Source organism: Apium graveolens, chromosome 11 (assembly GCF_009905375.1).
Source record: "Apium graveolens cultivar Ventura chromosome 11, ASM990537v1, whole genome shotgun sequence".
Lineage (NCBI taxonomy): Eukaryota > Viridiplantae > Streptophyta > Magnoliopsida > Apiales > Apiaceae > Apium > Apium graveolens.
In genome coordinates, this window is record NC_133657.1 from 1,059,769 (window position 1) to 1,121,392 (window position 61,624).

A 61,624-nucleotide genomic window follows, 5' to 3' on the forward strand; every position below is an offset into this window, starting at 1 on the left:
TTTTGCTTATAATCCACAGACTCAAATCTTTTCTTACTGGAATCTGACTTTCTACACTCATTTGCAAAATGCCCTGCCAAGCCACATTTGAAACACTTGAATTTTGATTTATCCACCATGTTTCTATTTGGCTTGGCAGCTCCAAAGTTCTTCTTGAACTTGAGCTTGGCAAATCTTCTTGAAAGGAATGCTAAGTGCTCATCAATGTCCTTCATGTCATCTTGGCTCAATGAATCTTCACTTTCTGCAGCTAGCCCTTTACCCTTCCTTTCACAGGCCTTTGAAGTTGATTCCACAGCTTCCATCTTCACTTCCTTCTCCTTTTCCAGTTCAGCCACTAGTGCAATGGATCCTCCTTTCTTCTTTCCTCTCTCCATTCTTTCATCCTGCTCTATCTCAAGCTCATAGGTCTTCAAAATGCCATACAGTCTCTCCAAAGTAAACTCCTTATAATCTTGTGAGTTTCTCAATGAGACTGTCATTGGTTTCCATTCCTTTGGAAGAGATCTGAGAAATTTCAGATTGGAGTCTTTAGTCTGATAGACTCTTCCATGCAATTTAAGAGCATTTAGTAGCTTTTGGAATCTACTAAAAATGTCAGTGAGTGACTCACTTTCTTCATTGTGAAAATGCTCATATTGCTGAATCAGGAGCTGCATTTTATTTTCTCTTACTTGCTCAGTACCATCACAGATTATCTGTATTGTGTCCCAAACTTCCTTGGCAGTCTTGCAGTTGATGATGTTATCAAACATGTCTGCATCAACACCATTGAACAGAATGTTCATGGCCTTTTTATCTTTCCTGACTTGTTCAATATCAGGATCAGACCATTCATGCCTTGGCTTTGGAACAGATGGTTCATTTCCTGTTGCAGCTCTCATAGGAACATGAGGGCCTCTTTCTATGCAATCAACATAGGCCTCATCTTGAGAAAGCATATGAAGATGCATCTTTACCTTCCAATGATGGTAATTATCTTTATCAAGAAAAGGAATCTTGACTCCAACATCTTTCTTGTTCATCTTGCTGAATTGTTTTGATCTTTAAACTCTTTGTAGATTAAGAGCTTGCTCTGATACCAATTGTTAGTCCCTTAACAATATGGCAAGAATTACAGAAGGGGGGTTGAATGGAATTCTTGAACCTTTTTCTTGAAATAAAAATGTTCAACTCGATTATGGATATATTTGTTTTGATTAGCACAATGCGGAATATAAACTTGAATGAATCAAAACATAAGTAATTAAAACAAGAGGCTTTAAAAACTTTCTGGTGGATTTAAACAATTCCACCAGAGATATATTTAATATATCGAGAGGACTCTGTGTGCAGAAATGCTCACAGCTGCTTACAAAATAGAACTGCTAAAAACACAGGAAATGCTAAAGATAGTGCTTACAAAGATTTCTCTGTTGTTATTTCTTAGCTGTCTCAGTTATTTTTCTATTTGCTACTCTCTTGGTTTATATATTACCAAGATTACAAAGTCAAAAGAACTGAACAAATATAAAATCTAACAGTCTTGATCTTTGCTGCTTTTCGTCCTCTATTACCCAGTTAATGGGCTTCCACAGTGTACTTGTATCCAACTCAATGGCTGTGTGTCAGCTTTCACTGTTCAACTGATGTTTGAATCTTGATATGATCATCAGTCGACTTTCAGATCATCCGTCGATAACTTAATTGATCATCCGTCGACTGCTATGTTAAACATCCGTTGATAGTAATTTGATCATCCGTCGAAGCTTTGTTAAGCATCCGTTGGTAGTTATTTTGGCACTTGACTTCATTTCACTTATACAGAATTACAAGACATTGCTTATGTACAGTTAATCAACCTATTCTGCATATCTAGTTAAAGTCAACATGACTTATATGCTACTTCAGATTCTATACAAAGGTGCATACAACACTGTGCTACAAACTTATTATTACATAAGCTAATCACTCGATGGATAATAAGTTAATCATCCGTCAGGACTATAATGAGTTATCCGTCGGGACTATAATTCTTATCCGTCGAGTGTTACATTATTTCACTAAGTAAAATCTACTTATATGTTTTGTTTAGGTAATCATCAAGTACACAACATATTCACAACAGAATCCTATTGGGTTTGGATTATTGTCTAAGCCTATAAATACCCTTATAATGTAATCTTTTAAGGGAGACAATGAATGATATAAAACTTGTGTTTTGAGATGAACTATGAGTAGTTTTTCTTTTCTCTAAACTTCAATTACTGGATTGTTTTGAAGATTAGACTCGAATTACTTAGTTTCTGGATTGATCTAAGCAATTTGAGATTCAAAGTTCACGTTTCTGGATTGATCGTGTTCTTTTGAAATATCCTCTTCAAAGTTCACATTTCTGGATTGATCGTGTTCTTTTGAAATATCCTCTTCTTCTCTTATCCCTTTTCTTCTTCTTCTTTTCTTTCTTTGTGGAGATATCCACATCAATTTGGTATCAAGAGCCAAGGTTTTGTCTCCAATTTCGTAATTGTTGGGAGATCTAGGTTTCATCCTTTTTATCGAAACTTGATGTAGTCGCCACACGTAACACATGGTAATCAACAACAAGATCTGCGACATTCTCCACACTGACAATTATGAAATTGGAGAAAAAACCTTGGCTCTTGATACCAAATTGATGTGGATCTCTCCACAAAGAAAGAAAAGAAGAAGAAGAAGAAGAAGAAAAGGGATAAGAGAAGAAGAGGATATTTTAAAAGAACACGATCAATCCAGAAACGTGAACTTTGAAGAGGATATTTCAAAAGAACACGATCAATCTAGAAATGTGAACTTTGAATCTCAAATTGCTTAGATCAGTCCAGAAACTAAGTAATTCGAATCTAATCTTCAAAACAATCCAGTAATTGAAGTTTAGAGAAAAGAAAAACTACTCATAGTTTATCTCAAAATACAAGTTTTATATCATTCATTGTCTCCCTTAAAAGATTACATTAGAAGGGTATTTATAGGCTTAGATAATAACCCAAACCCAATAGGATTCCAAGAGAAATTCAATATCAGCTTGAATTAGCCAATATCCGAATCCTTCCAAGAAAAACAAATTCAAAAAACAAACCCAAATAGAAAAAAGACAAAAACCACATCCAAATAGGAAAATAAAATTCTAAGTGCTTAAAACAAGAAAAACCCTTTTAAGTGAAAGGTAAAAACTTGCAAGAAAAATTCTAATTAATATTTATATAATAATCAGCTACTTGTCCAACTTCATGCATCACTCCTTTATTCCTTGTTGTCCAAGTAAGCTGCATAACTCATGTTTGTGTCATCTCCAATTGAACATCACCACGAGCACACATAACCAAATCCAAATTAGTATATTCATTCCTTGATCCTCATCAGAGTGTGTGCAAGAGTGTGAATTTTCTAACCCCTAAACCCTTCAGCCTTGGGGGTATATATAGCCCAAAGGTAGGGTTTAGGGGTAGTTACCTCTAAATCAGGGTCGTTGGATCTTGGGAGCAGAGGACGCCTGCCTTGGGTGGATTGCTTACACGTGTTTAGGGGAGGACCACCTCCAGAGTGTCCTAACGGCCTCCTGACACGCGCCGTGCTTATCTGGTGGGTTGGTTGTTGATAGCTGTCATAGTCATGTGCCCACGTACCCTTCCTTGGCGGGTTGTGTGATGTGCATGTGTTTGCTGGGACCCCTCTCATGGTGGTCTTAGCCCTGATCCAGATCTGGGTATGCAGGTGAATCCGGGTGCGGGTCATGGGATGGACCGGGTCCGGGTCATGGGATGGACCCGTGCCTGGTCTCTCCATTTGATTGTTCTGGGAGAGGGGGGTCTTGGCCCATAGATCGAGCCTGGTATCCTTTAGGTCCAGGTTGAGTCCTAGCCGGGTCTCTTATACCCTATCAATTGAAGTTTCAGGCAGGCCCGCCATTATCATATTGGGGTGAATGTGTGCTCACGGCAGCTTATATTATTAACAGAATTCCTACTACTGCTCTGCAAAATCAAATTTCTTATGAGGTACAATTCAGGAAGCCAGTTGACTATGATAGCTTGAAAGTATTTGAATGTCTGGCATTCTCGTCTAATGTAGGATCTAAACAAGACAAGTTTCAGCCGCGTGGTATTTCGTGTGGATTTGTGGGATATCCGCCAACACATAAAGGTTATCGGTTGCTTAATTTAATTACAAATGAGATGTTTGTCTCTCGGGATGTGTTATTTAAAGAAAATATCTTCCCACTCAACACCGATAAGTCTAGTCTATATATGCATCCACTGCCTTCAGGAATGCCTCCTGTAATAACAAGTACTGTCCACGATGATGAGTTGATTGTGAAAGATTTTTTTGACATATAGCAAGATGGAAATACTGAAGAAATTGAAGAAGAAGCCTCAGATGACGAGAAAGAGGCTCAACAAGTTGATGTTCCTACAAGATGCTCTACAAGACAGACAAAGCAGCCTTATTGGATGCAAGACTATGTGTCACATCGAAATGCTCATGCTGTTGCTACACAACATGTAGAGCTCCAGTTTCAATGTTTCTTATCAATACTTGTTAAAACTGAAGATCCACTCACGTTCAATCAAGCAGTGAAATATCCTCGTTGGATTGATGCCATGAACACCGAGCTAGATGCTTTAGAAGAAAATGGAACTTGGGACATAGTGGACCTTCCTTCTAACAAGCAAGCTATTGGCTCAAAATGGTTGTTTAAAACTAAGTATAATTCGGATGGATCAGTTGAAATATACAAGTCCAGATTAGTAATAATGGGTTGCAAACAGATTCATGACATTGATTTTTCAGAAACATTCGCACCTGTCGCGAAATTAACAACGGTTAGAGCACTGCTTGTTGTGGCTGCTATGCAGAATTGGATTGTGTGTCAAATGGATATGAGTAATGCCTTCTTAAATGGCGATTTAGATGAGGTAGTATATATGAAATTCCCACCTGGCTATGAAGGACTTGGAAGTAGAATATATGCATCAAAGGCCTTGGGAAACTTGACAAATCGAAGCAATAAGGTGTGTAGACTCAAGAAAACATTGTATGGATTGCGCCAAGCGCCGAGACAGTGGTTTTCCAAGCTATCTGTGACTCTCAAGAAAATGGAATATGTGCAATCGAAGGCATATTACAGTCTTTTTTTGTTCACAAATGGGGACAACATTACTGTAGTCTTGGTGTACGTGGATGACATACTTATCGCTGGAGACTCTCAGCGGGATATACAAGAGTTGAAGAAGCTACTCTCTCAGAAATTTCACATGAAGGATTTAGGGAGTCCAAAGTATTTTTTGGGGTTGAAAATAAACAGATCAGACTCTGGGTTTTTTGTATCTCAAAAGAAATATACCACAGACCTGATCAAAGAATTTGGTCTGTAGAATACTACACCTTTGAAGCTGCCAATGGACGTCCATCTGAAATTAACTCCGAAAAAGGGAGATCTTCTACCAGAACCTGTGGTGTACCAGCGACTGGTAGGAAAGCTCATCTACTTGACTATAACGAGACCAGATATTGCATTCCCGGTGCATATTCTGACTCAATTTATGCAGCGACCTACAACAGTGCATATGCAAGCAGCAAAGCGATTGCTACGTTACTTGGCTGGAAACCCAGGGCAAGGAATCTTGTTAGCTTCCTCTTCAGAAGCTCAACTAATGGCGTATTATGATAGTGACTGGGCAAGCTGCCCAACAACAAGAAAATCAACCTCTGGATTTTGTGTTCTACTTGGCACATCCCCAATCTTATGGAAAACAAAGAAACAATCCCTTGTGGCTCGTTCTACAGCTGAATCTGAATATCGTGCCATGGCACTTACTGCGTGTGAAATAACGTGGTTGACAGCTCTTCTCAAGGATATGGGAATTTATGATCTTCCACCAATATTACTCAAGTTTAATAACAAGGCGACACTCTGTATTGCAGCAAACCCTGTCCTGCACGAGCGTACGAAACACATAGAACTCGATTGTGACTACATACGTGATAAAATAACTGCTGGAGAAATTATCACACAACATGTTCCCAGCTATGCTCAGGTTGCAGATATTCTGACTAAGCCTGTCTCGGTGAAGCACCATTACAGCCTTCTTAACAAGCTTGGAGTGACCTCTCAACTTGAGGGGGAGTGATAAAATTAGTAGACTATTCAGTGTTAAACAAAATAAGTTTTTAGTAAACATTTACTTTGTAATTGCTGGCAGGATATGTAGGGTCATGTATCATGGTGGCAGCTGGTGTGGTCCTTGCGTTTTCCCTTGCAGGTGCTTAGGGGTAAAGAAGTATTTTATTAACTTTGTTGGTAGTGTAGATTGGATGGATAGGAATATATATACCTCATGTACAATCAGTTGCAATTTGAATCATTGAGCATTTCTTTTTGTGCAAGACATATTGTCTCTACTGTCTTTTTCTCAGGATATTGCAGTGTGCATTATTTCTTTTATCAATCTTTATATTTTGAACTTGACTCACTTAATGTAGTCCTGCACACAAGGTTCACGACTCATCTTTCTTTGGATCTATAAGAGCAGATTGTTCCGAGTTTATAAGGGACTTGTGGTCCTATCTTGTTTATTTTTATCAGGCGATCATCGAATCTAGCCTGGGTGGTAACAAGGACTAATAATGGTTTGGGTCATATTTTTCAAGTCCATGAACCATATCTCCGGGCCCAATTGTTACGTAACCCAATAATATGTCTATATACATCTAATATATATTTAATATTTTTAAATTAATATTAAAATATCCAATTAATGCTCCGATTAATCCCCAATTTATCGATAAATCGCTAATCGATCTCTCCACCAATTAGTTCCGATTACCGATTTTTACAATACTAGTTTGAGATAATAATTGATTTTATGATTATTCCTAATAAATAAGAATATGACTTTGTTGTTAAATAAGAGTTCTAATTATTTCCGGACATTCTTATATTCTAAATTGGATGGGAGGCCTGGTGCCTCTCCCGCGTGCGATATATACTATAGGCTTATGTGCACCTTATCGGGTACTCCTTGTTTTGAATATGTTACGAAAAATTAGTGTTGCTTCACGACCGATTATTAGGGGCAACACAACGTCTAGATGACTGCAATATAATTTATTAATAAATAGAAAGACTAAATGAATATTTATTTCTTAATTCTTAAACATAATTTTGATACAAATTATTTCAATTACCACATACTTTATTGTTCAGTTTCTTTCTGTTATTTACCTACTTCTGATTTAGATTATTGGTACCGATTCATACTGTTCTGTCATTAATGTTACTTATTTATGAAATTATTTACCTGCTAAGCAATCATTAGCTCATAATTGTTTTATTATTTTGATCCTTCACCAAGACCAGATCAGGTGTTATATCCGTCACCCTAAGATGGATGTTAAACCGAGATTGTCAGTAGATCTTTAGGGTTGGTGTGCCTGTCCTATTAGAAGATTTTTAAGACGATTGACTAGTCCATTAGTTTGTTGTAATAAATTTTAAAATATTTTGTAAAAGTAAATAGCTAGACTTTAAGATTGTAAAAGCTTACGGTATAAATAGTGTTTGTTTCATACTATAATCTGTGACTGATCTAGTTGCATGAGTTATATTTATTATTTTATTGGGTCCCTATCCACAACCATAGTTGGATAGGGACCACTTACAACAAACAAATCAGGACCGTTAAAGCAAAAAACGGATGGTTGAGATCCGCTACTGCCGCAATGTTTCATTGCAGCATGACCCACAGACTCCATTTCCCTTTTTGCCCTTTATCTCTATTAATTCATTTATTAATACTTTTTTATCTACATAAATATTAATTTAATAAAATATTATTCTTAATATTTCTGATTAAAGATTGTATATTAAAAAATATTAAAAAATATTTTTATAATAAATTAAATATTATATTTAATATTCAATATTTTAAAAGTATTCAAACATTAAATGAGATTAATATATTCAAATATTTAATAATAAAGGAATTTTTTTTGATATTTAAATATTTTAATTATTCAATATTTTTAATAATAAATGAAAATATTTGAATATTTGAAAATATTTATAATGTTAAATATTATATTGAATATAAAATAAAATTAATATACCCCCGTAATGCTTTATTGCGGTAGTCGTTTTTCCTTACACACAGATTCTTGCAGAAACTAACCTTCAACTCAAAATTACACATAACAGAGGCGATTTTTGACAGTAAATTACACTCATCTTACTGCAATTACACAGATATCCCAGTAACAAATTATTCACAGTAAATCAAAGTCAGCCCTAGTAGTAAATTACACTCATCTTGTTGCTGCTGCTGTTTCTCCCTCTTTCTCTTTGAGGGTAAGAAAAAATACTCCTTTGTTTCTTATACATCTACAGTGATTCATTGTTTTGTTGAATTTATAGTGTTTTAAGGTCATGGTAACTCTTCTCTGATCCTATTTCAAACCTGTCCAAAATCTGGTGTTCACAACATGTTTGATAGAATGTCAAAATGAATACTCCCTCCTTTTTGTAATGTTATGTTTGAAAGAATTTCATGAATATGTATTACACCGTGACATAGTATGACAATTGGGACTAGTTTGTTGTAGCCGTGCCTGGAGCCGAAGTACAATGAAGAAGAGAAATATAGATATTAGGCCTCAAACATATGAATCATAGAGGCTACGGTTTGAAAAGTAAATTCGTATAGGTACTTGACCGAGGAAGAGAAATATAGATATTTGATAGTATTCACCTTCATTGCTGTTGATTCTTCAATAGGACTAGGTAGCAAAACCAGTCACAAGTCTAACTCACTATTGTTTTAGATCACTACACGAAAATAAAGATGAGTTTAGGAATCACCTATTTTCAGCTTTCTGTTTTTTAGCATTCGGTATTGTTTGTGTAATTGTGAATTTCATTGTGAGATAGATGGACTTGTTTAATTCTACTTATACTACGTGTATGGTTGTATGAGTTTATCGTCTGTCGCTTAATTTGCTGAGATAGGTGACTTAATTTAAATTTTTTGATTAAGGAGTTATCTAGTGCTCTTGTTTTGTTTCGAATTTGTGTCAGACAAATTTATGATATATTGTCAAAATGGATCCGTCATGTATTATGATTTGATTTTGATTTGTGAGTGGATGTATGTATTTATTATATGATGACTGCGGAGATATGTTTGCTTCAAGGGCATTGACCATTGTTATTTAAAGTGTGCATATACATGACGTCTTCCACTTCCATCACAACAAATGCTGAATAAAACACTGCTGATTTCTTCTTACACACTAATATACTGGTGTTACACACTGTTTATGCTTATAATTATGTTCTAGTTGTTTCTTTATTACAATTCTCATGTTTATACATTTTCACGCATTTGTTTGTTTTCTTTTTCTTAATTACTGTTTGTTTCGAGTTATACTGATGTGCTTTTTGGTTTAAAATATTGCAGATACTATGGATATGGAGTGTGGACCTCTTGATCGATCCTTGCTGACTATGCAGGACCGCCATATTAGCAGTCTAATCTGGGAGGGCGGGGATAAGAATACGGTAGATGTTAGACAGCTGACAGCGAGGATGGGTGAGTGGCATATACTTCCAGATCAGCAGGCTCTGTTGGATGCATATGGTTTTGGGGCGTTCGGCAACCCCCAGGTGGTTCGGCAGAATGACATCAGACTCATTACGGCCTTGATTGAGAGGTGGAGGCCAGAGACTAACACATTCCATCTGCTATGTGGGGAGATGACTATTACTTTGGAGGATGTTTATATGATTATGGGATTACCGGTTACTGGCCGTCCTCTTACCCACGGCGAGCTTGAGCACCCGAAGGCGTGGTTCATGAAGAACTGGGAGGATCCGTCTATGTCAGAGCAGGAGCGCAGGGAGTTCCATAAGGATGGGCTGCATTTTAACCAGTTGAGGAGCCGGTACGGGGCGAGAGCTGATACCAGAGATATGGATGCTGCTCAGATTGAGGTGTAGTGCAGAGTGCATACACGGGCCTATATGTTATTTATTATTAGAGGCGTGCTTTTCCCTACATCTTCGCGGGACGTGGTGCATCCCCGGTATATGCAGCTGCTGATAGAGGAGTCGGAGATTCGTGATTATGCATGGGTGCAGCTGTTTTGGCATACTTGTACAGATCACTGACTTTGTCGGCTGATAGGTTTGTTCGCACATTTAACGGGTGTAGTCTGCTATTGATGTTGTGGGCTTACGAGAGATTGGCACCCGGGAGGCCGGAGATTGCGCCTCAGCAGGAGATTCGGTGGTCGAGGGCGTGCGCGTGGGCCGAGCCGGTGAAGGTTAGTAGAGTAAACCCCCACCACCATACACGTAACTACCGGGGTGATTTGGACAGTTTACAGCTACACTGGGTGACATGGCAGCCGTATGCCAGACTTTACGAGAGAGAGGCTGATCCTGATGATGTTGATGCTACTCATTTCCCGGTGTGCCGTCATATGGCTCTTGGTCGTATCCCGCTGGTGGCATTTGAGATCATTGAGTACCAGTATTCTGATAGGGTACTGAGGCAGTTTGGGATGTGCCAGCATATACCGGATGATCCGTTTGACCACACTGTTATGAGGTTGGAGAGACAGTCTTCTTTTTAGCGGCCTCACCGTCTTGCTATGCATCAGCAGTATGTTGCCGAGTGGGAGAGTTATGTGGCTATGGGTGAGCCGGAGATTGTTGAGGGCGGGTTTGTATCTCTCGCCGAGTATATGCAGTGGTATAGATGGGTAAGTAAGATGAGGATCGCTCATTGTGTACCCCCTGATGGCGATATCAAACAGCCCCGTGACTGGTACCCTCAGCAGATGATGGGTGAGCGGTATGATATTCTTTACTTGTTTCCAATTGCAGTCTTTACCTGTTTTCCTACAACTACTTGTAAATGGATTAAAAATGAAAATAAGGACTTATTTAGGTTAATTTCCCGTGAATTATCGTTAATTCCCTATAACTACTTGTAAAATGGATTGAAAATAAAAATAAGGATTTATTTAGGTTAATTTCTCGTGAATTATCATTAATTCCCTTTAATGAAAATAAGGACTTATTTAGGTTAATTTCCCGTGAATTATCGTTAATTCCCTATAACTACTTGTAAAAAGGATTAAAACTGAAAATAAGGACTTATTTAGGTTAATTTCTCGTGAATTATCGTTAATTCCCTACAACTACTTGTAAATGGATTAAAAATGAAAATAAGGACTTATTTAGGTTAATTTCCCGTGAATTATCGTTAATTCCTTATAACTACTTGTAAAATGGATTAAAAATGAAAATAAGGACTTATTTAGGTTAATTTCCCGTGAATTATCATTAATTCCCTACAACTACTTGTTTATTTATTTGTAGTTAGAGAGTGCTATGAAGATGATATACATGATCCACATGCACGACCCTCCTAGCTGGTTCTATGATGTCATTCCCGATTTTCTCGCACATTATGATCGGGTAATGACTGAGTGGAAGGGTCTTGGATACAGTAGGCCCGCTTTTATCAGACCGAAAGATATTCAGCAGCCTCCTGTTGAGCGTCAGCCTCCTGCTGGAGATGCACGTGAGGTAGACATTCATGATACAGCTCCTAGTACCTCGCAACAGACAGCGCCCCCTATCTCTCAGAAGCGTCCTCGTGAAATACTAATAACTATCATTCACGAACTTATGATCTTTTTAATTTCGTCTATTGAATATGTAAATGACATGTGTGTCTTTAATTTACATTAATGGAAGGATGAGACTGGTGGTCCTGAGGAGGATACCGCAGTACTTGTCCCCCCTAAACGTCCATGTGAGGTATAAATTTCTAACAAAAGCTTTCATTTCGTGCATCATAGAACTTCAATTAATATGTCTGTGTCGGCTGTAATTGCAGGAGGTTCAGTCTACTGGTGATGTTCCAGCCACCCATGCTCCTACACATGTATCTATTCCCCCTCAGGTACAAATATTTTATAAATATTGTCCTCCTGTGCACTTACATATTTACAGCTTCCTGTGTTGAATAATGTTTATGTATTGGCTTGTAATTGCAGGTTGAGGTTCAATCTACTGGTGATGTTCCACCCGCCACTGCTCCTACACCTGTATCCATTGCCTCTCAGGTACAAATCTTTGACAAATATTGTCCTTCTATGCACTTACACATTTTTAGCTTCGTGTGTTGAATATATTTATGTATCGGCTTCTAATTGCAGGTTGAGGTTCAGTCTCCTGCTGATGTTCCACCCATCACTGCTCCGACACCTGTATCCATTCCCCCTCAGGTACAAATATTTAACAAATATTGTCATTCTATGCACCTAAAATATTTTAGCTTCGTGTGTTGAATATGTTTATGTATCGGCTTCTAATTGCAGGTTGAGGTTCAGTGTCCTACTAATGTTCCAGCCACCCCTGCTCCCACAGCTGTATCCATTCCCCCTCAGGTACAAATCTTTAACAAATATTATCATTCTATGCTCCTAAAATATTTTAGCTTCGTGTGTTGAATATGTTTATGTATCGGCTTCCAATTGCAGGTTGATTATACTACTCCAATACTGTTCCATAACCTTTCATGCTTTTCACAACAGAAGATTGACTTTTTTGAAGCTCTTTTTGAAATCGCTTAAACATCTCTTTTGTGTATATCTTGGAGGCATGTATCTCCATTGACGAGTTAGAGAATAGTCTCCTTTCCTTGTACTCGGTGTCAAAATCGGCTTGAACCTCCTGTAAATATTGTGACTCCAAAGCTTTTTGTGAATTCTCAATGAATTCTTTCAAACCGGTCGACGCTTTCACATACTCATCAAAAAATGAATTCATAGACTCGCTCCTTGAGGTGGTAGTCATACCGGCGGCAAAATGTTGTTTCATGAAAGCAAAAACCCATTGCCGTCTAATTGCATACATATCATTTAGCCAATTGTGATTTTCAAGATCATATTTCTCTTTCAAGTCCTCCCACCTATCTTCAAATTCCGTTGGTGACAATGACTTGTAGATACATGCATTAAAATCCTTCTTGAACTCCGAGTATTAAGTATACAAAGTAGATAGTTTCTTAGGAAACTTGCTACTAATATGCCACGTACAATATATATGGTTGGTGTTAGGCATAACCTCGGAAATGGCATTACTTAAAGCGATGTCTTGATCCGTAATAATGGTAATAGGTGGCTTGTTATCGACCGCTTCCAACCAAGTCTTCAAAACCCATCTATAAGTAGTCTCTTTCTCGTCCCTTATAAGTGCAAATCCAAACAAAATATTTTGGTAGTGGTGATTCACTCCCGTAATTGGAATAAAAGGCATGTCATACCTATTAGTCCGATATGTCGAGTCAAAAGTTACCACATCTCCAAAATTCTTGTACGCGCTAAGCGAATGAGGATCAACCCACACCAAACCCCTAACCCGATTCTCCTCATCCACATCCACTCGGTAGAAAAAATTGCCATCACTTTGTTTTTGCAAGTCTCGTAACAAAACCAATCCACACTCCGTATCAACGGAATCAAAAACCCGTCTTCGAATGTCACGTATTACATTTCGTACGTCTTGAGCGGAAAAACCAATTTTTTCAATACCACCACACGTCTCACTAAGTAAATTCATCACTTTCGGGGTCTCGATACCCGATTTGTTGAATAACTCAATCAAAGATCGGGTAAACGGATCTATGTTGCGTGATCTTTGTATGAAATTTACCTTATCTGATGTAACCATAACATGATTGCGCTCTAGGTTGACCTTGGTGTTAGATATATTTGATAATGTCATGGCTAATATGTTTTATGTTTAGATTTCAGATCTTATTTGAACAGAACAAATCAGTACTTAACTGATCAGTACTTATACTGGACGTCAGAACTTAAGGGATATCAGTACTTATGTTATCAGGAGATAAGCATCAGGAGATAGATATCAGAACTTAAGTGCTGAAGGACGATCAGATAAGGACAGTAGCTGATTAAAGTTAAGAAGATCAAGATAAACATAAGAAGAGATATGCATGAAGAAGGAATTCCGTAAAGAATGGAATACTTGGAAGGAAAGATATCTGATTGATATATATTAGGAAGCAGAATTATATTCCATATCAATTAGCGATTATCTTGTAACTGTGTAATATATAAACACAGACATAGGGTTTACACTATAAGTGTTATCATTATCGAGAATATTATTTACTGTAACCCTAGCAGCTCTCGTGATATTTTGTTCATCACTGAGAGATAACAGTTCCAGATTGTAACAGAGTTTATTGTTTCAATAAAGTTTGTTTTCTGTTACATAAGTTCTTGAAGTTTGATTTGATTGTAATAAACACTGTATTCACCCCCTCTACAGTGAAAGTGTGACCTAACAAGTGGTATCAGAGCCTTCTGTTAACACACATACAGTTAAAGATCCAAACACAATCATGTCTGACACAGAAACTCCAACTAAGCCTACCAAAACTGAGGAATCATCAAAGACATCAACTCAGAGTCGATATGAGACTATCAGAGTTCCCATATTGAGACCATCTGAATATCCCATATGGAAGGTAAGGATGACCATGTTTCTGGAAGCAACAGATCCAGAATACCTTGATAGAATCAAGGAAGGGCCTCACAAACCTACCAAGCTCGCTGTTGTAGTTGCAGGTGAAGTAGCAAAGACCGTACCAAAGGAAAAGAGTGATTACACTGCTGAAGATATAGCATCTATTGCTAAGGATGCCAAGGTACGACACTTATTGCATAGTGCCATTGATAATGTAATGTCAAACAGGGTAATCAACTGCAAGACTGCTAAGGAGATATGGGATGCACTGGAGACAAGGTGTCAAGGAACTGAAACAGTTAAGAAGAACAGGAAGACAATACTCACTCAAGAGTATGAACACTTTGACTCTAGGACTAATGAGTCATTGACTGATGTATATGATAAATTTGTCAAACTCTTGAATGACTTGTCATTGGTTAATAAGGAGTATGATCTTGAAGATACAAACCTTAAATTCCTGTTAGCTCTTCCTGAATGTTGGGATTTGAAGGCAACAACAATAAGAGACAACTACAATCTTGATGAAACAACTCTTGATGAAATCTATGGAATGCTCAAGACTCATGAACTTGAGATGGAACAAAGAAGCAAGAGGAAAGGAGGAAAGTCAAGGACAGTTGCTCTCAAGGCTGAAGAGGTATCCCCCAAACCACCTTCCTCAAAGAAAGACAAGGGTAAAGCTCTTATCATAAAGTCTGATACTGAGTCATCAAGTTCTGAGAGTGATGATGACTCAGATTCTGAAAGCTTGCCTGAAACTGATGCTGATGAGGAGATGATGAAGCTGTGTGCTCTTATGGTGAAAGGAATCACAAAGATTGCATACAGGAAGTTCAGGAAGGGAAAGAAGTTTTCCAGGAAAGGCATAAGTTCTGATAAGAAGAATTTTAGAAGATCTGAAGGAAGAGGAGGAAAGTCTGACAAAGGAGATTACGCTAATGTTAAATGTTATAATTATGGTGAGAAAGGCCACATATCTCCTGATTGCAAGAAGACCAAGAGTGACAAAGGCAAAGCTCTTGTCACAAAGCAGAAAAGCTGGACAGACACCTCAGACTCTGAAAGTGAGGAGAACTATGCATTGATGGCAAATGCTGATAAATCAAGTTCTGAGAGCAGTTCTGAAGCTGCTGAAACAAAGGTACCTCAGACTACTTATGCTTTTCATACTGATGATATTAATGAGTTGAGAAGATATCTTAAAACCATGTTTGTTAGTTATAGAGATCAAACTTTAACATGTGAAAGATTAACTTCTGAAAATCTTGCTTTTAGGAAAAGAAATGATTTCTTAGAAAAAGAGTTAGTCATGTTCCATCAAACTCAGAAGGATAGAGATGATGCTTTTTATGTTAGGGATGAAGTGCTAAAAATGAATGAATCTCTAAAAAATGAGTTAGAAAAGGAGAGAGAGATTATCAGAACTTGGACTAACTCTGGCAAAACAACTCAAAATTTGCTAAGCAGTGGAAACTGGAAAGAGGGCTTAGGTTATGGAGAAAATAAAAATGAAAAAGGAACTGTAGAAATTAAGCATGTTGATAAGCAAAAGCCGAAGTTAAAACCTGTTAAGTTTGTAACTGAAAAATCTGAAAATGAGAAATCAGAAGTTAAAAAGGAATTAGCTTCTGACAAACTAAAACAGGAAAAGACAACTGAAGTTAACTTAGGCTTAATGACAAAGAAGCAGCTTAAGCATAAGCTGAAAGATGTTAAGAATGCAAACAAGGTAAAATCACCTAGGAAAAACAGGAATGGAAAGGAAGGTGTGAATAAAAGCAATAACTATAAATATGTTCCTGATGCTCCTAGGAAAGCGTGTCATAACTGTGGAAGTTCTAACCATCTGGCTTCTTTTTGCAGGAAGAATAAGAATATTAACTCCTTATCTTCAAAATCAGGAGTTAAGAGTCAGTCTGTTAGATACAAACCACAAAATCCTTGTTTTCATTGTGGTAGTTTATGGTATTCCATTTATACTTGTAAGGAATATCATAGTTTGTACTATGATTATTATCAAATAAAACCTTCTTTAAAGAAAGTTTCTGTTGTTCCTTCTAGTGTAAGTTCTGATTCAAAGTCTGGTAGTATAAGTTCTGATAAGAAAACTGTTAACATAAAATCTGATGCTAAATCCGCTGCAAATGTTGACAAACCTAAAAAGGCCAAAGGATCCAAGCAAGTCTGGGTCCTTAAAACTAATAATTAGTGGTCTTTTTGATTGCAGGGCAACAGGAAAAATATTTTAGTTCTGGACAGTGGATGTTCAGGACATATGACTGGAAATAAGGCCCTGCTATCAGACTTTGTGGAGAAAGCTGGCCCAAGTGTTTCTTATGGAGATGGCAACATTGGAAAAACTTTGGGATATGGCAATATCAATCTTGGGAATGTCATCATTAAAGATGTAGCTCTGGTCTCAGGACTTAAACACAACTTACTGAGTATAAGTCAAATCTGTGACAGAGGTTATCATGTTGATTTCTTTGCAGAACATTGTGAAATAGTTAGTAAATCTAAAGAAAAAATTGTTCTGAAGGGATTCAGGCGTGGTAACATTTATGAAGCTAAGCTGTCAACAAGTTCTGATGGTTCTGCAATCTGTTTAGTGAGTAGAGCCTCAACTGAAGAAAGCTGGAATTGGCACAAGAAACTCTCTCATTTAAACTTCAACAAGATAAATGAACTGATCAAGAAAGATCTTGTGAGAGGACTGCCAAAATCAGTGTTTGTTCCTGATGGTCTTTGTGACTCATGTCAGAAGGCTAAACAAAGAAAATCTTCGTTCAAGAGCAAGACTGAATCATCAATTCTTGAGCCTTATTATCTACTTCATGTTGATCTATTTGGTCCAGTGAATGTCATGTCTATTGCAAAGAAGAAATATGCGTTGGTCATAGTAGATGAGTTCACCAGATACACATGGGTGTATTTCTTGCACACAAAAAGTGAAACTGCATCTATCCTGATTGATCATGTCAAACATCTGGATAAATTGATCAAAGATTCTGTGAAAATTTTGAGGAGTGATAATGGCACTGAATTCAAGAATCTGATAATGGAAGAGTTCTGCAAAAATCATGGAATAAAGCAGGAATTTTCTGCTCCTGGAACTCCACAGCAAAATGGAGTTGTTGAAAGGAAGAATAAAACTCTCATTGAAGCTGCACGAACAATGCTTGAAGAAGCAAAGCTTCCAACCTATTTCTGGGCTGAAGCTGTGCAGACTGCTTGTTTTACTCAAAATGCAACACTCATTAACAAGCATGGAAAAACACCATATGAGATGGTGAAGAACAAGAAGCCAAATCTCAAATACTTTCATGTATTTGGATGTAAGTGTTTTGTTCTCAAGACTCATCCTGAACAGCTATCCAAGTTTGATCTAAAAGCTGATGAGGGAATCTTTGTTGGATATCCACTTTCTACAAAAGCCTTCAGAGTCTATAATTTGAGAACAAAAGTGGTCATGGAATCTATCAATGTCTCTTTTGATGACAAGAAGATCACTGGACTTGAAGATTGCATTGATCATGATCAGCTGAGATTTGAAAATGAAGATTCATATTCTGATACCTCAAGTCCTGACAGTCTAAGTCCTGATACTGTAAATTCTGATGGATTAAACTCTGATGTTATTGAAACTGTGGTGACTACGTCAAAGGAAGATGCACCAATGCAGGGGGAGCATACTCAAGATATTATCACATCTCAAGAAGCATCAAAACATACATCTGGCTCTTCAAATTCTGATTCGTCAAGTTCTGATAAGCCAAGTACTGACAGTACTGAAAATCTAAATGCTGAAGGATCCAACTCAGAGAGCATAGTTTCAGGGGGAGCATCAGAAAATAAAACCGAAGACAGCATGAATCATGGGGGAGCATCCAGTTCTAGAGAAAATCTTCCATCTGCAAGGAAGTGGACAAAATCACATACACCTGATTTGATAATTGGAAATCCTGAGGCAGGTTGGTTTCTTGGTATAGCAAGAAACAAAAGTCAATTTCCACATCAACTGCAGAAGCAGAGTATATTGCTGCAGGAAGCTGCTGTGCACAGATTCTTTGGATGAAGAATCAGTTACTGGATTATGGGTTAACATATTTCAAAATCTCTATTTACTGTGATAATCAAAGTGCTATTGCTATGGCAGGTAATCCAGTTCAACACTCTATGACAAAGCACATCAGCATCAGGTACCATTTCATCAGGGAACATGTGGATGAAGGTACAGTGGAATTGCATTTTGTTCCCACAGATCAACAAGTAGCAGATATCTTCACAAAACCACTGTGTGAAGCTACCTTTACAAAATTGGTAAATGAACTTGGAATGATTTCAGGTTCTTTCTCTAAATCTGCTTAAACTTGTTCTATGTTATCAGACTTTATGATCAGTATTTACAGAATTAATCTCTTTGTATATTCTGTGCATTAATTGATAAATGTTTTTAAGTACTGACTGTTGTCTGATACATATCTCTTAACTCTAATAAGTGATATATCTGTTTAAGTAATCATTCAATCCTATGAGGATAATTGTGCTAGATACTGACCTACTCGTCTTCAATAAACAAATGATCCCATGAAAGAAGTAATTATTTCTGTGGAAATCTTATGACACAAGCAAATTCTGATACTTGAGCTTAGTTTAGTTTACTTTATTCATCTTATTACTAAGTCCCAAATTAGAATAATGCTACTCATATGTTTAAGTTCTGATTCTAGTAAAACTGCTGAATGTACTAAGTGCTGATAAACCTCACTTATCAAAAGAAGAAGAACAAGAATCAAAGAATAATATCAGGTACTCCTTTGAGATCTAGAGTAAAAATGTGAATGGGACGACCCAAGTGCATAGCTGGTATTAAGTAAATATGCATTAGAAAAGCAAAATATTTTCTTGGTGACTGTTCACACTCTATGATTACTGGAGAAATACTCTGATAATAGCATAAATTCTGATAAGCAGTCGTGACTCACTTACACTGAGAAGCCACTGTAAAAGAGAATTTCAAAGATGCATAAAATTAGCACAAAAACAGTTGAGGTGGACTCATGCATGAACTCATTTATCAGTAGGTTTCAGGATAATGACAGCTCTTTAGCAAAATTTTAATTATGACTTATTTCTAAGATGTACTGAAGTAAATCAGACTTTACTCTTTATTAGTTATTTAGCTTAATGCACACACGAATCACTCCATATGAATGATGAAATTTTTGTGGTGGTCTATGTTCTTTTAGACAAACAGTCACTGTGTCCCTTTGTACAAATTCTGAGGACACGTTCTAGTTATATGCTCTGATGATTAAGTCCTAAAGACTATAACTCAGAACTTGTATGAAAACTTACTAAGATAGATATTCCTTGTTCGAGTTAAGACATTATGTTCTGATGACTGTTAAGTTCTGGTATAGGTCTAAGTTCTGATTTTTCAGTCTAACCCTTTACTTGACTTATCTGTGAGTAAAATTTGGTAACAGTCTCAGATTAATTTCGAAATGTTGAAGTGGAAGATTAATAGTCTATGGTTAGGACTAATGGCACTCGTCCTTGAACAGTTCACTCTTGTTACATGTGCACATTCCTTTTCAAATGACTATTATTCTTTTTCAAGTCTAGGGAGACGAGGTAGACTTAACTCTATCTGTCAGCATTAAATATCTTCGCGTCTCCTGGCATTCTCTTGCCTATATAATCAGCCACTTCACATTAGCCCTTTCATCAATTTTTCTCACAATCTTAACTTCATATTCTTTTTCAAAAGCATCATGGTTCGATTCAACATGTTTTTGAATTACCAAAATTTTCATATGGAGCTAAGCTGCGCCGACTGGCAGCAGGAGTGGCATGTAACTGCCATTCCTGAAGAGATATGGGGCTCTGTCCCACAGGCGGTGCTGAACCAACTTCTGTTCTTCGAGATGGACTACCAGCTTCATCTTGATCGATTGGAGGCGGAACGGCGGGAAGTTATCCGTCAGCAAGAGCGAATCATTCGACTCGCTATCTTGTTTGTCGAAGATAGGAAGAGGAAGATGACTTAATCTCGTCTTCTTCCTGTTCTTCTTCATCCTCAGCTTTGTCAGGCTTCTTAGCTAGGACTAAGGCTGTTGATGTTAGATTTAGAAGCTTAGGACAAGAATATAAAAGTTCTGATGTAATTTCAATTTCATCAATGTATTATTTTGATATATTAATGGAATTTGTTTTAAGTCTTATGATCTTGTCTCTGAGAAATTTTGATACGCATTGATAAATCCTGATAAATATTCTGATGATCGTATAAATTGTGTCTGATTTTAAGTTCTGATAATGTTTTATCAGTACTTACTTAACTGATTGATTTTACTCATTCTCACACACAGTTTTTTTTCGGAATATTAATATTGCAGAGTAAAATATTTGAATTAGTGGGAACAATTTCAATTTTAAATTAAAACTGATTCACCTTGATTAATGGAATCTAGGTAAGTGGAACGGTTTGTTTTTCCTTGAAAAACTGCAAGTGGGTGGTAATTATTCCTTATTTACCGTGCCCATTACTTTTTGCCTTCTCTATGTAAAACAGGTGTCAAGGTATTTACCACTACTTTTAAATGCATGTCTGCCATGTGTCCTCAACGGTTACTTCTTGTGTATAAGTAAAAGAGAGCAAAGATTGTCAAATCTTTATTTACCATTATATTTTATCTCTCTCTTTACTTTTAAACTCTCTCATCTCCTGACGATTTTCTTTTCAGAGGCATTTTCTCAAACACATTACAGGTTACCGTTTTCTTTTCAAAACATAATGGCACCCAAGGACATTCTCTTTGATGGAGCAAAGTTTGTTCCTAATAACTTCTCTGCGATACTAAATACTACAGAGGCACCCTCTGAACTTCATTTTATTCAGGACTTTCTCACAAGTTCTGATATTGGGTTTGCTCTAACTGAGCCTACATCAATTTCTGGGATTCAAGTACTGGAGTTTTGGAGGAGTGGAGTATATGACAATGGTGGTGCTCACGGGTCCCCAAGTTTAATATTTTCATCAGGGGAAAATGAGTATGTTGTGACTCTGTCTACGGTTAGACAGGCATTACAGCTTCCTGAGGACTGTGTTTATTCTACTGTTGATGACTCAGTTCTTCAAAATATGATGGTTAGTCTGGGATATGAAGGAACATTGACCAAGCTTGGACAGTTGAAGAGATCTTTCATACGGAGGGAATGGAGTTTCTTCTTTGATTGCATTACCAAAGCTTTCGCCAACAAATGTACAAATTTTGATGCAATTCCCATATTCAGCCAACAAATCGGGTATGCACTTCTAAATCACACTGATTTTGATTATGCACGTGCAGTTTTGGGTTTTATTGGGGATAGGATGACAGAAGATCGCAATACTGTATATTTTGCAAGATTCTGTCAGCTTATTTATAATTTTTGTTGTAATTCCCCCCAAAATTTTGGTGATCTCATTCCATCTTTCAGAATAGCTAAGAGAGCTTTTACTGATTTATTATCTTCTGATAATAAAAAGGCTGTGTTAAGACCCCTCTTAATACCTTTATCTGTCAAACAAGCCTTAATCACCTATGATCCTGTTAAGTACACTGCACTTTATCCTGATGTTCAAACATCAGAACCTGGTTCATCAGCACCTACCATCTCTACTCAGCCACCTCAAACCTCTCAACCATCTCTCAGAACATATCTCAAGTCCTATGTGAAACCTACATCTTCCAAACCAAAGAGAACAAAGACTGTTTCTCACACACCTCAGAAGAAGAGGAGGATCACCTTGAGAGATGACTCAGATTCTGAGGAACCGATTCTTTCTTCAGAACCTGTGGTAACTGCAGCTGAGAAAAAGATTTCTCAGAAGGATTCTGAACTTGGAGGATCTAAGCTTCTCAAGAGGCTTAGAAAAATGACAATTCCTGACACTTCCAAGGACTCTAAATTACCAAGGACATACAAGAAACAGAGGGCAAAAAGGCCAGTTTCAGATGATGAGAAGGAAGCAGCTAAGGAAGGGGATCAGGAATCTCTGATCTCACAAGAAAAAGAATTTGCTCCAGTTACTTCTTCTCCATCCACTCCATCTCAGGAAACTGTATCTGACAAGGCTAATTTCCCATCTGTGTCTCTTGGTCATCAAGGCACAAGTGCTGATAATGCTGATCAACACTTAGTTGTGCCTGGAGTAATTTTCTTAGAAGCTCCAATAGCAACAAATCTTTTGCCAACAACTGTTACTGATGCTATTAAAACTACGGAATTATCTAAGTCACCTTCTCTGCATCTAGACACTGATGATCAGACTTTAGGTGAGCATCAGGATTTGGCTGTTGATCAGAACTTAGCATCAGATCAGCAATTAGAGGATGCTGACGCCTCCATTGCTACTCATACTGCTATTATATCAGATGATGCTGATTCTATAAGTTCTGATGCTGCACATGCTGGAGATACTGGTGATGCTGCTCCAACTGCAAATACTGATGCAGCAGGTCCTTCAGGACACATTCCTCTTTCTAAGTCTGAACTAGTAAAGAAGTATGTTACAGAGGAACCACCAGTGCCTTGGAGTGAAACTCCTGCAGGACAGGAGTGGACTAAGGAATGGAACTCAGTCTCATGTATTCCATCTGCATTACATCTTACTGAGCACTTTACTAAAGCTGATGAAATGTTAAATTCTGATGATTTCAAAGCTCAGCTTCGTGTCACTGCATTGAGTACTAAAAATCTACAAGGTCTTCATTCAACTACTCATGCCGAAATACACAAGATTCAGGAGAACTTTACTAAACAAGAACAAGTTTGGAAACTTGATAAGAAAAAGTTCTTTCAACCATCTATGGACAGGATTGCTTATATTGAGAAGACTCAAGATCGCCAACAAGCACAGATTGATAAAATTCTGCAAAATCAAGCTTCTCAGCAATCACAACTGACAGAAATCCAATCTTCAGTGGAATTGCTTATCTCTCTTCTACTTCCTGCTGATGCCAAAAAGGGGGAGAAAGTGATTAAGTCCAAATGCAAGGATGACAAGACACTGCAAGGAAAGGATGATGAAAAAGATGACCAAGGAAACTCTGGAATGGGTGGAGGTCATAGTCAAAGTAAAAGATTCTCATCAAGAAATGCTGAAATTGCAAGTCACAGGATAAGTTCTGATACTGGGAAGAGATTAAGTTCTGATACTGGTAAAAGAATAAATTCTGATGAACTTCTAGATCTTGATGATGAAATGTCAAGACAGTTATTTCTTCAAGAAAATCCAGGAATGGACTTGGAAAGTTTAAAGGAAGAAGAAGCTAGACTTAAATCAGAGAAAGTCACATCTAAATCCGAAGCTTCTGGTAAAAAGTCACTTCCAAAACTGAAAGGTATTGTGATTAAAGAAAAGGCACAAACTGAAGCAACATTTGCTAAATCACAACCAAAGATAGATCCAAGATCCAAGGGTAAAGAAAAGGTTGGTGAACCTGTTAAAGTTTATGTACCTCCTGAAGATGAAGAAATTATTGATGACAAAGATAATCTTGCTCTGACTTCAAGAAAAGTTCTTAAAACAACCTCTGACACAGCTCAAGTTGTTCAGAGTCAAGAAATTAAAAGTTCTGATATTCAAAAGAAGCAAGTAACCTCTGACACAGCTCAAGTTAACTTGATATCAGAAGGAAGATCAAAAACACTCCTACCAGGATTCACTAAAGCAAAACAAACTCAACCTTTGAAGACTACTGCAAGTCGTTTTGAAGCTAGAGTAGTTACTGGAAAGGAAGCAAGAGATAAAACTGGATTGGGAAGTGCTGATAAAAGAAGAGTACACAACACTACCAATGATCCAACTTCCTTGTGTGAACCAGGAATTGGAGCAACTCCTGAAAGATTGAATCAATTGGAATCTGTACAAATGGTTTACCATACCTACTTGAAGGAACACATCTTGTTGTATTTTATGACAGATGGTAGGGTTTATCATATAAGACAAAATGCCATTCCATTGAAGTATTTTGAAGAATTGGAGCATGTATTATTCTTACTTCAAGTGGATGACAGATTGACAGGGACTGCTGCAAATTATTTGAAAGAACAGATTCAGAGACAGAAAAGACTTTATTCTGTTAAGTCTGACAGCATATATGTTCCAAAGTACAGAAATCACAATGGTGATATTGTTGATATGAAGCCTAATACTGCACAGATCAGAACATATCTTGGTATTAAGGGGCTTGAATTCAATCTAGAGTCTGACAAAGCTTATGTCATAAGACTAGATCGGGAGTTGAGAAAAGCAAAGATTAATGATCTCAGAGCTGCAATATTTCAAACTGGTGAAGATACTGCAGAGCTTAAAGATGTCAAATGGAGAATGATTGATGAACTCAGATATGCTGAGAAATGTTTGTTGAAGAATTATCTCAGAACAACTCCTGACATCAGAGAGATCAGAAAATGATGAAGCCAAGTCAAAGATCTACAACTACTTAAATTCTGATGTGTATACAGACTAAAGTTGTTATCAGAAGTTGAATTGGTAAAAGCTTTAAGGACTGTAAGTTGTAGTTATCTTGTCTATTTCTCATGCATTTGTACTTAATGTTTTTAACATCATCAAATATCTGTTAAACTTGTATATTTTGCTAATTTACAAGTTGGGGGAGATTGTTAGATATATTTGATAATGTCATGGCTAATATGTTTTATGTTTAGATTTCAGATCTTATTTGAACAGAACAAATCAGTACTTAACTGATCAGTACTTATACTGGACGTCAGAACTTAAGGGATATCAGTACTTATGTTATCAGGAGATAAGCATCAGGAGATAGATATCAGAACTTAAGTGCTGAAGGACGATCAGATAAGGACAGTAGCTGATTAAAGTTAAGAAGATCAAGATAAACATAAGAAGAGATATGCATGAAGAAGGAATTCCATAAAGAATGGAATACTTGGAAGGAAAGATATCTGATTGATATATGTTAGGAAGCAGAATTATATTCCATATCAATTAGCGATTATCTTGTAACTGTGTAATATATAAACACAGACATAGGGTTTACACTATAAGTGTTATCATTATCGAGAATATTATTTACTGTAACCCTAGCAGCTCTCGTGATATTTTGTTCATCATTGAGAGATAACAGTTCCAGATTGTAACAGAGTTTATTGTTTCAATAAAGTTTGTTTTCTGTTACATAAGTTCTTGAAGTTTGATTTGATTGTAATAAACACTGTATTCACCCCCTCTACAGTGAAAGTGTGACCTAACACTTGGTTACTTCCCATTTGTTTGAGCTTACTTTGTGAGCAACACACATACGAGCACGACAACAAGTTCAAGGAATAACATCTCGAGGTCGTTTCCCTTTAGCCCTATCTTCAACTTCCAAGGGTTTTGGGCCCAATCTTCCACCCTTTCGACATATATACAAACGTGACGATATACCACCATTTCTTGAATGCTTATGACTACTTCGAATAATTATCTCGAACCCTATACTTCGACCATAACTTCGATAAAAACTTTCCGCTTCATCCAACGAATCAAATATCATACCAACACAAGGAACTACATCATTCATATTTCCAATAAAATTTTCATCATTAATTTTATCATCATCATCGCCATTAAAAGAATCATTATTATCATCGGAATCACCGTGAACATCGTGATTCTTCCAACCGAAACCAACATCATCATCACTATACGTTTTTCGCTTCCCCGGATCATTAACTTTATCGTCAATACTATCAACATCTATTACTTCATCATCATTAAAGATTTTACGATAAACCCTCTTTTTTTGTGTGGGGGTAACATAATTAAAATCGTTATGATCACTAGATGAACTTGAATAATCAAATAAATAAGAAGCCATGAATTTTGAATACTAACCTTTTTTTTCAGAAGAATAAATTTGAGCAGAATGTTAAGCAGCAGTAAAAACAGCAGTACAAGATGAAAGGTATAGACAAATTAAGGTAGTTGTGTGAATTTAATGCCCGACCACAATGTTTCAATGCGGAAGCCGCAATGAAACATTACGGCACTGTACAAACCCACAAGCCAACAACTGTAAATATTTGCAGTTTAAAAAAAACTGTACAACGTACCCCACAATGTTTCATTGCGGGTGGAATTGTCCACCGCAATGAAACATTGCGGTTGGTTTGTTTATTTTTGTTATTGTCTTAAAAATTAGAAAATTAATCAAAAAATTTTAAAAAATAGTTTCTAGACTTATTATATTTCATTTAATATGTTAAATGTTATTTTGAAAGTATAAATGTTTATAAGAGTAACTTAATTATAATATGCAACTATTTTACATAGTTCTATGAAAATTTTGCACAATAGTTGTGTCAAATGATATTGCTTGACATGTAAGTTATAAAATACAAATTTTGACGATCCGACTATATGGATGTTAAAATATAATGATTGTAATAATTAAGAAAAATTATTTTTTAAATAAAATACGGGAGGTGGTCGAGTTATTTTTATATAGTTTGTTACCAAGAAATGTTTAACATTTTGGGGGCTAAAGTTGTTTTATATTTTTTATAGATAACGAAAATTCGATAAATTTTCATTTTTTTAATTTTTCACATTTTCAAATTTTGGCATTATATTTGTTTATTAAAATATAAAATTGATAAAATAAATTGGACAAGTACAAGAAAAATAAAACATTAAATAATTTATTTCATTCAAATATAAATGGAGTACATTCAAATATTTTTTCAAAAAAATACATAATAACATTTTATGTTGACGAGAATGATCAAACTTTAACGGTGTTGAAAGAACCGCCTTTATCACCCTTATCGTCGTCTTTCTTTTTCTTCGACTTTTCCGACTTCGCTTTGGCTTCATTTTCCTTTTTTTTTCTTGCGCTCAAGCGCCATTTGAATACGGCGGAGAGCTATTGCCATGTCTTCTTCTCCTTCGGGCCCGTCGTAAGCCACATCATCGATAATTACCTTATTATTGTCAAAATCATAGTAGAAAACTATTTTTCGGAAAATAGAGAAGATAATGTTGAAGAGAAAATGTAGAATGAAAATAGAGAAGAGAATGTTGAAAAAAAATGAGATGAGGCAAGACTATTTATAGGTGAAAATCTGAATTTTAAAATTCACAAAATTAAATTTAGCACATAAATTTTTTTGCTGAAGCTAATTCATTTGACTGTTGAAATTGCCGCAATGAAGCATTGCGGGGTGTCCAAACACCGCAGTGTTTCATTGCGGTGTGTCGGTCAAGCTTCTGCACCGTTGACCAGTCAATTCTTATTATTATTGGCACATAAATAAGTTTTGCACAAAAAATAAGTTTGACTGTTGATAAATTTTTTAAACAAAAATAACTCAATTCACTAAAAAGTATAAAATTAATAATATTATTTTTTAAACTAAAATAATTCACAGGATAATTTAAAGAAAAATTACAGAAAAAATAAAATTGATAAATTTATTATTAAAATTGATAATATTTTAAAATATTACTTCTACTTATATTTAATGTTAACATATTATAAAAAATTAATTACTGTTGAACATTAATATTATTTTTATACTTATATAAATAAGTTAAATATTAGAATAAGCTAAAAGAGCATTAAAAGTAAAAGAGAGGGGCACTTGGGACATTAAAAACTGTGGGTCTACCCAACATTGAAACATTGCGGAGTGCGCAATGTTCCCTGTGCATGGCGACATGCCGCAATGATTCATTGCGGAAGTCAAGACCCGCATTGAAACATTGCTTCCTCCCGCAATGTTTCATTGATGTGGGTTGGCTGCATGTCCTCCCCAATCCACGTTGGCTCCTGATTAATCCCCTATTTTATTAAGTTGTGTATATAATATTATTAGTTACATATCAGTCGGTGACTCCCAAATTTAGACCCCGGATTTGATGTGCGTCAAAACGTAGCTAATTTTTTTTGGCAAATTTTTAATTCAACATCGTGAATTGAGGAGATGTTAATGTATATATATAATATATTATAACTATTGTATAGTTTATTTATTATAATAGTTTTTTGTTGGGATGTTTGGTTATTAACTATATAGGTCGCTGATAGGGATAAATAAGTCCTGATTTTATAATTAATGGGCTGCTAGGCCCAATAATAAGATGTATAATATTCAGATCAGAAAGGTTAAGCCTGATGGACCAGATCAGGTCTGGTGGAATAAAAAAGGCCCAAAAGCCCTGATTATTAATTAATTTCGTAATTAATTAATAAGGGAAAAATCAGCTATTGAGAAGAGTCCCGATAAGGATATAAATCCTTATAGATTAGCCTCAAGGGGACCTAAAAGGATAAGGAATCAGCTTCCTACTTCCTAGGACTCCTAAGTCTATCCTAATTCAGAGGCTTGTCCACCAAGTCTCCTATACCAAGTCCAATTCAAGGACTCCCACATCTATATAAGGGGCCTCACCCCACAAACCAAGAACTACGTTTTTTGACTTGATCCTTGGCAATCAGCAAGGTACGTAGGCATCTTGTTAAGGCAGATTGAGTCACGAAACACAAGAGCAGTCAAATCGAGCCTTGAAGCTCACGTTCCTTAGTACTAAATACAGCAATTATATATATATATTAGTTTTTTATCCATAACATTTGGCGCCGTCTGTGGGAAGACAACAACAACCATGGTGAGAACACGGAGAACAATTGGAGCTATAGAGGAAGGAACACCATCAGAGACAACCCAGGTGATTTCATCAACCGTGGAGGTTCCTCCCCATTCAACTTATGCATCTACTCAGGAGGAAGCCCAGACAGGGGCAACTCAACCCCAGCTACAAGGGACAACTCCCCCGATTCAAGGTACGAATCCTCAAGTTCAACAAATACATATACCTGTGAATTCTCGACCCGTCTGATATGAATATTCAACTATTGTTACTACTAACCCCCCTTATGGGATGCCCCTTCACCCTGAGGTTGGAGGAAGCGGATATGCTGGGCGAAGCGAAGCACAAGGGCGGTCGCCCCCCTATATACGAGGTTTGGGTCCTATCCCTGAGGATCGGGAATTTTCTGGTCCATACACTGAGAGAGACTCCGAATCTTCGAATGATGAAGTGGCCCCGAGAAGGAGGCATCCTGGAAAAGAGCCAATGGCCGATGGAAGGCAACGCCCCCAAAGCACCCCAGGGGCGAATCCCCAAGTAGTGCATGAAAGGATCAGGGCTCATGAGGCTGAAATCCAAAGGCTGAGGCGTGATCTGGAGGCTCACCAGGCCACTAGACCCCACATACCTCCTAGGGGAAAAATCCTCCTCCTATCATAGACCTGGATGGTCCGGTAAGAAGAAGGGCTGCTGTCCCAAGAACTGATCCAAGCAATCTCCTTCCCCTTGGAGATCCTGACGATCCAACTCCACCCTTCACAGAAGAGATAATGAATGCCCATATCTCAAGGAAATTCAAGATGCCCACTATCAAAGCCTATGATGGCACGGGAGACCCCGCTAATCATGTTAGGACATTCTCTAATGCACTGCTGCTGCAACCCGTGAATGATGCTATAAAATGTCGGGCCTTCCCTCAAACCCTGTCGGGTATGGCTCAAAGATGGTACAGTCGCCTACCCCCAAATTCTATTGGATCGTTCAGAGAATTAAGTCAGGCTTTTATTAAGCAATTCATCAGTGGAAGAGTCCATGAGAAAAGTTCAGCATCTCTTATGAGTCTTGTGCAGGGAGCTAAGGAATCCTTGAGGGATTACCTGAATCATTTTACAAAGGAGGCTTTAAAAGTCCCAGACCTTGATGATAAGGTAGCCATGATAGCACTGCAACAAGGAACTAGGGATGAGTTTTTCAAGATGTCCTTGGCCAAACGTCCCCCAGAAAACATGTTGCAACTCCAAGAGAGGGCAGGGAAGTATATCAAGGTTGAAGAAAGCATGAGGAAGACCGTAGTAAGTAATGAGCCCACTGGAGGCAAGAAACGAAAAACTGATTTGGAGTATATCGCTAAGGACAAATATCCTAGAACCGAACAAAACCCTGATTCAACCCCCAAGAAGGGAGGACCTGGGCAAAAGTTCACTGAATACGCTAAGCTGAATGCTCCCAGAAGTCAGATTTTGATGGAGATTGAGAAAGACAGAGATATTCGCTGGCCTAAGCCCTTGAAGGCTGATCCCGCCAAGCTAGATAAGGGCAAGTATTGCAGGTTTCACAAAGATGTTGGCCATGACACCGATGAGTGTAGGCAATTGAAAGATGAAATTGAGTTTTTGATTCGAAAAGGAAGATTGAACAAGTATACTGGAGATGGAGGGGACAGAAATAATAATGGAAGGAAGAACTTTGAAGATCGTAGGAGAGACCAAGACGATCAGGGGCGGAATCCCCAACCTAGAGGGCCGGTTATAAATGCAATTTTTGGAGGACCGCGACGCCCTCGAGGGCCAGTGATAAACACGATCTTTGGAGGTCCAACTGCTGCTGGATTGTCCAAAAATTCCAGAAAGGCATATACTAGGGAGGTTATGCATATTGTTGGAGAAGCCCCGAAGAGGGCCAGGACAGAAGTAACATTGGCTTTTGATGATTCCGACCTAGAGGGTGTGAAGTTTCCCCATGACGACCCGCTGGTCATAACACCGATAATAGGAAATAGCCTGGTTAAGAGGGTCCTTGTGGATAATGGTGCTTCTGTGGACATCTTGCTCCACGACACCTTTCTAAGAATGGGGTATAACGACTCCCAGTTGACACCAACCGACATGCCGATATATGGATTTGCTGGAGTAGAATGTCCTGTGGAAGGGATAATCAAATTGCCAACCACCATAGGTACGGAACCAAGGCAAGTAACGCATATGCTGGATTTCGTGGTGGTAAAGGCTAGTTCAACTTATAATGCTATCATGGGGAGAACAGGGATACATGCCTTTAAGGCAGTCCCCTCTTCCTACCATTCAGTCATGAAGTTTCCCACCCGAAACGGGATTGGAGAAGAGAGAGGAGATCAAAAAATGGCTAGAAGCTGTTATGTGGCCTCTTTGAGGGCAGATGGAGTTGGGGGGCAGGTTCTTCCTATTGAAGATATGGATGTTCAAGAAAATGATGAGAATAGAGGAAGGCCAGCAGAAGAATTGGTTTCGGTTCCTTTAGACCCCGAGAATCCTGAGAGGATGACTTTCATTGGAGCCACATTAGAGGAGCCTCTTAGAGGGAAGTTAGTGAAATTTTTACAAGAAAATAGTGATGTGTTTGCATGGTCAGCAGCTGATATGCCAGGCATAGACCCGGAGTTAATTACTCACAAGCTAAACGTGGATCCAAGCCGGAAGACAGTGAAACAAAAGAAAAGAAATTTTGCCCCGGAAAGACAGGAGGCTATAAAATAGGAAGTAGAAAAGCTCTTAGAGGCTGGTTTCATTGAGGAGATTCAATTTCCGGAGTGGTTAGCAAACCCTGTAATGGTGAAGAAGGCTAACGGAAAGTGGAGGATGTGTATAGACTTCACTGATCTGAATGATGCATGCCCCAAAGACTGTTTCCCGCTGCCTAGAATTGATACTTTGATTGATGCCACTGCTGGACATGAGATGCTGAGTTTCATGGATGGATTTAGCGGATACAATCAGATCAAAATGCATAAGAATGACATTCCAAAGGTATCATTTATCACTGACTTTGGTGTTTATTGTTATCTTGTTATGGCGTTTGGTCTCAAGAATGCAGGAGCCACCTATCAGAGGTTGGTGAATATAAGTTTTAAGGATCTTATTGGGAAGATTATGGAAGTCTATGTTGATGACATGCTAGTCAAGAGTCTAGTAAAGACTGATCATATAACCCATTTGAGGGAAGCTTTTGAGGTCCTAAGGTACCACAAGATGATGTTGAATCCAACGAAGTGTGCTTTCGGAGTAGGATCGGGAAAATTCTTGGGATTGATGGTCTTAAAGAGGGGAATTGAGGCCAACCCCGATAAAATAAAGGCAATCCTGGATATGGAACCACTAAAAACTGTCAAGGATGTACAGAAGCTCACAGGAAGGGTTGCGGCGCTAGGACGATTCATCTCCAAGTCAGGAGACAAGTGCTTGTCATTCTTCAAGTCATTAAAGAACATTAAAGACTTTGTATGGAGTGAGGAAAATCAGAAGGCATTTGAAGAGTTAAAGAAGTATATGGGCCAGGCCCCGTTGTTGGCCAAGCCAGTTCTGAGTGAAGTTTTATTCTTGTACTTGGCTGTTTCAGAAAGCGCCTTGAGCGCAGTGTTGGTTAAGGAGGAACTGAAAGTCCAGAAACCCGTATACTATGTCAGCAAAATCTTGCATGGTGCAGAGTTGAATTATTCAACTATTGAGAAATTCGCTTTAGCCTTGGTAATGGCTTCAAGAAAGTTGCGTCCTTATTTTCAAGCTCACCAGATTGAAGTGCTAACAAATCAGCCGCTGAGAAACATCATTCACAGTCCCAAGGCAAGTGGGAGACTGATTAAGTGGGCAATAGAGTTGGGAGAGTTCGATCTCAAGTATAAGCCACGTACGGCCATAAAAGCCCAGGCACTAGCTGACTTCGTGGTGGAATGTACCATACCCAACCAAGAAGTCGGGGGGCAGGAAGATACCATACCTCAAGACAAGGGAGTCGACAATGGGGACAAGGAGAAAGAATATTGGGTTCTCTATTTTGATGGAGCATCAAAAACAAATTCCAGTGGAGCAGGGTTGGTTTTGCAAAGCCCTGATGGATTCCTAATTGAGTATGCTATGAAGCTAGACTTCCCAACCACTAACAATGAAGCAGAGTATGAAGCCCTGATTGCTGGCCTTGGTCTAGCTGGGACACTTAGAGTCAAAAACTTAAAGGTCTGTGGAGACTCGAAGCTGATCATATCCCAGGTAAAGGGAGAATTTGAGGCAAGGGATGATACGATGGCTAAGTATGTTCGCCTAGTAAGGGCTGTGATGACCCAATTTAATGAATGCCATGTTGAACACATTCCAAGGGAAGAAAATGCTAAAGCAGATGCGCTATCAAAGTTCGCTTTGTCTGAGATTGAAGAAAGTTCAGGAAGTGTGTACTTCCGTGTTTTGAAGACACAGAGCATAGATGTTAAGCTTGTGGCTCCCTTAGGCTTGGGGACGTCATGGATTGATCCCATCAAGGCTCACATTCAGACCGTTTGGTTGCCAAGTGATACAACTGAGGCACGGAAGTTTACTATTCGAGCACTAAGGTACTCCTTGATAGATGGAATTCTGTATAAGAGATCTTTCGTGGTTCCTTACTTGAGGTGTCTCAGGCCCGACGAGGCACGCTTGGCTCTTGAGGAAGTGCATGAAGGTATTTGTGGGCAGCACTTGGGGGGCAGGGCCTTGGCTCATAAGATAACCCGTTTAGGCTTCTATTGGCCAGAAATGATGGCTGATGCCAAAGAATATATGAAGAAGTGTGATCGCTGTCAAAAGCATGCACCAGTTGTTAGACAACCCCCCGAGATGCTGACCTCTATTAACTCGCCTATTCCCTTTGCCATGTGGGGGATGGATATTATAGGGCCTTTTCCTATGGCCACAGCACAAAGGAAATTTCTGATTGTAGCCATTGATTATTTTACCAAGTGGATCGAAGCCAAACCCTTGGCCAAAATCACTACTAAGCAGGTTGCACAATTCCTGTGGGAAAACATTATGTGCCGATATGGAATTCCCCGTATCCTCGTCACTGACAATGGAACACAATTCAACAATGAGGAATTCAAGAAGTATTGTGAAGAAAATGAAATTGAGTTACGATTCACCTCTGTGGCTCACCCGCAAGCCAATGGCCAAGCAGAGGTAGCAAATCAGATCCTGGATGGACTAAAGAAGAGGATCGAGAAGTCAAGAAATAATTGGGTAGATGAGATACTTCCAATATTATGGGCCTACAGGACTACCTGTAGAGTCACGACAGGAGCAACTCCCTTCATGTTGGCATATGGGGCAGAAGCAGTAGTTCCAGTAGAGATATCACATTCCTCTCCAAGGATTCAGGCTTTCAATGCAGAAGAAAATGAGGAAGGGCAAAGGTTAGCCCTGGATCTGATCGATGAAGTGCGAGATAGGGCACATGCAAAGATAGTAGAATATTAGAAAAAGGCTTCATTCTACTATAACCTAAGGGTTAAAGAAAGGTTTTTTAAACAAGGCGATCTAGTCTTGAGGAAGATAGAAGCATCTGGTGTAGGACAAAAAGGGAAGCTTGCCCCGGATTGGGAAGGGCCGTACAGAGTCAAGAGTGTTCAAGGTAGAGGAACCTACAAGCTAGAGACTATGGATGGTTTTGAAGTCCCGAGAACTTGACATACACAAAACCTGAAGGTTTACTATGTGTAGGGCAGCCGGATACGATTCTCACTCGTCAGGATGGCGAGTAGGTTGAAAAGCACCTTGAAGCTTTGCTTGCTTAGGATTTATATGTTTTAGTTTTATTACAAAGTTTATTAAGACTTGTGTAAGGGACGAATCCCAGACAATTTTATGAAATTCATGAATTCTTCAAAGTATGTTTGTGGCCTAACGAATAAAAACCAAATGCATGGATGCAAGCATAAAAGGTGATAAAATAAGATCAGATAAATATTACAAGAAATTTGATAAAAAAAAGGTCTCGAAAATAAAACAAGCCACGCAGGGCTGAAAAAGCTCTAAGAAGCTGAGGTGCCCTCAACATCCATATCATCATCCTCTCCACTCTCGCTGGATGTCTCTGTCGTCTCGGAGGAGGAGGAAGAGCTGTCGTCCTCAGCAGGTCTGGAAGAAGACTCGGGAGGAGGAAGGAGTGGATCCTGAGGAACATGGTCTGAGACAACTACTCGGGTACGAAACCTCGTCATCAGGGCAGATGTAGTCCGCCGGGTTAATATCAGGACAAGCCTCATTCACGGTCCCAAGGGCCGTGTCCCAACTAGTCCTAAAAAACCCGGGAAAGACTGAATCATCCCTAATCCTCATGGATTGGGCAAACTCCTCCGAGTCCAGATAGTTGTCTATAGCTTTATCCTTCTCCGCCAGAAGTACCACCAGCTCGGCATTAGACTCTCCGAGTTCTTCCTCCTTGCGCTTGAGCTTCTTCTCCAGGGTAGCATACTTCTTCTGTTGCCTCCTGAGGGCATTATCGGCCTTATCAGAAGCCCGCTTCCACGATTCGGCTTGCCTCACAGCGCCTTGAAAGTAGGCGTTAGACTGGAACAAAGCAATTAACAAAGTATAAGGCAAGAAAATACTACAAGAATGAAAAATAAGTTCAAAAAAGAGAAGGCATACCGAAGCCAGAGACTGAGCTCCCATGAGCTTAATCCTCTCAAGATCAGGGGTGGCCACCACATCAGTAAAGTCCTTGGGAGTCACGCTATGGTAGGACCAATCCCAAGCATGTTTCGTGGAACCAACTACGGTGTCCCCTCGGCGGAATCCCCAGAGAGGCTGAAAGGCGCCTGTGGCAGCAGCAGTAGGGGCAGCAGCAGTGATAGGAGCACCATGGCCTCCAGCTCCTTCAGTTGAAGCCTCCCCTATAGGCTCTTTGTGCTTCTTCAAAAAGATAGGCTCCGTGGCCTTTCCCCGGGTGTCTAGGCCTGCGAGCCGAGCTTTCTTCATCCTAGATGTTTCCTCAACCAAAGGAACATTGTCCTCGTTAATCTCCTTAGCAGCTGAAACAAAGCAAAGGACAAAATAAGTGATGTTAATAATGCATGAAATGAAGTAAAATTGAGAAGGGAAGAAAAATACCCTGTTGAGAAACAGAGGATAGTCCCACATGAATCAGGGAAAACTCCTCTAAGAGAGTCCAGCTGGTGGTGGTGCCATCATCCTGAGTAAGCCCATTATAAATAATAGTTTCTTCAGGAGTTAAGTGAATGGATTTGAGGCTACCATCACTGACCTTCCCGAAGGAAGATCGAAAAAGTGTGCCCCAGTCACCATTCTCCCAACGTAACCCAACGAAACTATTCCTCCAATTTTGATTATTATCAGGAATAGAGGCGCTGTTAAAGATATGTTTGCTTTTGGGCCTTTGCTTGACATAGACCCAGCCACATATATTGGAAGAACTATTATAACACTGAAAGACCTTCCTAAAAACGGCTACAGAAAGAGGAAAGCCCTCCCTAAGACAACAAACCATAAAACATAGAATATTCCTCCAGGCGTTTGGAGGAAGCTGACACGGGTTGATTTGTAAATCAGCCAAAAGATGAGGAATAAAAGGATGGAAAGGAAACCTAAGCCCAGTATTAAGGGCATCTGTGTAAATGAAGAGAGTGTCGGGTCTCCAGTGGCAAGTACGGTCACCACCAGAGACTGGAACTAATCTAAAAGGAGGAAGGACGTTATAACGAGCATTTAGTTTATTGAAATCAATGTTGTGCCAAATGTTACAATGATTAAAAGAATCGAGATGTGCAGTAGAGGGATATTCATCCCCCCTAGTGTTAATCATATCGATTAAAGACATGTACGAAGAACGGATCTCGATATCCTTACCTCGTTTTGAAGCCGAGGCAATCTTCGCCGCTCTCTCGGAATTCTTGTCAGCCATTAGTAAAGCCTAGAAAACCTGAAAGTCTTGAAGGGAGGAGTGGCCAAAAAAAACTAAAGGAAGAGAAGAGGGAGAAATTTGTAGGATGAGTGGAGAAGTGAAATGAGAGGTGTGAGGAAACACACTCTCATCCCACCTTTTTATAGCCAAGAAGAAGGGGATTTGGGCCTCAAAAAAGCCCATTTGAGCCCAAAAATAAGAAGGTTCTGGAATTATCCAGAAAATTCCTGGAAAAATTAAGAGAAAAACTTGAGTTTTTTTGAAGATTCTGGAAGAATCCAGAAACAATCCTAGAGTAATTTGGAGTTTGGGTTTAGAAAACAAAAGCCCAGTTAAGGGCCCAAGTGTTGAAAGAGGCCCAAATGATTTTAGGGGTGGAAAAGAAGTCCCACTAAGATAAAAAAATTTTTTGGCCTGAACCCAAAACGTTGGCCCAAATTGAAAGCCCAGAATTAGAGGCCCAATTGAAAGGCCTGTGAAGCCCAGTAAGAGAATAAGCCCAGCTAAAATAGGCCCAAGTTTTAGCCCAGCATAAGGGGCCTAAATCCAAGTGTGTACAAAAATTTATATACATGCATACGTTCTTGGCCCTGTCGACCAGAAAGCACAGAGAAATCCTGGTCGAATGTTCTGAGTTCGAATTTCCCTCGACTAGGGCTGATAAAAGAAGCTAATTCGGTCAAGAAAGGAATTCTGACCAAAATTCTTGGTCGAAAATGATATTCCTTCGACCAAAATACCAGAATAGAATTAGTTCCTTGACCCTGTCGACCAGGAGACAATATATATTCCTGGTCGAATCAATCCTGCTCAAAAAAGCTTCGATCAAGGCACAAGATGATGGTTAATTCGGTCAAAAATGGAGATCCTGACCGAAAGGGACGGAAATCCTAGTCGAAAACTTCCTAGTCGACAAAAAAAAAACAAAAAAAAAACAAAAAAAGGGAAAAAATCCTAGCCGAAATTCGACCAGGACTTCTGCTCGAAATACTCCTGCTCGAAAGGCTGTCGACCAGGGCAATATGGAGGTTAATTCGACCAGGATCCTGGTCGAATGGATTCCTGGTCGAAAATTGTATAAAAAAAAAGAAGGAAGAAAAAAGGAAGAAAAAAGGAAGAAAAAGGGAAGAAAAAATCCTGGAAAATTACAAAAAAAATAAGGAAATTCCTTAAATAATTTCTGAAAAATGTTAATATTTTCAGAAATAAGGAATAAATCCAGAAAATTAAAGGATAAATCCCAGAAATTAGGGAAAAAATCCAGAAAAATAAGGAAATTCCTTAAATAATTTCTGAAAAATGTTAATATTTTCAGAAATAAGGAATAAATCCAGAAAATTAAAGGATAAATCCCAGAAATTAGGGAAAAAATCCAGGAAAATAGGAAAAATTCCTTAAATATTTTCTGAAAAATGTTAATATTTTCTGAAAAATGTTAATATTTTTAGAAATAAAGGATAAATTCCAGAAATTAAGGAAAAAATCCAGAAATTAAGGATAAATCCCAGAAAATTAAGGGAAAAATCCAGAAATTAAGGATAAATCCCAGAAAATTAGGGAAAATCCCAGAAAATTAGGGAAAAATTCCTGAAAATTAAGATAATTTCTGAATAAAAGGAAGATTTATTGTAAATGTGTAGGTCGCTCCACACTTTACGCAAAACGAAACCCTATAAGGGAACGAATAGATTTAACTTCCGCGAAACCTAATCAATATTTCCCAAAAGTTGGGGGGCAAATGATAGGGATAAATAAGTCCTGATTTTATAATTAATGGGCTGCTAGGCCCAATAATAAGATGTATAATATTCAGACCAGAAAGGTTAAGCCTGATGGACCAGATCAGGCCTGGTGGAATAAAAAAGGCCCAAAAGCCCTGATTATTAATTAATTAATAAGGGAAAAATCAGCTATTGAGAAGAGTCCCGATAAGGATATAAATCCTTATAGATTAACCTCAAGGGGACCTAAAAGGATAAGGAATCAGCTTCCTACTTTCTAGGACTCCTAAGTCTATCCTAATTCAGAGGCTTGTCCACCAAGTCTCCTATACCAAGTCCAATTCAAGGACTCCCACATCTATATAAGGGGCCTCACCCCACAAACCAAGAACTACGTTTTTTGACTTGATCCTTGGCAATCAGCAAGGTACGTAGGCATCTTGTTAAGGCAGATTGAGTCACGAAACACAAGAGCAGTCAAATCGAGCCTTGAAGCTCACGTTCCTTAGTACTAAATACAGCAATTATATATATTAGTTTTTTATCCATAACAGTCGCTGCTCTGTTAGAATTGTGAACAAGTTTTATTTTAATAAAAAAATTCTTTAATCTTTTCTCTATGCTTGATTCGGATGCTACACGAAACTCAAACAAGCACGATTTTTTGGGCCCATAAGGTTAGAGGACCCAACCAGACTAGACCATTTTTGACTCAACTCAAACATGCGCAGTTAATTTAGCCCACAAGTTTAAAGGGCCTAACCAGATATCGTCCAAGAATAATACAAAAGTTTATATTTGAATAATTAACTTTTGATTCCATAACAATCCAGAAACTTGTTTCATGAGGAGGCAATCATATTACTTGAAATTGTATATTTTAATATCATTACATTTAATACGTCTCCTAGCAAATTACATAAAAGAGAAATTATCAAAAATATGAATATTTTTTTTTATTTTTTATTGCGATTTTACTACATTCTTAAATATTTGTAAAAGTACGGTTTTCAACCAAAAATAACCTCATTTCAACTATTTGATGTTTTCTGAAAGATAACTGAATTTATTTTTGGTTGCATTTGTGTTTAAAGCCGGAAATATCGTACACGACACGATAACACGACACGAAAATGACACGAAAATAACGGGTTTGGTTTATGTTTTCGGTACATGAATACGAAATTATACGAATGAATTTAGTGTTGGTTTTGGTTTACCCTCAGGTACACGAAACGAAACGAAAGTACACGAAATAGATAAATAATTATATAAATATTTTAAAATAATATAAATATATATACATGGAAACTGTGTGTATATATATACTTATATACAAAATTAATTTAAACTTTAAATTTCAAACTGATCCGGCCATGGGCCTTTTTTGACAAAAGTGGATCGGCCTAGTTAGCCTTTTGACAAAATTAAGGCCCCGTTGGTTGGTCTTTAATTAATATGGATTTTAGGATTTCTTTATTTCCTCCCCTCTTTCAAATCCGCCGCTTACAAGTTAAAACCAATCAATTCTCTTGCCGAGTTCTTGACTTTTAATAGAGAAGGTGTTGGCAATATTCACTATTACAGCAAGATAGAGGCAGTTATATATCATATTTAACAAGTCAAGGCCAAGATAGCAATTAACGAAATAAAACATGTAGGTAAATAACATGCATATCAGTAACTGTAAGAACGAAGAAAGAACAGAAAGCGTACCAGTAACCATATCTTTAACACAGTGATAAACAAGCAGAAAATAATGGTAGCCAACAGGTACAATGCAACAAGAAAGTAATCAGCTGAGTCGTCAGGCCTTGTTCGAAGCCCTGACTGCTCTTGAAGAGATAATTGCCCCCACCTGCTGCGTTGGGATGCTTGCAATGCCTCTTCCAGGATAAAACAACTCCGGACTTGATGTCCACAGCAACAACAAATCCAACTTCGATTAGCACCTCAGTCGCCGGAAAAATCAGCAGCTCAGAACTTGTGTTTGGGAGAGAAAAGAGAGCAGAGAGGAGAAGAAGAGAATGTAGGTATGATCCTTTTCATCAACAACTTAGGCGTCCCTATTTATGGTAGAGGCTAAGTATAACTGACCACCCTGACATTAATAGACTTTAATATCAGAAATCAAAACTGCTCATTTAATAAATAAATCAAAACTGCTGATTTTGAATTTAAATAAAATGTAACAGCTTTTGTATTTAATCCACACATTAAATCAGTTTTAATGTTTTTAATTATGAATATATATTATCAGTTACATATCCAGATTCATTGAATCTGACTCAGCCCACTTACAAAGTGACCAAGCCCAACAGAAACAATAACTCAGCCCGACTGATAAATTAATTCTAATTAGAAAATTAAATCACAAATAAATAAAATCCTCACTTTATTTATTTTCAATGTGGGACAAATGACACATTCTCCATTTCAAGTTTTTACAACCTACTAGTTTCAACTCTATTTCTCTATGGATTTCACTAAGAAAATACTTAGATCCATATATAAAAGTTTAAGTTCATATATCATGGAACAACTTCCAATCATTAGATTTTAGGATTTTCATCAAGAACATGATAAAAATTATGATCTAAAATCCATTTTTTTTCTAACAATTCCCCACAAATCCATACAGAAATGCGATCAGGTTTTTCATCATGACTTGTTTTTTCAGAGTCGGTACCCTTCCGAGTTTGAACCCTCCTAAGTCCTCTACTTCAATGATTACCGGATTTGAATGGAATGTTTCACCTTGAATCTTAATCCGTTTAGTATAACCATGTTCCATAGACGACGACAAGTCAACGGCTATGGTGCCAATTGATAAGTGGCATTTTATACCACTTAGAACGTCTTAAAATGGCTTAAATTGGTGTCTTGAAATCAAGTATTTTGTGTATTTGATGCGTTTTTCTAGTGTTTATGCATTTCAGGGTATTAGTTGCGTTTCGGAGAAGGAATCATCAAGAATAAGCCTTGGCATGTGTTCACCATTGCGAGAGGAAAAGAACGGGTAGATTACGGCGAAGAAACGGAGCAAACCTGGAAATTTTCCAGTAGGGTCCTGCGCGCCCGCGCAGCAATGCTGAGCGGCCACGCAGCAGCCTTGCGCGCTCGTGCAGAAATGCTGAGCGGCCGCGCAGGGTCGGGGAAAAAGATATATTATTTTAGACTTCTACTTCTGTTTGGCTTCCAACTTCTATGTAATCTGAGTTTTATGGGATTATTATATAGGTAGATTTGAGACGTTTTTCATAGAGTAAAAAAAAGAGGAGATTATGTTTTAGATTGTGTTTTGCAAGAAGCGAAGGAGATAAAGAAGAAGACCGATTTAGCACACAGCAGCGAAGAGGAAGCATATATTCTTGTGATTCTTGTTTCGTTGTAACATTGGATGCTAGTTTTCTTGCTTTGACTTATTTACTCTTGTGACGTACTCTGTTTTAATATAATCAGTTTAGTTGTTATTTTCTTGTGTTTGTTTATCATGATTTCATATGAACCCATGATGGCGATAAGTTCTATTATGGGCTAATCGTGATCATGGGGTTGCAACGGATTTATTATGAAATTCTTTAGTTAATTGTTTAATACTTTAGTATGTGATGATTGCATGATATCTAGTATTGGTTGTGCGTATTCGTCTTATGTGCGTCGCGAACATATAAGATAGGGTGTTAATCTCTTGTGAAGCGACGGTGGATCTTGAGATTTAGAACTTGCCATGCTAGCATAGGTTCATGTACGTTGTGCATGATTAGTGGGTAACTCTAACAGTTTTATTTGCCCTATGTAATCAAAAAGGAATAACTTGTGCTTAAATCGTTGTGTTGTCAATTTCTGTAGACATATAGGAACTCAACATAATTGATGACTATTCAACTTCTATCTTAATTGTGGATGTTTGGTAGAATGGTATTAGTATAATGAAAGTTGGGTTTTATCAGTTTCGTGTTATTCGATTAATATCATCACTGTCACATGCTAAAGGTAATAACAATGGTTATAGAAGGAAGTAATAATGAAGTTGTGATCTCATGAGTGTTTTATTATTGATAAATTGAAGTGTTAGTTAAGTGGTTAATTAAGTAGTTAATTATAGTTAATATTTAATCAACAATTTTAAGTGTTATTATCTTAACATTGAGAAGTAGTCATACATTGGTGAGTGAGTTAAATTAGACAATAAATTAGTCTGAGTCTCTGAGGGAACGAACTAGAAAGTATTCTATATTACTTGCGAACGCGTATACTTGCGTGAATATTAGTGCGTGATTTCGCCCTAACAAGTTTTTGGCGCCGCTGCCGGGGACTCGGCGTATTTGTTTAGTTTATGTACTTACCATCATTGGTCATTAGGACTCAGTGATTAGGACGTAGTAGTTAATTACTCTTTTCGGTTGTGTTTCAGGTACTTTAGCAAATGTTTATGCAAACTCGTTCTCGTGCTCGCAAGAGGACCTTAGATACAGCTGAGGAGAAAGACGAAGTTCTTGATACACCGGAGAAGTTAGATTTTGAGGATTCGGATTCAGGAACTGAGCAGAAAGAACCAGTAAACATGGGAGATCGTATTGTTCAAGCTGATCCAGCTCTTATGGATTTTTCTCGGCCTAAAATTGATGACATTCAGTCAAGCATCCTTCATCCGGCTATTCAAGCTAACACCTTTGAGATCAAGCCGGGCACTATTCAGATGGTGCAGAATTCTGTTTCTTTTGGAGGAGCGGAAACTGAAGACCCCAACATGCACATAAGGAATTTTGTCGAGATCTGCAGCACTTTTAAGTATAATGGCGTGACTGATGAGGCTATCAAGTTGAGGCTTTTCCCATTCTCACTGAGGGATAAAGCTAAAGACTGGTTACATTCTGAACCAGCTGGGTCAATCACTACGTGGCAAGATCTTGCACAAAAGTTTCTGGTGAAGTTTTATCCAATGGCAAAGACTGCTGCTATGAGGAGTGCTCTTACTCAATTTGCGCAGCAACCTACAGAATCTATGTGTGAGGCTTGGGAACGCTACAAGGAAATGTTGAGAAAATGTCCACATCATGGAATGCCGGATTGGATGGTAATCACTAGTTTTTATAATGGTTTGGGGGCCCAATCTCGGCCCATGCTCGATGCAGCAGCTGGAGGCGCCTTATGGGCTAAAAGCTATACTGAGGCGTATAATCTTATCGAGACGATGGCTGCAAATGAGCATCAAAACCCAACTCAGAGGATGACGTCAGGCAAGGTAGCAGGTATTCTGGAAGTTGATACAGCCACCGCTATTGCAGCCCAGCTCCAAGCGCTATCAATGAAGGTTGATTCTCTGGCTACGTATGGAGTTAATCAAATAGCTATGGTTTGTGAGCTTTGTGCAGGTTCTCATGCTACGGATCAGTGTTCTCTTGTCAATGAATCTGTTCAGTATGTGAATAATTATCAGCGACAACAGCAGCCTGTGCCAGCGACCTATCATCCTAACAACAAAAATCATCCAAATTTCAGCTGGGGGAATAATCAGAATGCTATTCAGCCACCATATCAGCAAGGAGTAAGTAAACAGTTTAACCCACCTGGATTCCAGCAACCACAGCAGTATGCTACAAGGCAATCATATCCTCAACAGGGAAGTGCAGCTGCACCTACTAGTGCTAATTTTGAGGAACTTAAGCTGTTGTGCAAGAGTCAGGCGGTTTCTATCAAGACCTTGGAAAATCAAATCGGTCAATTAGCCAATGCAGTGCTCAATCGTCAACCTGGCACTCTTTCCAGTGACACGGAAGTACTAGGCAGGAAGGAAGCCAAAGAGCAAGTCAAGGCTATTACCTTAAGGTCTGGAAAAGTAGCTGATGCTGAAAAGGCAAAAGAAGTCGAAGCTGAAGTTAGGGATGAAGAATCTAAGCAAAAGGAGAAAGCGGCGGAACCAAGGAAGACTACTGTTGAACACACTCTGCCTGAGGCTAATACAGGGGAGAAACAGCTCTATCCTCCACCACCTTTTCCTAAGAGATTGCAGCAACAAAAGCTGGATAGACAGCTCGGGAAGTTTCTGGAGGTGTTCAAGAAACTTCACATCAATATACCTTTCGCTGAGGCTCTGGAACAAATGCCTAGTTATGCGAAGTTTATGAAGACTATTCTTTCAAGGAAGGTGAAACTGGATGACCTTGAAACCGTTGCTCTCACGGAAGAATGCAGCGCTGTTCTGCAGCAAAAGTTACCACCAAAACTGAAAGATCCAGGAAGCTTCACCATTCCTTGCACCATTGGCAATCTAACTTTTGACAAGTGCCTTTGTGATTTGGGAGCAAGCATTAATCTGATGCCCTTGTCGATCTTTAAAAAGCTGGATCTGCCTGATCCAAAACCCACATACATGTCGCTACAATTGGCTGACCGTTCCATTACTTACCCAAGGGGCATAGTTGAGGATGTGCTTGTCAAGGTGGATAAGCTCTTCTTTCCTGCAGATTTTGTTATTCTGGATTTTGAGGAAGATAAGAAGATTCCCATAATCTTGGGGAGGCCTTTCTTGGCTACTGGCCGTACCTTGATAGATGTGCAAAAAGGGGAACTTACTATGCGGGTCCAAGATCAGGATGTGACCTTCAACATATTCAAGGCAATGAAATTCCCTACAGAAGATGAGGAGTGCTTAAAAGTGGATGTGATTGATTCTGCGGTTACGTCGGAACTCGATCACATGCTAATGTCTGATGCATTGGAAAAGGCCTTAGTGGGGGAATTTGACAGTGATGATGAAGATAGCAACGAGCAATTACAATATCTGAACGCTTCTCCATGGAAGCGAAAGCTCGACATACCATTTGAATCTCTTGGTACTTCTGACCTTAAGAATGCTGAAGGGAAGCTCAAACCATCAATAGAGGAAGCACCTACCTTGGAGCTTAAACCATTACCTGAACACTTGAGGTATGCTTTTTTAGGTGATTCATCTACGTTACCTGTTATTATTTCAGCTGACCTTTCAGGTAGTGAGGAAGATAAGCTCTTAAGGATTTTGAGAGAATTCAAATCGGCTATAGGATGGACCATAGCAGACATCAAGGGGATAAGTCCTTCATATTGTATGCATAAAATTCTGCTAGAGGAAGGAAGTAAGCCAACTGTGGAACAGCAACGAAGACTGAATCCCATCATGAAGGAGGTGGTGAAGAAAGAAATTCTGAAATGGCTAGATGCAGGCATCATTTATCCTATTTCTGACAGCTCGTGGGTGAGCCCTGTACAATGTGTTCCTAAGAAAGGAGGTATCACTGTGGTCGCAAATGAAAAGAATGAGCTCATCCCTACTCGAACAGTTACATGATGGAGAGTATGCATGGATTATAGGAAATTAAACAAAGCCACAAGAAAGGATCACTTCCCTCTCCCATTCATTGATCAAATGCTTGACAGATTGGCGGGACATGAGTATTTTTGTCTTCTGGATGGTTATTCCGGGTATAATCAGATTTGTATTGCACCAGAGGATCAGGAAAAGACTACCTTCACTTGTCCATTTGGCACATTTGCTTTTCGTAGAGTTTCGTTTGGGTTATGTGGCGCCCCGGCCACCTTTCAGAGATGTATGATGGCTATATTCTCTGACATGATTGGAAATAACATCGAAGTGTTCATGGATGACTTCTCCGTCTTTGGACACTCATATGATGAATGCTTGAATAATCTGCGCGCCGTACTCAAAAGATGCGTGGAAACTAATTTGGTGCTTAATTGGGAGAAATGTCATTTTATGGTGCGTGAAGGCATTATCCTTGGGCATAAGGTCTCTAGCAAAGGTCTGGAGGTGGACAAGGCCAAGGTGGGAGTCATTGAAAATCTTCCCCCACCTAATTCGGTGAAAGGAATCCGTAGTTTTCTCGGTCATGCGGGTTTTTATAGGCGATTCATCAAGGACTTTTCAAAGATATCTAAGTCGTTGTGCAATTTACTTGAGAAAGATGTGCCTTTTAAATTTGATGATGAATGTTTGGCAGCATTCGAAACTCTCAAGGAGAGTTTGATCACAGCACCAGTTATTACAGCACCAGATTGGACAGAACCGTTTGAGATGATGTGTGATGCGAGTGATTATGTGGTAGGTGCAGTTCTGGGACAGCGCAAGAAAAATCTCTTCCATGTGGTCTACTATGCGAGTAAAACTTTAAATGGGGCCCAATTGAACTACACCACTACTGAGAAGGAGCTTTTGGCTATAGTCTTTGGCTTTGAGAAATTTCGATCTTATCTGCTTGGTACGAAAGTGACAGTATTCACTGATCATGCAGCTATTCGCTATCTGGTTTCTAAGAAGGATTCGAAGCCGAGACTCATTCGTTGGGTGCTTTTACTTCAAGAATTTGAGTTAGAGATCAAAGATAGAAAAGGTACTGAGAATCAAGTAGCTGACCATCTCTCTAGGTTGGAGAATCCCGATTCTACTTCACAAGATAGAACGTTAATCAATGAATCTTTTCCGGATGAGCAGTTGTTTGCAATTCAGGAGGAAGAACCATGGTTTGCAGATATTGTAAACTATCTTGTCAGCAATATAATGCCTCCTAATTTGACATCCGCGCAAAAGAAGAAGTTTCTGCATGAGGTGAAGTGGTATATGTGGGATGAACCATATTTGTTTAGACAGGGAGCTGACCAGATCATCAGGAGATGTATCCCGTTCTGTGAGACGGAGGGGATATTACGAGACTGCCATTCCACGGTTTATGGTGGACACTATGGAGGTGAGAAGACGGCAGCTCGTATTCTGTAAGCAGGTTTTTTCTGGCCTACCTTGTTCAAGGATGCTCATCAGTTTGTTTTAAGGTGTGATCGTTGCCAAAGAGTGGGAAATTTGTCAAGGAAGGATGAGATGCCATTAAATGTGATGCTTGAAGTCGAGGTCTTTGATGTATGGGGAATCGATTTCATGGGGCCTTTTATCTCGTCTTGCAATAATCAGTACATCTTGCTGGCAGTCGATTATGTCTCAAAATGGGTCGAAGTTAAAGCTTTACCGACAAATGATGCAAAGGCAGTGCTAAATTTTCTTCATAAGCAAATTTTCACAAGGTTTGGAACACCTCGGGTAATCATAAGTGATGAAGGATCGCATTTTTGCAACCGTAAGTTCACTTCTATGATGCAGCGTTATAATGTGAATCATCGAGTAGCTACTGCCTATCATCCGCAAACAAATGGTCAAGCGGAAGTGTCTAACAGAGAGATAAAGCGCATTCTAGAGAAGGTTGTTTGTCCGTCAAGGAAGGATTGGTCTTTAAAGCTCGATGAAGCTGTTTGGGCTTACAGAACAGCATACAAAACTCCACTTGGGATGTCACCGTTTCAGTTGGTGTACGGTAAGGGATGTCATCTACTGGCGGAGCTTGAGCATAAGGCCTATTGGGCATTGAAGAAATTGAATTTGGATTTAGATGCAGCTGGTAAGAAAAGAATGCTTCAGCTTAATGAACTTGATGAATTTCGACTTCAAGCGTACGAGAATAACAAAATGTATAAGGAAAAGGTGAAGAGGTGGCACGATAGGAAGCTACATCCTAAGTTATTTGTGCCAGGGCAACAAGTTCTGTTATTCAACTCTCGGCTTCGACTTTTTCCTGGGAAGTTGAAATCAAGGTGGTCTGGACCTTTTATTGTCAAAACTGTATTTCCACATGGAGCGGTGGAAATTTTTGAGAATGATTCGGACCAAGCATTCAAGGTTAACGGTCAGCGGTTGAAGCACTACTATGGGGACATGGCAAACCGAGAGGTGGTTAGTGCCATGTTGTTGACTACGTGAGAAAGGTACGGAACGTCAAGCTAATGACGAAAAAGAAGCGCTGCGTGGGAGGCAACCCATGAATTGTTGTTACAGGAACCCTTAGAAGTTAATAACCTATCCAAAAACACAAAAAAAATCAGAAAATAGGGGCTGAAAAAAAAAATTCCAGAGACCCTCTGCGCGCCCGCGCAGCTATGCTGAGCGGCCGCGCAGCTTGCTGCGCGCCCGCGCAGAAATGCTGAGCGGCCGCGCAGGGGTCGAGTTCCAGAAAAATTTTTTACAGTTCAGAAAAAAAAAAAACAAAAACACACAAAAAACCCATCACAGCCCATAAACCCACGAATTCTTTTCCCATTACCCCATGATTTTATCCCTCAACCCCACTCCTAATCTAATTTAACCTACTCCATACCCTATATATACATACACCTATCCCACATATCTCCCACAAACTTCCTACACTTAAACCCTCGCATAAACATCAAAAATCAGTTCTTACACACTTTTATTCACAAATCAATGGCACCCAAGAGAGCACGCACTATTGACAGCAGCAGTACAGTTCCTACTGCTGATTCATCAAGGGGTACTGCTGCAAGGCCTCGGTTAACTGACAGAGCCGCGGAGGAGGAGTACACTAGGCTGTTGGGGAAGCCGATTCTGAAGGAGAGGGGGTTTTTACCATCAGGGAGGGATGGTGAGTTGTTGCCCATGATTGCAGAGAACGGGTGGATAGCTTTTTGTGAGTCACCCGAAGCAGTACCGATGAGTGTTGTTCGCGAGTTCTACGCGAACGCGAAGGCTGAAAAGAATGGGTTTTCTGTAGTTCGTGGGCTGACGGTTGATTATCATCCTGCGGTGATTCGCCGTGTGATTGGACAGCGAGAGAGGAAGCCCGAGGAGGAGAACTGGAATGAAAAGACTGCTGAGGACTTTGACTTGGATTTGATTTATTCGACTCTCTGTCGACCGGGCACAGTTTGGAACCGCATGTCCAGCCAATAATGAGTATCGTCACTTTTCGGCGATCGCCATGAACAGGTATGCCCGTGCATGGAATGCATTTATATGTGCTAATATTTTGCCTTCTTCACATGCACACGAGGTCACAGTTGAGAGAGCACAGTTGTTGTGGGGAATTCTGAATGAGGAATACTATGTGGACCTTGGTGAGTTTATCTACCAAGGAATTCTGAAGTTTTTGAGGGGAGCAAAGCATATGAACATCCCTTATGCATCCACGGTTACAAAGCTATGCCGAGCAGTAGGAGTGAACTGGTCGGCTCATGAGCAGTTGCAGTTGCCAGCAGTTCCGATAGATTCTGGCACTCTGAATGGGATGCAGGAGTGGACCGGTGGTGAGCCTGAGGAGCATGGGCTGGGTTATCGTCTTCCAGGAGGGCGTCCAGCACGAGGTGCTACTATGGCCAGGTCAGGGCGTGGTGAGGCTAGTTCTTCGAGAGCTCAGGAGGGTGCTGGGATGGGTGATGCCCAGTATAGGAGGCTTTCACGGTGGATGGATGCCATGTATGAGACGCAGAGCAGGTTTGCTCAGGAGCTCACTCTTGCGTTAGGGACTGCTTTTCGAGGCCTTGGAGCTGATATCCAGTGGCCAGTTTTTGGTGAGGACTCTGCATACCCGCCGCCTGATACTCCACCCACTGAGGGTGATGATGATGATGACTCCGAGTAGGTATACCCTGTGTTCCTTTCTACTACCTTCACTGGGGACAGTGAAGATTTTAATTTTGGGGGTGGTAGTTAAGGAATATTTTGTGTGTGTCATATAGCTGCATATTCATGATAGTTAGTTCATATAGTTGCATAATTTTTGCCATATAGTTTTTTTTTATATATATAGCTTTATTTGTTTGTCATATCATATAGCTCATGCATATACCATGATCCCTTTTGCAATGATTTATCGACTGAATTGTGATATTGATGCGAGTGTAGTGATAACATTAAAGTGATATTAAGTTGTGTAGGTTGATATGCATGCTAGAAGCACTTGTATTGTCACTAAGTCTTAGAGAATGCTTAAGGACTAGATTGTTGTTATGATCTGATTATTTTCGAGGATAATCTATTTATTATGCTTAGAATTTGATAATAGGTTCTTAGTGGTAAAGGCATGAAAAAGAAAAAAATGGAGTAAAAATGGAATTTGTTGCTAGTTGTGGCTAGGCGTCAAATGGCTAGTAGCCGGCTCGCATGTTATGCGAGTAGTCTAGGGTTGAGCAAGATGGAGCGAAACGCACTTGCTCAGAGTTATTAAAAAAAAAAAAAAAATTTGCATAATTGATCAAGAGTGGGCTCTTTGGTATTCGAGTTATTAAGTTCTTAGGGGACTTTGTGCCTAGTGACCTAAGGCTTTTAGAGTCTGGGATCCGCTAACCTAATGCTCGTTACATGGATACCATTGTATAAGTCTTTTGTGGACCTCACTCATTGCACGGTCAAATAAGCATTTGAGTTGTAAATAAAAAGCAAGATTCCGTAGTAAGCTCCAGAGTTCTTGTAGTGTTGTATATCACTTTGTGCCTAGAATTTTTATTCTTTGTATAATCGTAGGATTGTCTTGAGGATAGTCTAGTCATAGTAATTGGTCTAGTTCCAAAGCATATCTGTTAAGCATTTGCACACACCACGTTTCTGGCGGTATGTCCGTTTGCATGAGTTTATTGATCTTTAGTGTCTAACTGCATTCGTTGAGACGTGGCAATTTGGTTGGTTAATTGTAGTAAGGGGGATCGTTGCATTTTCATATAGATTGCATTCATGCATATTTTTATTTGTTTTTGAGTCTGTGACGCTTGAGGACAAGCATCGATTTAAGTTTGGGGGTGTGATAAGTGGCATTTTATACCACTTAGAACGTCTTAAAATGGCTTAAATTGGTGTCTTGAAATCAAGTATTTTGTGTATTTGATGCGTTTTTCTAGTGTTTATGCATTTCAGGGTATTAGTTGCATTTCGGAGAAGGAATCATCAAGAATAAGCCTTGGCATGTGTTCACCATTGCGAGAGGAAAAGAACGGGCAGATTACGGCGAAGAAATGGAGCAAACCTGGAAATTTTCCAGTAGGGTCCTGCGCGCCCGCGCAGCAATGCTGAGCGGCCGCGCAGCAGCCTTGCGTGCCCGCGCAGAAATGCTGAGCGGCCGCGCAGGGTCGGGGAAAAAGATATATTATTTTAGACTTCTACTTCTGTTTGGCTTCCAACTTCTATGTAATCTGAGTTTTATGGGATTATTATATAGGTAGATTTGAGACGTTTTTCATAGAGTAAAAAAAAAAGGAGATTATGTTTTAGATTGTGTTTTGCAAGAAGCGAAGGAGATAAGGAAGAAGACCGATTTAGCACACAGCAGCGAAGAGGAAGCATATATTCTTGTGATTCTTGTTTCGTTGTAACGTTGGATGCTAGTTTTCTTGCTTTGACTTATTTACTCTTGTGACGTACTCTGTTTTAATATAATCAGTTTAGTTGTTATTTTCTTGTGTTTGTTTATCATGATTTCATATGAACCCATGATGGCGATAAGTTCTATTATGGGCTAATCGTGATCATGGGGTTGCAACGGATTTATTATGAAATTCTTTAGTTAATTGTTTAATACTTTAGTATGTGATGATTGCATGATATCTAGTATTGGTTGTGCGTATTCATCTTATGTGCGTCGCGAACATATAAGATAGGGTGTTAATCTCTTGTGAAGCGACGGTGGATCTTGAGATTTAGAACTTGCCATGCTAGCATAGGTTCATGTACGTTGTGCATGATTAGTGGGTAACTCTAACAGTTTTATTTGCCCTATGTAATCAAAAAGGAATAACTTGTGCTTAAATCGTTGTGTTGTCAATTTCTGTAGACATATAGGAACTCAACATAATTGATGACTATTCAACTTCTATCTTAATTGTGGATGTTTGGTAAAATGGTATTAGTACAATGAAAGTTGGCTTTTATCAGTTTCGTGTTATTTGATTAATATCATCACTGTCACATGCTAAAGGTAATAACAATGGTTATAGAAGGAAGTAATAATGAAGTTGTGATCTCATGAGTGTTTTATTATTGATAAATTGAAGTGTTAGTTAAGTGGTTAATTAAGTAGTTAATTATAGTTAATATTTAATCAACAATTTTAAGTGTTATTATCTTAACATTGAGAAGTAGTCATACATTGGTGAGTGAGTTAAATTAGACAATAAATTAGTCTGAGTCTCTGAGGGAACGAACTAGAAAGTATTCTATATTACTTGCGAACGTGTATACTTGCGTGAATATTAGTGCGTGATTTCACCCTAACACCAATCTACGGCTTTGGTGCCAATCTACGGCTTTGAGACATTAATGGTCTTGTCTCGATCCTGTTCGTCGAATGCTTCAAGGAATAACCCTTTCCTCTAATTGCGACCACACAATTACATTCGCTTAGCTGGGCATCTCCAGAGATATACTGCCTCTATCTCGTCAAATGACTTGATCCCATTCAGAGTTTTAACACTCTTACTTTTCTAGCAGTGTCAGTACCTTTCTAGGTTTACAGCTGTAAGCTTACAGCTTACAGCTTGTTAGCAAAGGTACTACCAATTCATCCTTACAGCTTGTTATTACCACATTGAATACACTTCCAGGGATCTCCTCTCATGTGTATTGGGTTCCCACTGTTGATGAATTATGATGGGTTGTCAGTCCCATCCCCAACTTTGACTTAAAGACCACTGCAGGTTCCGGTCCCTTATTCAAAGGATCAGCTATATTATTCCGAGTTCCTATAAACTCTATAGCTATAATCATATCAGACACTAAACCCCTTATAGACTTAAGTCTAACTTGGATGTGTCTCTTAGTTTTAGCATTATGCTTTTTATTGCTAATCTTGTCAATAGTTGTTCGACTATCACAGTGAATAGCAATAGCAGGAAGCGGTCTGCTTACTACAGGTATTGCAGACTTAAGTTCGTGTAACCATTCAGCCTCCGTCTCTGTGGCATCAAATACACACAACTCAGCCTCAAAAGTAGACCGAGTCACTATAGTCTGTCTTCTTGACTTCCTGGATATTGCTCCACCAGCCAAGGTGAACACATATCCAGTCACTCCATTGGAACCAGACTTCTTAGCTATCCAACTTGCATCACTGTACCCTTCAAGCACACCAGGAAATCTCCTGTAGTGTAAACTAAGGTACATTGTGCCTTTTAGATATCTAAGTACTCTATCAAGAGCATCCCAATGAGTTTTGTTTGGACAGCTTGTAAATCTAGCCAACTTAGATACAAAATATAAAATATATATGGTCTAGTACAGTTAGTAAGATACTGCAAGCTCCCAATAATTTGAGAATACCTTAACTGAGACATGGGCACTCCTGAAGTATTCTTGATAACGGCAACTTTAGGATCATAGGGTGTACTAGTGATTCTACACTGTGAATAACCATATTTCTCAAGTATAGATTTCTCTATATAATGAGATTAAGTCAAGGTTATTCCCTCAGCCGACTGAATCAGTTTGATTCCAAGAATCACACAAGCCTGAGCCATATCCTTCATTTCAAAGTGACTTTTCAAGAAAGCTTTTGTCTCGTTAATAATCTTAATATTGGTTCCAAACAATAAGATGTCATCCACATATAGGCACAAGATGACACACTCACTACCTTTAACTTTGGTGTAGACACACTTGTCACTTTCATTAATAATATATAACTGAACGATAATATAGTTTCATCAAACTTTTTATGCCAATCCCTGTAAGCTTGTTTTAAGCCATAGATGGACTTGATCAACTTACATACTTTCCTTTCATTTCCAGATGCAACAAATCCCTCAGGTTGGTCCATATAAATCTCTTCTTCAAGTTCACCATAAAGAAAAGCGGTCTTTATATCCATATGATGGATGATAAGACCATGGACGGAAGCCAATGCTATAAGCATTCAGATTGTTACCATCCTTGCAACCGGAGAGTATGTATCAAAGTAATCAATTCCTTCTTTCTGCTTCAAACCCTTAGCTACCAGTCTAGCCTTTTACTTATCTATTGAGCCGTCAGGGTTCAACTTCCTTTTAAAGACCCATTTACACCCGATAGTAGAACACCCAGGAGGGAGATCAACCAACTCCCATGTTCCATTAGAAATAATAGAGTCAATTTCACTCTTCACAACGCCTTTCCAATGCTTAGACTTCAAAGAATCCATAGCTTGTCGAAAAGTTAAAGGTTCGTCCTCGACATTGTAAGTGATAAAATCACCTCCAAAGTCCTTAACTACCTTTGCATGCTTACTTCTCCTTGGTTCCTCTACTTCCTTGTGAATAAAGCTACTACTAAGTTCCGCCCCCATATTTGTCATCTTTTCCATATGATCAAGAATAGATGTGTGAGTAGGATCTTCCTCAGAAGTCTTTTAAGGAATTCCAGTCTTCATAGGGTATACATCCTCAAAGAATGTAGCATCTCGAAATTCAAATATCGTGTTTGCCACTATACCATCTATGTTAGATTTTAATACCAAAAATCTTATAGCTGTAGTGGTTTCACGATAGCCCAGAAAGATAAAGTCAACAGTTTTCGGACCTAGTTTCTTTCTCTCGTGTTCAGGAACAAGCACCTTAGCAAGGCACCCCCACACACGAAGATACTTAAGACTAGTCATCCTGCCTTTCCATAACTGAAAGGGTGTCTTATCCATGTGTTTCAGAGGGACTCTATTCAAAATATGGTACGCCGTATTTAGAGCCTCTCCCCACATGTATTTAGGCAACCAAAAGTTAATAAGCATACTATTAATCATATCTTTAAATGTTCTATTCTTTCGCTCAGCAACCCTATTGGACTCAGGTGTGTATGGTGGAGTAACTTCATGAACTATACCATTGTTTGCACAAAATTCATTAAAAGCATTACTCGTATACTCACCACCTTTGTCAGATCTCAATCGTTTAAGTACCTTACTAGTTTGTTTTTCTACTTCAGTTTTATATATAATGAATTTATTAAGTGTTTCCTCCTTATGTCTAAATAAATAAACATAACAATATCTACTATTATCATCTATAAAAGTAATGAAGTATCTAAATTGGTTCTTGGTCAACACAACACCAAATTCACAAATATCAATGTGTACTAAATCTAACAAGTCTGAATCCCTAACAATGTTATGAAAAGATTTCCTTATTTGTTTAGCAGACACACATACTTGACATTTAGAATTCTTTTCTATGGTATGTTTTAGAATCAACTCTAAGTTCATCATATTTTTAAAGAGCACCAAAGTTTAAGTAACCTAGTCTAGCATGCTATATATTCGAGGATTCAATACAGTTAACAGAAGGCATAATATTATTATTCAAATTCCCCAAAACGGGTTCAACATTAATAACAAATAAACCATTTGACAAGTAACCCTTTCCAAAAAATGTACCAGTATGAGTAAGAACTACTTTATTACACTTGAAAGAAATTTCAAAACCACTAGAAACTAAACAGCTTCCACTTATTATATTTCTACGCATATCGGGAACATGATGCACTCTAGTCAGAGATAGTATAAGTCCTAAAGGGAACTTTAGATCCATGTTTCCTATTCCAAGTACTTGAGCGGCACTAGCATTCCCCATGTTCACAGTTAAGCTATGACTCTGTTGATAAGATACAAATAAACTAATATCAGCACAAATATGCACATTAGCTCCAGTATCTATCAACCATTCATTTGACAGATAGGTAGAAAATATTACAAGATTGTAGGATACATACCGGTCAACGTCATTTTCAGAAGCCGTAGCCTCACCAACAACCATATTCACTACGGGCCCACTTGTGGTTCCAAGCACAGCATTCGCTTGCGCTACCATCTCGGTTTTTTTTGCTTTCTTCGTAGGGCATTCCTTACTCTGGTGCCCAACCTGCCCACAAGACCAACATGGTTTGTTTTCCTTGGGTTTCTTGGCCTTGTCCTTGTCACTCTTAGGTTTATTACTATTAACTTTCTTAGCAACAGTTGCTACGTTTACCTTCGAGGTACCGTGCTCAGTTGGCATCACATGTCCTTGTTTAGACTTGTGTTGTTCTTGGACCGAGATGTCCAGCATAAGGTTGGTCCAGGTGATCTCTCCTTTCTGTGTGTTCAGGGAGAGAGATAACTCTTCTCAAGGCTTCGAGAGCTTTTCAATCACGCTCATAACCTTGAACTTCTTAGGGAGGTCCATTCCAGACTCCTTCAAAGCATTCACTATCATCTCGAACTCATGCACTTGCTCAGTTATGGACTTGTTGTCCACCAGCTTGAATTCAAGGAACCTAGCCATAGAATACTTTTCCAGACCTTGTGAGTCAGTATTATGTGTCTGGTCTAGTTTCTTCCATAAGAGTTTTGCGGAGTAGGCATCAGAAGAATAGACATCAAACAAAGTGTTTGTTAGAGCAGCCAAAATGGCCGCCCTAGCCACCCCATCATTCTCCGCCCACTTCACAAAAGCCTTAACTGTGTCAACATTTTCTTGATCCACAACCGATTTCTCATACTCCACAACCGGCCATAAACCCTTTACAGTCAACCACAATTTCATCCTTTTCTGCCAACAAAAAAAGTCGATGCCACCATTGAACTTCTCTGGTAAATCAGTTAATTCAACAGCTTGTGGAAAACTATAAGTGGTCTAATCAATGACCCCAGCAGTTGCACCAGAACTACCAACACCTACGGGAACCTCAGTTTCGCTATCCATTATGCTAAATAATATATAACTTATTATCTCTTCAAGAATGTTGGAAATATTCACTATTACAGCAACATAGAGGCAGTTATATATCATATTTAACAAGCCAAGGCCAAGATAATAATTAACGAAACAAAACATGTAGGTAAACAACATGTATATTAGTAATTGTAAGAACAAAGAAAGGACATAAAGCGTACCAGTAACCATAGCTTTAACACAGTGATAAACAAACAGAAAATAATGGTAGCCAACAGGTATGCAACAAGAAAGTAATCAGCTGAGTCGACAGGCCTTGTTCGAAGCCCTGGCTGCTTTTGAAGAGATAATTGCCCCCACCTGCTGCGTTGGGATGCTTGCAGTGCCTCCTCCAGGATAAAACAGCTCCGGACTTGATGTTCACAGTAACAACAAATCCAACTTCGACTAGCACCTCAGTCACCGGAAAAATCAGCAACTCAGAACTTGTGTTTGGGAGAGAAAAGAGAGCAGAGAGGAGAAGAAGAGAATGTAGGTGTGATCCTTTTCATCAACAACTTAGGCCTCTCTATATATAGTAGAGGCTAAGTGTAACTGACCACCCTGACATTAATAGACTTTAATATCGAAATCAAAACTGCTCATTTAATACATAAATCAAAACTGCTGATTTTGAATTTAAATAAAATGTAACAGCTTTTGTATTTAATCCACACATTAAATCAGTTTTAATGTTTTTAATTATGAATATATATTATCAGTTACATGTCCAGATTCATTGAATCTGACTTAACCCACTTACAAAGTGACCAAGCCCAACAGAAACAATAACTCAGCCCGACTGATAAATTAATTCTAATTAAAAAATTAAATCACAAATAAATAAAATCCTCACTTTATTTATTTTCAATGTGGGACAAATGACACATTCTCCATTTCAAGCTTTTACAATCTACTAGTTTCAACTCTATTTCCCTATGAATTTCACTAAGAAAATACTTAGATCCATATATAAAAGTTTAAGTTCACATATCATGGAACAACTTCCAATCATTAGATTTTAGAATTATCATTAAGAACATAATAAAAATTATGATCTAAAATCCATTTTTTTCTAACAGAAGGTGATCACTATTCTAGTTTTTTTCACTTTATTTATCATGTTCCTAATTTTTGATCGATGTTTTATAAGCGTGACTTCAGTTCCATTATACAAGAGATTTAGACCTCGTCCTGATGGCTATCAACTACAGAAAGAAGCTGCGGGACATCAAAACTACAAAAGTTGTTCCCAAAACTGTGTTTAGTTGATTCACTCGTGTGTATACTATTTCGTGTACTTAGGTTTTATTTCGTGTTTACACGAAAAGTTCGTTTCGTGTTTCATTTTCGAATATTGGAACATGAATTTTTTTTGTTTCGTTCATGGTTTAACCTGTTCAGACACGAAATACGAAAGTACATGAAACGAAAGTACACGACATGACACGAATTGACAACTCTATCGGTGTTGGTTGATGGTTGCATCTAGATGCAAAACTGTATTTTTATAAAAACAAATTTGGAAGATAGTCATATTTTGTTAAAATAATTTAAAAATTCATATTTCATAAAAAATCTGGATGAAATAGCTTTAATACTTATGTGCGAATTGAAGTTCTGTTTTATAAATTTGTAAATCTATAATGTGTACGAATACCATAGTCTAAGTATATGTGTGTATATATATATTTAAATATAACTTTATTAAAATTAACTTTATTAAAGTATCTTTGATACTGACTTTCTATTTATTTTTGTATTCCATGTAAGTATCACATTTTATATAAAAAAAAGACTAAATTGCACTTTACATCCCATAACTTTGGTCGAATCTCACTTTGGTATCAGAACTTTAGGACATAACAGCTTGCACCCTAGACTTAGGAAATGCTGACATTTAACATCCCTTTGGCAGATTAAACGTTAACTCACACGTTAACGTTATCTGACATGGGGATATTACCGAAATTATCATTTTCAACTGATATAATTGTAAAATGGGTGTATATATACCCCAAAACTGATATGTTTATTTACTCTTGCATATTCAGCCACATTTTCCATTTCTATAGGTAAAAAAATGTCAATTAAACGTAGTTGTAATCAATGAACGGTAGAGAGGACAGCTTGGACTGATGCAAATTCGGGTCATCATTTTATTGGGTGTGCTGCATATACCTGCAACTTTTTCCGGTGGGTGGATGCTCCCTCATGTGGACGTGCAAGAGCTATCATCCCCAATCTAATTCGACGAATCATGGCGCTTGAAGGTGAACAAAGGTATATAGAGGCTTATACTGTTCAGTTACAAAATGAATTGTAGAAGAGAAGGAGAAGCAACTTGGTTTAGATGTTGCTAATATTGTCATGGGCAATTCTGTTAATGTTGAATTTACCCGGAGGTGGGGATAATCAAGACAGATTTGGGGACAAGCAAAGACATGAAGATGTTATTTAATATGTAATGTTAATGGATGGAGTAATATGTAATGTTAGTAGTTGGCAAGCACATTGAATGTATTACTTGAATTTGGCTACTGATTAATGCATTACTTTAATGTATTTCTTATTATTTGATGTTAGTTGGTTGCAAAAATAGAATATCATAAATGACAAACAAAAGTTATGCATTCGATCACAAATCATGTTTTACATAAGTTAACATCAGATGGTTACAATCAAGCTCCAAAGATAGTTCATAGGGACTTGCGTATAACACCAACATGTGATTTCTAGCAATCACATTATTGAACCAAAAACAGAAGTTCAGTTCTGTAAAATAAGTCACAAAATAAAGATAACATCCACACTCAGACTATTTTGGCTGCTTTTCTATGGTCTTTTGTTTTTTCATCTTTGCAGCTTGAAATTTTGTGGAAGAGGTGTATTGCTTCTTTGTGTCTTGTTTCACTGTCTGAGCTCCAAGTGAAGAACTAACCTTTCCTGGGGGTATAAATGGCTTAATTATGACACCATGTGTTCCCGTGGCCAGAAAGGGTTTTGTTGAGTGCCTTTTGACAATAACATCTTTCTTTCCAACTTTCTTAGATGCCAACTCGGTATCCTTAGCAATTCTTCTTTCCAAATTATGTTGTATGTCCCAAACTGCTTGTTCTTCATGTTAATCTCTAACTCTTTCAGCTGCTGTAACCTTTTTTTCTGTTTAGTAAGTGATAACACAAGTAAATAACTTACCTTTAATCTAATCTCATTTTTAATTGACATGAAATAAACTTGCAAGTACCTTTTTAGGGCATCCTCTCATATTGTGACCCAACTTCTGGCAATGAGATCATGTAACATGTTTCTTAGTAGCAACATTGATTGTGTCCAACTCTTCTTGTAAATCCAAAACCAAATCTATACCACCCTCTTTCTCATCCTTTTTCTTCATATCAACTTTCTGCATATGAAAAAAATAAGAAAATGTCATTATAAAAGCCTAATATTTGCAATTACCATATATATATACATCATTCATTATATCTTTGATTTGAAGCTTCTTTGGTTGTGCCCCCATTCATTACAGTGTGAACATCTCAATGAAGTTCCACTCCTCTTTAGCATATATGGATTATAGTGCCTTGTCCCAATAATATCAGTCCTTATATCTCTTTTTTTTGCCTTCCAGTGGCTACTTTAATGACTTAAGGGTAAATGTGGGAGTTTAGTAGTATCTTCCCATAATTCCTCTCCATTAACTGGGTCTAACACATGATTATAGACTTGCAAGTACCTTCTTTTGGAATAACATTCATGCATGTAATCCATATGAGACTGTTTTTGAAAAAAGATACATGCACATACATGGAAACATGGAATACCTGTCAACTGCCACTTTCTACATGCAAAATATTTTTGACTCAAGTACACAACAATTCGGTGGCCTTCATCTATCATTGTGACATGGTATCTATCTCCACCATTCCAAACTAGTTTAGCATTTGCAGCCATCTACATGGCTCTAGTATTATAGATGTATGTATTAGCATGTAATATATAATTGACAGGAAAATAACATTAAAAATGGGGTGTAGAATTTATTAGAGAACATACTTGTGCAATTTTTTCATTGGTTTGGTATAGAAGACATTAGTACTAGCTTCCATTTTTGTTTTCCTTCTTTGAATTCTTTCCATGCAACTGAGGTGAATTGACTTGAATAGGGTAATAATACCCATTTCT

General features: G+C 38.3%; 2 protein-coding genes and 1 non-coding gene across 3 annotated transcripts; 1 reads left to right on the forward strand and 2 right to left on the reverse strand.

Moving 5' to 3' along the window:
* Positions 1–5,417: 5,417 nt before the first annotated feature.
* LOC141697544 (secreted RxLR effector protein 161-like) lies at positions 5,418–6,149 on the forward strand. The gene has a single exon (XM_074501964.1). The coding sequence runs from the start codon at positions 5,418–5,420 to the stop codon at positions 6,147–6,149; it is 732 nt and encodes a 243-aa protein (XP_074358065.1).
* A 6,431-nt stretch (positions 6,150–12,580) lies between these two features.
* Positions 12,581–13,651, reverse strand: LOC141697548 (protein FAR1-RELATED SEQUENCE 5-like). Its single transcript, XM_074501969.1, has 2 exons — positions 13,157–13,651; positions 12,581–13,063 (listed from the first exon to the last, which is right to left on the reverse strand). Exons 1-2 carry the CDS (start codon positions 13,649–13,651, stop codon positions 12,581–12,583), a joined length of 978 nt encoding a protein of 325 aa, XP_074358070.1.
* A 30,208-nt stretch (positions 13,652–43,859) lies between these two features.
* Positions 43,860–43,966, reverse strand: LOC141699576 (small nucleolar RNA R71). Its single transcript, XR_012566023.1, has one exon. It is a non-coding gene; the product is annotated as a small nucleolar RNA R71 (small nucleolar RNA).
* Between the last annotated feature and the right edge of the window lie 17,658 nt (positions 43,967–61,624).

Coding starts and splice junctions, on each gene's coding strand:
- LOC141697544 (XM_074501964.1), top strand. CDS start 5,418: ATGGACGTCCATCTGAAATTAACTCCGAAAAAGGGAGATCTTCTACCA.
- LOC141697548 (XM_074501969.1), bottom strand. CDS start 13,651: ATGAATTTACTTAGTGAGACGTGTGGTGGTATTGAAAAAATTGGTTTT. Junction 13,064..13,156: donor TAAGTAATGCCATTTCCGAG/GTTATGCCTAAC, acceptor TAATACTCGGAG/TTCAAGAAGGATTTTAATGC.